This window comes from Trichosurus vulpecula, chromosome 1, assembly GCF_011100635.1.
Source record: "Trichosurus vulpecula isolate mTriVul1 chromosome 1, mTriVul1.pri, whole genome shotgun sequence".
In the NCBI taxonomy this organism is placed as follows: domain Eukaryota; kingdom Metazoa; phylum Chordata; class Mammalia; order Diprotodontia; family Phalangeridae; genus Trichosurus; species Trichosurus vulpecula.
In genome coordinates this window covers 526900111-526972199 of record NC_050573.1, presented here as the reverse complement: position 1 = coordinate 526972199, position 72089 = coordinate 526900111, and the positions used below count along the sequence as shown (strand labels likewise).

General features: G+C 37.2%; 1 protein-coding gene and 2 pseudogenes across 1 annotated transcript; 2 read left to right on the top strand and 1 right to left on the bottom strand.

The window, feature by feature from the left end:
* The first annotated feature begins 4276 nt into the window (after positions 1 to 4276).
* LOC118833861 lies at positions 4277 to 4936 on the top strand (annotated as a pseudogene).
* A 14802-nt stretch (positions 4937 to 19738) lies between these two features.
* Positions 19739 to 70730, bottom strand: LOC118833860 (cytochrome P450 3A8-like). The gene is made up of 13 exons (XM_036741277.1): positions 70548 to 70730; positions 66441 to 66534; positions 59559 to 59611; positions 55412 to 55511; positions 54329 to 54442; positions 53785 to 53873; positions 41603 to 41754; positions 40916 to 41043; positions 39652 to 39724; positions 37354 to 37514; positions 32417 to 32643; positions 22387 to 22549; positions 19739 to 21711 (listed from the first exon to the last, which is right to left on the bottom strand). The coding sequence occupies exons 1-13, from the start codon at positions 70622 to 70624 to the stop codon at positions 21616 to 21618; spliced, it is 1527 nt and encodes a 508-aa protein (XP_036597172.1). The 5' UTR covers positions 70625 to 70730; the 3' UTR covers positions 19739 to 21615.
* LOC118858590 lies at positions 41819 to 47509 on the top strand (annotated as a pseudogene).
* Positions 70731 to 72089: the final 1359 nt, after the last annotated feature.

The window sequence follows — 72089 nt, the reverse complement described above, 5'->3', positions numbered from 1 at the left end:
TGTCCTTGAGCCAAATCTGATGAGAATAAACAAACATTGTTCTTCTCCCTCCCTTTTTTTCTTTCCATTATAATATGTGTTTGTACCTCTTCACGTGGTGCAGTTTACCCTTTTCTGCCTCTTCCTTGCCTCTTCTCCCATTACAATCCTTTTTCATCTTTTAATCAAGATTTTTATTATCACATCAGTCAATTTATACCCACACCCTCTCTCTATATATATCCCTTTTAGATATCATACTAACTATATGATTCTCAAAATTAGCAAATCATCCTCCCATATAGGGATGTAAATAGTTTTCGATTGTTGAATAACAAATTTTTTTATATTTTTCCCCTGTTTACCCTTTTATGCCTCCCTTGAGTCTTGTATTTGAAGATACAATTTTCCACTGAGCTCTGGCCTTTTTATCATGGAGGTCTGGAATTCCCTTATTTCTTTAAACGTCTATCTCATTGCCTGAAAGATTATGCTCAATTTTGCTGGATAGTTGATACTTGGTTTTGGTCTAAGCTCCTTTACCTTATGGAATATCATATTCCAAATCCTTCCAATCTTTTATTGTGGAAGCTGCAAGGTCCCGTGTGACTACAATTCCATAATATTTGAATTGTTTCTTTCTGGCTGCTTGCAGTATATTCTCTTTGACCTCATAATTCTGAACTTGCCTACAATATTCCTTAGTTTTCAATTTGGATCTCTTTCAGGGGGTGTTCAGTGGATTCTTTTCATGGCTATTTTGCCCTCTGGTTCTAGGACCTCAGAGAAATTTTCCTTGATTGTTTCCTGGAAGATAATTTCCAGGCTCTTCTATTTTAAATATGGCTTTCCACTAGATCAATAATTCTTAGATTTTCTCTCCTGGATCTATTTTTCCAGGTCAATTGTTTTTCAAATGAGATTTTTTTTTGTTTTCTTCTATTTTTCATTCTTTAGATTTTGTTTGACTGATTCTTGATGCCTCATAGATTCATTAGACTCCACTTGCCCAATTCTAATTTTTAATGAATTATTTTCTTCTGATAGCTTCTGCATCTCCCTTTCCTTTTGGCCAATTTTACTTTTTTAAGGATATATTTTCTCCTGTTAGTTTCTGTAACTTTTCTTTTACCTCTTTATTTTGGCTTTTAAAATCCTCTTTGAACTCTTCCAGGAATGCTTTTTGGGCTTGAAAGCAGATCATATTCCCATTTGAGGTTTCAGATGTGGGTATAGTGTCAATGCTGTCTTCTTCTGAATTTGTATTTTGATCTTCTCTGTCCCCATAATAAGATTCAAAGGTCTTTTTATCTTTTCTAGCTTTCTTCTTCATGGTGGTTGCCTTTTTCCTGGCTTTTAAAGTATATTTCTGCTTCTGGGGCACAGGGGGCTCTGTACCAAGCTTCTTGTGTTGGGAGCTAGGGGCTTGGTTACTGGCTTTGTGTGCTGTTGCCTCTGGTTTTGTCTGCTAGAAGCTACATACTGCTGCAGCTCACCAAGAGCTGAGCTGGAGTTGGCTGGTGTGTGCCAAGGATCAAGTTCCAATGAAGTCTTTGTGAGTTTTCTTGGGTTTACACTGAAGCTCACAGTGTGAGCTGTGGGGGAGGGTTGGTCTGGTTACTGGAAGTCTCCTCTTCACCTAGGGCTGTACTATCTAGCATGGTTGGTCTCAGCCCTTGGTCTACACTGGTGCCCACCAATTCCCCTGGCTGTGCAAAGGCACAACTGGGGTCCTGGTGTTGGCACTTTCCAGCTACACCCTTCTGGGGCCCAGGAATTCCCATTGGTCTGCCAAGGTGAGGCTTGCTGGGATGCCTCCATTTCTGCACTGGTCTCCTTCCATCACTGCAAGAGGGTGTTTCCCAAGCTTTCCGAGCCAAAAGAGTATTGAACCCCCACTTTTGGCTCCTCTATCCCAAGGTTTCTCCTAGGTCAGTATTCTCTGTGTTATTAAAGTGAGGGATGAGAATTCTTAGAGTTTACTGCAGCATCATGGCTCCCAGAAGTTCAAGAAGATGAGTTTCAAACCTTTAGACTGTGGGCTGATAGCTCCAGGAGTAGCTGCTGCTGCTGCCGCAGACTCTGTGCTTCTGTCTTACCAAGCTCCGAAAGACTCCTGTCCTGCGCCCACAGGCCTGGGGATCACCATGACAGCTGGCAGGCTGAGCCTGCTCTTATTCTGGTATGGTGCTCTGGTATGGTCAGGGGGGTTCTGTGTGCCCAGCACTCTCCCAACTGGGTGCAACAGATCCCTCTCTTTCTGGATTCTCCTGACTTGGAAATCTGCCATACTCTATCTCGTAGTGGATTCTACCTCTCTCAAATCTGTTCAGATTCACTTCTCAAGAGGCATCTGAAAGAATTTGTGAGAGGGCTCAGGTATGTCCCTGTTTTCACTCTGCCATCTTGGTTCCTATGGAAGTGTTTAGTATGACCACACATATGTTGAATTGCTTGCCTTCTCAGTAAGGGTGGATGTGGAGGAAGAAAGGGAGAGAATGTCGAATTCAAAGTTTGAAAAACAAATGTTAAAATTATTTTTACAGTGACTGGGAAATAAGATATGTAGGCAATGGAGTATAGAAACCTATCTTGACTTACAGGAAAATAGAAGGGAAGGGATAAGAAAAGGGGGGGTGTGACATAAGAGAGGACAGATTGCAGGAAGGGGTAATGAGAATACACATTGTGGTGGGGGAAGGGGAGAGATGGGGAGGAAATTTGGAACCCAAAATCTTGTGGAAGTGAATGTTGAAAACTAAAAATAAATTAATAGGAATTAAAAAAATAAAAAAAATCTCAAAAAATAATAAAATTATGAATTCAATTTTAAAAAATCTCCTAAAATATTGATCTTAATATAATGTTAAACTACTTTGCCAATAACTGGGTCAAATAATGATAGACAACCTGTATGTCTCTATTTTTATAATAACCACATTTGGAACTTTTAAGACCAGGAAAGTTATATTTTGAGGTTGGCCATTTGTCATGCTGATATGTCTAAAAAACTCAAATAAAAAACAGAAAAATTAGGAACTAGTCTTTATACTTTGAATTATTCATTCCTCCATTGGGAAGATGACCTTCCACTAGGGAATTAATAACAGAACACCCTTTATGAGAAGAGAGACTCCAATACATAAATAAATTCATTTAAAAATTGCCAAATTAACTACAATTCTCACAAAAAGTTCAAGGATGGTATACATAAATAGAGTAGTCAATTATAAACAATTTCTACTCCTAGCCAGGTTCAAGTAAATAACCCATGATTAAAGTGGATGTTTCTTCTAAGGCATTTACAAGACACACCACCAGCCATTCTTCTTCTAAGATAACCAATAACAGAACTAAGATGCTTATGATATTAACTAAATGACAGAATCATATCTTGGTTCCACAAATCTTTGACCTAATTATCCCCATACCGTTATGAGGAATTAAAGGACCCTAACTTGCACAAGGACATGTAACTAATCATATTATAGTAACTCAGAGATGTTCCAGCATAAGTCTATTATTTAAAAGACTTACTATTGTGCTTAGAAAGCTTTTTGATCATAGAAACTTACCATAAAAGAATGGGAACATAATTAATACAGTAAGGGAATAATGCTTCCTTATCCTGTCAGTTCCAGGCAGAAGTTATGTAGATGACCAATTGCACTGAGTAAGGTTTAAAGTCATCCAGGGGTCATATTGGGGAAATTGAGTCAGGATACTCCTACCTAAGCTTATGCTCATAGTTATTCTCCCAGCCTTTCTCATGAGAACATTCTCTGCAGTTCATAGAGGTAGAACCCCACAGGGTTGCTGGCATCATGGGTCATTGGCTCAGTTGCATTCCTTGATGATCATACCTGGAGTCAGACACAGAATAATGTCAGTTATTGCCTTGAATATAATCAGAGTTTCAGGTAGATTCAGCTCTCAACGATCACATATCTTTCTATAATCCAACATTGGTAATAGTAAGAGATTCATCACAGAAAATTACTACTGCTCTCAAAATCCCTTTAAACGGTGGGGATATGTTTAAGGTATTTGCATTTAAGGTAGTTTGCATTCATTTCTACACATGCTCTAATTCTAGATTAAATGACAAAACATAAGTAAAATCAAATTTCCCTTTAAAGTAACACAAGATAGAGCGGCCAGACGCCCCCTCATGGCAACGGCGGCGACGGCGGCTTTGGAATGGTGACGGAGAGCACAAGCCTGGCGACCTAACTCTCCCCTAACCCCTATGCTATGCGCCCCCGAGACTGCCCCGACCCCGACCCCCGCCGGGACGATGGTGAAGTATTTCCTGGGGCAGAGTGTGCCCTGGAGCTCCTGGGACCTAGTGTTTGCTGCTTTCTGGCAGCGTTACCCCAAGCCCTACAGCAAGAATGTGCTGATGGAGGACATCGTGGACCGGGAGGTGACTCCTGAGCAGAAGCTGCTGTCCAGGCGGCTTCGATTGAAGACCAGCCAACAGGATGTCCCGCTGGGCGGAGCGCTTCTTTCCTGCTAATGTGGTCCACTCTGTACACATCCTCGAGGACTCTGTCGTGGACCCACAGAACCAGACCATGACGACTTTCACTTCGAACATGAACCACGTCCCGCTGATGGTAGAGGAAAGATGTGTTTACTGTAAGAACCCTGAAAACAGTGGCTGGGCTGAAATCTGATGGGAGGCCTGGGTCTCCTCCAGTTTAGGGTCTCCAAAGCTGTGCAGGAGTTTGGCCTAGCAAGATTCAGAAATAATGTGACCAAGACCATCAAAGGCTTTGAGTACAACTTGGCCAAGCTGCAAGGTGAAGCTCCTTGTAAGACACTTGTTGAAACAGCTAAGGAAGCAACTAGAAAGGTGAAGAAAACTGCTCTGGCAGCTAGGAGGAGGCCAAAGACCTGGCCAGCTTACAAGGCCACCAAGAAGCAACAGCAGCAACAGCAACACTATGTTTAAAGGAATCACCCTACCCTTTCCCCTGCAACAAAAGGCCCTGTTGTCCTCCCAGATCACCAGTACCCAAGGCTGAGACCCTCTTGGCAAGACTTGGCATTGGGCCCAGAGCCCCAGCCCCTGAGCAGACCATCAATGTAAGGCAAGACTACAGACAATCCAGCTCTTTTCCCATTACCCGCACAGTGTCCAAGTTGTAATTTATCATTAAAAATCAATTTTCAGGGTAAAAAAAAAAAGATAACATGTGATAGTTCACAAATTACTACTCTTCACTAACATAACAGTCTGTACTGAAATTCTATCCCTAAAATAAGACAAAAGACTGGGAGAGCTCAGTTATGTCTTTAAGCCTCCTGCAGCAGTGTTGGTGGTGGCTGTGGCAGTGGCAATGGCAGCTGCATCCCCAGTAGCCACCAGAGAATCTTTGCATGGGGTTAGTCTTTCATGTGGCTGAGGTGCTCCAGTTGCCTACTCCTTGAATGTGAGATGGGCTGTCAAGCCATGAGGAACGCTAACTAACCCAAGATTATCTGAGCACTACCTCACCCCCTGAACCCAGCCTCAGCTTGGCCCTTGGAAGATTACAGAAAGAAGCAATTGGAGATTTTGAAAAATCCCATCAGCCCCATCTGATGAGGAATGTTTCTTTGACCTATTGAGTAAGTTTCAGAGCAATCAGATCGATAACCAACGCTGCCCACTAGAAGAGGGCCAAGCTGGGGCAGCCAATGCTAACACCCCACTCCAATCCTGGAGGAAAGAATATCTCAGTAATCCTTGATGGCCTCCCCTCTGACAGAGGAGTTCTTTGACCTCATCACCAGCTCCCAGAATCACTGGCTGGATGACCAGCATGCTAGTATGAGCAGCCTGCCAGGCTTTTGGATTACCCATAACAACTTGAGCCACCTTCATGGGGAGGGTGATGCTCAGGAACCCAGAGATAAATTCTTCAACATGCTTAACCTGAATACATGACTAGCACTGTGCCCCACTTGACACAGTGCCCCATGGCCTCACCATGACAGATGAAGACTTCTTCAGCCTCATACAGAGGGTACAGGCCAAGCAGATGGGTGAGCAGTGAATGGATCTTGCCTCTGACCAGGAGGAGGAGGTGGCCAACTTGTGGTCAGATGCCCAGCAGCAAAGCCAGCCCAGTACCAGCTAAGGCCCCTCCGCTGGAGGACTCCCCCAGGACAGCTGCAAATAGAACACACCTGTGTATCCATGAGCCCTCATCTAGGATCTAGGGAAAGCAAGACCTTCTTACCTTCTTCCATCTGTGTCCAGGCACTAGGGAAAACCACTGACCATGTGCAGATCCTCATGTCCCAGGAGAGGCCAAGAAACCCCAGTGGACATATGACTGAGCTTGACAAGGTCATGGCTAGACACTGGAAACTCAAACAGATGTGAACAGTTGGCCTGTCTTACCATAACCTCAGAAGGTATTTCAGGGGTTGAAGGATAGATGTCTAGGGAGATAGCACATGCTAGAATCTTACAAGGGAGTGACTGGTCCTCTCTTTAACCCTATTGAGCCCAGAAATCCCAGACTAAGTATGGTGAGGTCTGTGGCCCCTCCTGTGCAGATGGCCCCATCCCTGCTGCTTTCTCTGACTGGTGTATGAGCAGGAAGAGGCAGGCAGAAACTGCCTTGACAAAGCAGTCAAATGGGTCCTAGCTCTCTGCCCAGCTAATTCCCTTTTCCACTTCTCCATTCAACCCAAACTCCAGCCATCCCACTGAAACCAGAAACCTGAATATGTGCAATATAGTATCAGCCGCCTCTGAGCCATCTGTGCCCCTCAGATCACCAGGTTCCTCTCCTGTCGCTGACCAAATGTCAACCCACCAAGCAGTGGAGATTCACCAGGGGACTCCCACACCATGACAAAACCTTCTCCCAAGGACCTGCAAGGCTAAGGTGTGGAAGACATTTCTGTCCAGTTCACAGTCTGTGTGATGGGTGTGGACCCACTGAGGGTCACTGGCTAAGTGATGGTGCAATCCTGAGGCATTCGTGCCAAGTCTGAATCAACATCCAAAGGACTAAGCAGCTTCAAGCTTGGAATTCTTCCTCCAATCTCTTCTCTGGTTGTCAGTTTTCCCAGCATCAATTTGAACTACCCAGGAGCCAAGAACAGTAAAAAGAGGGTTCCCTACTAACAGGACATTATTAGTATTGCCAAGATAGCAGACGGGAAAAGATAGGCACAGAGGAAAGATATCCCCCCACCAGCCTAGCAATACTGCCAGTTCAGCCATAGAACTGTAAACCCCTTGAGTGGGTGGTAGGATATGGATTTATAGAGCCTGGGTAGGCCCTGTGTGACATTCATGGGGCAGGAGGAAAAGACAAGTGCACCATTTCTTTCTAGGTTAGTAGAATGCCTTCATGAGTCTCCTTCCACCAGCTAGGGTCAACTGTCCTAGCATCAGTCAGGTCTGCTTCCTCACCCACTGTCCCTGAGTCTTCCTCCCCAGGAGTGTGGAGCTGAGCAGTCTAGGCAGCTTGTGAGGCAATAGTGGAACATGAAGGCATCGCTGGAGAAAGGGCTGTTTCTGGCTTCAATTTCTTTTTTTTAAGCTTGGAAAAGGAGTCTCCATCAACATCTACCTAGTTTAAACACTGGACTGTGATAAATCCAGGCACTCTTTTCAAAGCCCAGGAATGCAAACAGAGCTGGTGCTTTGTTTACCCATTACCATTTGGCTTTTATTTTTGGGTTCCTCTGACTTTTGAAGATATTCATCTGTTGCTCAACTCTTGGAAAGTCTAGTTAGGGAGCAGAAGATTACTGTGAACTTGGGCTTGAAAGGCTGCTGGCAGGTCTGAACCAGACTGAATCTCCACCACCTCTGCCCTGAGCTCCCAGATCCTCTGTGAAGGTCAATTCAGGTTGTGGATTAACTTAGTTCTCTCATAGCAACCCTAGCCCTCCACTCTTCCTAAATCAGCAAGGTCAAAGAAGGAGAAAGGGTGGGGAGCTGAGAAATGAACTAAAATGTGCTTATCCTCTATGTCTTCACTCCATTAATTTTTTAAAGGGTATTCTAACTTTCATCCTGGGTTGACTTGGGGGTAAGCACAGAAGTTCTTCATCCTACCAACTTAAAAAAAAAAAAAAACAATCATGAGTCAACTTTCCCCTCCAGCTATATCCCAAGAGGAAAACTGTTGGGTGGAAGCATAGAGAGAATGATTTTGGGGTCATACAGACAGTAGTTGACTTGTGACCCTGAACATTCCCACATGCCCTCCAAGCAGACAGTTTGAGATTTTGACAGCAACTCAGCACCTCGAAGATAAGGACAGCTGCATCTAGTTATTGGCCAGGGTCAGTTTCTTATGCTCCAAGACTCTTTTTTTTTTTTTAACAAATAGCCTCTCCCACTGCTTGGCTCCCAAAAAGATTGTTTACCTTGGTCCATGGACACACAGATTCTATAAAACAAAAATTCACACAGGATTTTTACAAAAGTGGCTGAAAGGCTCTAGTGGCCCCAGACCAGTTAGGAAAGGCAGAAATGGTCTTCCCTCAGCTGATTTGCAGAGATCATCCCACTGACTGAGACATGTGGTTCTTAGAAGAGCAGTGGTGCAGGAATAGGGTCTCCCCACCGGCAATAAGAAATATGAGTTCAAGTCATAGTGGGAGGTGGAGCTCAGGGTCAAGCTGTCCCTTGCTCCATTTCTCTTCTCCACACCCACTCCCCACTCCTCCAGGTTTCAATCTCTTAGGCCATGTCCTACTACTCAGAGCTTGGGGAGACAAGAGAAAATGAGACAGAAGGGGAAGGTACAGTCCTTTCTCTCACAAAGCTGATAGTCCAATACCTATCTTTGCTTTTCCAGTTTCATCTCAGGGTCCTAGATTAATGGTTAGATGGGCTTCTGTCTTATCCTAAAGGGATATAGTAACTATAAAGATGTGTTATATGATTCTCACATGAGCCCTGAGAAGTTGGTAGGGCAGTCCCCAAAATGGCAGAATCAAAAGGAAATGGCCCAAGGCCATACAGCAAGTTTATAACAGAGTTGAACCCATGTTTGCTAATTGACAATCAATTCCTCTCTCTAGTACCCTCAGTCCAGGGGAGTAGGTTCAGGTGATACCTAAGACTGTGCCTGACTTATTCACAGTCAAACCATGAATGAAAACAAAACTTCTTTCAGGGGCCAAAGGACAGAAAGTAAGAGTCTGAGCCAAAGTAGGACATAGCTCCACCTAGGCAGAAAAGAAGTAAAACTAGAGGCAGGCTTTCAAAAAAAGGTGGAAATAATAATTTAAAAAACCAAACAAAACATTAGTAATTACAATATACTTGAATGTTCAATCTTATTTATTTTTTACATCTGTGTTGGTTGTGTTGTAAGTGGGCCATTCCCAATCCTGGAGGTACATTTTGTTTTGTTTTCTCTAAAAATAAATAGTAAGATCTGTGTTGTAAGTGGGCCACTCCCAATCCTGGAGGTACATTTTGTTTTGTTTTCTCTAAAAATAAATAGTAAGATCTGTGTTGTAAGTGGGCCATTCCCAATACTGGAGGTACATTTTGTTTTGTTTTCTCTAAAAATAAATAGTAAGATCTGCCCAATGAAAAAAAAGACAAAAGAGGTTCTTGACTTTAACCTCACAACTTAACAGATTTACATCTTGGTTTCCCAAGCTTGTTTACCCTTCTCTAATCATACTAAATCTGAAAGAACAAGATACTTCAGGAATTGAATCTTTATATGATAAATTCAAATATTAATTTTAATTCTTGCTTGGGCCATGGAATGGCCATAAATTCAAATGAAAACAACAAGATCTTTCCCACTTATAGGTCATTACAGTAATTTAGATGCTTTAGTATTTAATCCGTAGCCTTAGATTTCTGATGTTGCTTCCACTGAGCGGCTGACTCTACTCTGTTTCTCTGAAAACACCCATGTAAGGCCAGTTCAAGAATACAACAAGCCTAGAAATGAAACCCAGATATTCACAGTAGGTTTGGACATAAATTGTTATCAATGTCAAATTATTATCACAATAAATTAGCTAGCAAATGAAAATTACTAAACTGGAATTTATCAAAACTAAGTTGGTGTAAAATGTTTTTTTTTTGGTAACATAAATCCCCACTCCTATTTTGTGAAAGGATCCTATTTACTCAGTAGGAGTTAAACAACACAGAAAACTCTTGAACAGGGTCGATGAGAATTAAAAAGGAGATTTTACAAGATCTTTTTTTTTTGTACAATTACCAATTTTCCTTTTAAAAATATCTTTGTACAGGGCAGCTAGGTGGTGCAGTGAGTAGAGCACTGGCCCTGGAGTCAGGAGGACCTGAGTTCAAATCCGGCCTCAGACACTTGACACATGTATTAGCTGTGTGACCTTGGGCAAGTCACTTAATCCCAATTGCCCCCCACAATAAAACCAAAAAAACTTTGTAAATACTTGATTAAAACAATAACTCCAAATAGCTTAGTTAACAATCTCATAAGTGATAGCCAAATAAATTTAGCTGAGACTTTGTTTTAAATATAGATAAAACTTGGAAATTTATGATTTCTTAAATTACAGTGCTTCAGAATATGATCAGCAGAGCTGACATTTTTTTCCTGACAATGCAATTTTTAATCTAACATCTAGATTGTAAGAGAAATTGTTTTTCTAACAACATAGGTGATACAACTTTTACTAAATTATATAATACAAGGAAATTTAGATAAATAATATCATAAACAGTATCAAGTTTTAAAAACTTGAAACAAAACCAATTAGTTACCAATTAGGTAACCTTAATTTATTTGGATGCTCTTCAAATTACCTTACATTGAAAATCATTCATCTTATCACTGTCGGCACTGTATAATGATTGCATCTAAAAATCCATATGAAGTTACCAAGTATAAAGCAGTTACATCTAATTAAAGATGGAATAAAATAGTTAACATTCAGATAGCATTTGCACCATACCAAGCACTTTACAATCATATGATCCTCACAAAAACCCTGGGAAGTGGGTTCTATTATTTGTTTCAGAACAGAAAACTGAGGTAAATAGAACTTTCTTGGGTCCATACAGCTAGTACATTTCTTAATGCCAAATAACAAAATTTTTCCTGTTACGTTGTGATTTACCAAAATAGTTCTGATAAGGAGCGCATTCTTAGACCCGTTTCTTATTTACTGTAGGATGACTTAAATCAAATCAAACCTGGACTTATAATTGCTAATGGCAATATTTATTTTTTGAAGCTTAATATTATTAGCACTTAAAATGATTATATTATCCACAAATTCATATATTTCCCTTTTTTAAGACATGTGGTGACAATTCCCAGCTCAGAATAACCTTTTCCTCTACTTCCTTAAAGAACTGGAATCCCCTGTCTCTTTCACCTTTGAGATTTATCAGCTAAATAGCTGCCCTAAGAACTCCAGCCCTCCATTCCCAGGAATTTCAAGCTTCATGTACTAGAAAATGTATATAAAGCTGTAATAAGTTATTGTTTTTGTTATATCAGTCTTTTCACAATAAAATCCATAATTTCTTTCCTTCTTCTTATTGCTAAAGCTAAAGCAATTCTAGCATAATATTGAATGGCAATGGTTGTGTAAAAACATATTCTTGTTTCACTCCTGATCTTATTGGAAAGATTTCTTGCAGGTACCCATGACAGATGGTGCTTGCTCTTTGACTTAGGCACATTTTACTTGTCTTTTTTTTTAAGGAAAGATGTATTTATACTTACGATTTCTAATGTTTTTTTTTAACAGGAATGGTTGTATTATGTGAACAGCTTCTGTATTTATTTAAATAATCTGATAACAATACATAACTATCCAAAAGCTGAATAATAGAACTTGAATTACTTCTTGGTCTCTAAAATACACTGTTATGAAATCTTAAAATGTTTATAAAAGTTTCTTTCTTTTAAACACTTAAAGAATTGAGTTGCATTCTATTCTATCAATTTTTTTGCATGCATAAACTTTCAAAACTAGGAAAATAAAACTGTCTACACCAAATAATAATAATAATAATAAAATTTTGAGTGATTTTATCATTACTATTGTCAAATATATTTACAGTTTTTCTAATGTGGCACCTATGCTGCATTCTTGATATTGGTCCAGTGGGGTTATAAGGTATCATATTGAAAGCATTATTTTAAATTTTTTTCCTCATTATTCATTAGAAAAATTGGTCTACTGCTTTCTTTCTCCATTTTGACTCTCTCTGAGGAAAGTTTCAAGACTGTATTTGTGTCATATAGGGAACTTAGTAAGATCTCTTTGCTATTTTTCAGACAGTGTATGTAGTATATGGAATAATTGTTCTTTTTTTCTTCTACTCATCCTTCCCCTGGGAGGGAAGAGCTTTATTTACAAAAACAATTATTCTTAAATGTTTTAGTAGATTTTGATTCTAACCCTATCTAGTCCTGAACAGGTCACCCTGCCCACCCCCCGACAGAATTCATCTAAGGCTAGTTCAAATTTTTTTTACTATACTAATCTATTTCCTGTTCTCTTAATTAGGAAGTTCATATTTTTAAATTATTCTTCTGTTTCATTTAGATTGTTAGTTTTATTTGCATATACTTGGATGAAATAAGGTACAATAAGTGTTTTTTTTTTCTTTCATTGGTTGTGAAGTCACCTTATTCATTTTTGATACAGGTAATCTGGTTTTCTTCTCTCTTTTTAAAACCCAGTAACGTACTTTTTATTGATTTAAAAAATAGTTTAGTTTTACTTATTTCAATTTTTTGCCTTTGGTTTTCAGGGTCTTTATTTTTGAGTTTAACAATTTTTAGAAGTTTTATAATTTTATTGATTTTTCTTCTTTCTTACATCGCTACAGGATCCCAACTATTTCTAAACTCACCACTCACCCAAAGAAATAACATATGACAATATTTTTTGGAGTGATTTTTTTTTCCCTACAACTGATCAATATGTTGAAAAAGTCCAAAAACATTGTAATGTGTAACACCTGTGGACTTCCCACCTCTCCTGAGAGGTAGCATGGGCACATCTTCCATATCTCTTCATACAAGTCCTATTTGATCTGTATGCTTTTGCCATATTTACTTTTGATTTTTTGTTGTCATTGTTCTTTTATTTATGTTCTGATTAGCATGTATATTGTTGTCTTGTTTACTTGCTTTTACTTTGCCTCAGTTCATATAGATAAGGCTACAATTATATTTACATGAATCTAGACTATACTTTGGTAGTTAGAATTCAAGATTTTTGGGGACATTTTAGAAAGATTTTGAGGGATTTTTTGCTCTTTTTTCCTCCTGATTGTTGTAATTATAGAATAGAAATGATACTGATTTTTGTGGATTTATTTTGTAAACTACTGTTTTAATGTAGGCAGTTTCTCAATTAGTTTCCTGGTTGATGAACTGGAATGGTCTATGTGAGCCACAATGCAGTCTGAAAATTAGAATGATGTCATGTTCTCTTTGTCAATGTTTAACTTTTAATTTTGATCACCTTTTCTTATGTCTATTGACAGAATTTTTAAAATTAAGTTAAGTAATAATAAGCTGTAATGGCAAGCAAAGTGGAACTTTTTTGTTGTCTTTTGTTTTGGAGTGCTTCTCAGCACTAAGGCAATCAAGTGCCTTTGAGTATTGCCTTTGTTTCAATCAAGAGTCTTTGATTGAATAGAGAGTCTTTGATGACCTGCTTAAGTCATGGGAAGTCCTAGGTTGCATGGGTTTGAGTGGTATGGTTGTGATGCCCTCTGACCCTGAAGAAGTGTATATATACTCTGAGGTTAGCATTTTGCTTGTGGCTCACCTATTAGAAGAGAGGCATGGGATTTAACCAAAAGAGACTGGGTAGTCATGGTTAAGGAGCCCCCCTTGCTTTGAACAACCCAGATGTTGGTACTTCTCTCTCTGGTAACTATGCATGTAATGTCTTGGACAGACAGAGCCTGTTTGCTCATTTGTGTTATTTTTCTCTGCTCGTATAATGTCTGCTTGTAATTTCTGTTTTTGTTTTCTCTGAAATTCAAGGTGCTGACTTTCCCCCCTGAACTAATTGAATGATATATGTATGTTCAATTAAAGTGAGATTGTAAACCCCTTAAAGTTGCTTTCCTTAGAAAAGTAGATCAAAGAACACATGCTAGCAACCATCCTGTGTGCTGCTGTTATTGGCTTTACAAAGCCATGGTTGCGGCAAGTAGCATTGTTGTTACAAAATGGCATAGTAGGGTAGTATCGGCAAATTAAAAGGAAAGCATGGGGCCTGGGATTCCTGTTCATTGTTTCTCAGTTTTGGTGGCTATGGTTCTGTGTAGCCCCAGGAACAACAGCAGCCCAAGGGAAAATAAACAAGTAACAGTGACAGGAGTGGTTTCCTGGGTGCCCCAAGCAGGGACCCTGGTAGATAAACTCTCCTTCCCTCTCCCTATCCCACTAGCACTCTGGAGCACACAGGCCAAAGCAATGGCTGTGGGAGGAAAACAAGCAAAGGCTTGGGGGAGTTGGGGATGGCCAGAGCCAAGGCTTGAGTGAATTAGCCCACCTCTGGATGGTGCTGGAAGGGTGAATGTCCTGAGATTGTCTTATATTGTTCTAGGATCCATGGCTGATTAAATTATGTATCCTAGAACAAGAGGTGGAGATAGTGTGTTGGTAAGCAAAATGGGCTCCTTAGTACTTAGTTCAACCAAGTGCCCTTGAATAGTTTAGCTTTTGTTCCCTTTGAGTAATTCAGTGTATTTCATTGAGCCTTACTAGGTGCTAAGCCCCAGGGCCAAACCCCTATTAGGTGTAAAACCTTAGTGGGTATGGATTGGCAACTAAGATGGGGTCCAAGGTGGGGCTAACTCCAGTGTGGGCCTAGTTTACATGTCTGGGAAAGCAGTGGCTCTTAGACCACTGGGTTTAAGCCACCTCTTTGTCTCGATTCTAGGTCACATGGGTGAGTCGCATGTGAGACTGACCCCTGATGCTGAAAAAGATATAAAACCAGGGGTTGACCTCCTCTTCCTTGGAGCTCTTTGCTGCAGCAGTGGTGGCATGCGTGACTCTGGGCCAGCCCTTGTTCTGAGCTCCAGGGTTGAACCTAGATGTTGGTAACTATGAATCTGTATTGGGTCTGCCTGTTGATGTTTATAATTTATAAATATTAAATAAAAATTATATTATAATATAATATAATAATGTTTATAATTGTATGTTGCTCTGAAGTTCAAGGTGCTGGCCTTCTCCTCTGAACTAAGTAACTGATATTTGTATGCTGAATTAAAGTAAGCTTCACGTAGCTTTCCTTATTAAAGCAGATCAAAAGAACCTGTGCTGGTGCTGGCTGTGGGTGGATCTTACACCCCCACAGAAGTGGCTAGATGGATTGTTAAAACAATTTTTTTTAGAAGGCAAAAGAATTGAAGCATTTATTCAAGCTCCAAAGTAGCAGACCCATGAACCAGTGTCCCCATTTCAATGTCTTGGTCAAAAGCTTCCAGGTCCAATAAGTCTGCCTCACAAGAGTAACCAGGAGGCTACAGGAAAACATGATGGCATTAAACCAAATCATATTCGTGCTTCCCCGCTCCAGTAAGAACATTACCCACTGGCCTCAAGCCCTTGCTCAGCACTCCTCGGTCCACACACGGGTCAGCCCTGCTACCAGAAGCTCCTGCCTCTTCAGCTCCTTTGGCTTCAGCTTTATCTTCAGCTTCGCTGTAGCTGTCTCTGGCTCCAACAAGTCTCAATCTCCAAGCTGTGTTCTCTCCACTTATAGAGTTTTTGACGTCATCAAGCGTCATCTGAATGACCAGAACTTAGGCTCTGGTGATTGGTTCTTGAGTTAGCCCCTCCCCTTAGGACCCTGGGAGGTTCACATCCACATAGGTTAGGTTAACACCTAATAGGGTTTAGGGCCTGGGGCTTAGTACTTAGTAAGGCCCGAGATGGGCATGGCTCTGGAGTTAGCACCTCCCCTTAGCCAGCCCCGCCTTGGGCCTCACCCCAGTCACTAATCCACACTCACATAGGTTCCACACCTAATAGGGGTTTGGGCCTGGGGCTTAGCACTTAGTAAGAGTCAATGAAATACACTGAATGACTCAAAGAAAACAAAGGCCATTTTGCTTACCAACACATATATGTGGAGCCATGTAGCAGGAGCAAATAACTGCCTTCATACAGACTAAGCAAGAGCAATTGATAAGGTGAGAGAAAAAGCATAGAACTGCCTTTGTACCAACCCAGCAGGAGCAGTTGGTGAGGTGAAAGCCAAAGCAGAGAGCTGCCTGCACAGGGATTCGGGCAGAAGCCAGGAGCAGCAGGCTCCTGCTGGAGGACAAAGAAGTCTGGAGCTTGGAATTTAGCCCCAGGGCAAGAAAAATATTTTGCAGCAAGACTCTGGGTGTGCTTTTTTGTTGCCTTCAACTGGGATAGTTGCTTGGCACCCAGGAGGTGGTGGGTGGGGGGAGGTGCTGTGGATCCCCCAGGAACCACCCTGTTGGCTTTGTTGCCTAGCTACCCCTCAGGACGTGGAAGCAGGAACTGGAGCAGTGTGGGGAGAACACACCCCCAAGAGAACTTTATTTGAACTTTTTTATTTCTGTTGGGACTTTGCTTATTAAAGCATGCTAGTATCTGAGGGTGCCAGGAGGAAGCCTGCAATGGCAGTGTGGGGAGAGGACACACCCTCAAAAAATATTTCACTTGGACACTCTGTATTGACTGAAGGGATTGTAACTTGCTGTGACCTAGGGGTGAATGCTGTTTGTATTTTCTGCCACTCCTTAAGGATATGTTGTGCTAAGGAAGACCCTGGCCTGGGAACCCCTGCTTGTGTAAACAAATATTTTGGGGAATGATACTGAATGATATTTCTTAATTAAGACTATGTGACCACCTTACTAATGAGTTATTATGATATGTTTTGTTAAATTGTGAATGTTATGCCTAAATTCCCTGAATGTGATTGCAAAGTACAATGCCTCTGTTTGTTCCAGGATCCATGGCAATTTAAATTGTGGGGCAAAGTATCCTGGAAGGGGTGCAGTGTAATGGCAAGTAAAGTGTGACTTTTGTATTGTCTTTTGTTTTGGAGTGCTTCTCAGTACTAAGACAATCAAGTGCCTTTGAGTCTTTCCTCTGTTTCAATCAAGAGTCTTTGATTGAATAGAGAGTCTTTGATGACCTGCTTAAGTCACAGGAAGGCCTAGGTCACATGGGTTTGAATGGCATGGTTGTGACTTCCTCTGACACTGAAGAAGTGTGTATATACTCTGAGGTTAGCATTTTGCTTGGGGATCACTCTCTGGAAGAGTGTCATGTGATTTGAACAGAGGAGACTCTGGGTAGCCATTGATAGGAGCTGCCCCCTGCTTTGAAAAACTGAGATGTTAGTGCTTCTCTCTCTGGTAACCATGTATGTATGTATTGCTATGTACAGACAGAATCTCTGTCTGCTGATTTGTGTTATTTGCTCTGTTTACATAATCTCTGTTTGTAATTTCTGTTTGTGTTTTCTCTGAAGTTCAGGGTGCTGACCTTTCCCCCTGAACTAAGTGAATGATATATATATATATATATATATATATATATATATATATATATATATATATATGTTTAATTAAAGTGAGATTATAAACTCCCTAAAGTTGCTTCCCTTAGAAAAGCAGATCAGAGAACCTGTGCTAGCAACCCTCCTGTGTGCTTGTGTTATTTGTATTACATAGCCATAGTAGCAGCAAGTAGCATTGCTGTTACATAAGCATTATTGCTTTAGTCATTGAATTTTAGGAAAGTTTTAGTATTTCTCCCCTAAAAATAATGTTAGTTCTTGGGTTCAAATATGTGGATACTAAATATTAAAAAAAAATGACCTTTTAATGTGTTTCTCCTTTAGGTTCATTGTTTTATGACAGAAATGAGTTGTTGTTCATAGTCAAGGGCTTTATCTTTATCTATTGGTGCAATCCTGGGGTCCTGATCCTTTTTTAAAATAAAATTTGCTTGTTTTAATTGTTATTTAGTTTTAAAAATAATTTATTTATTCATTTTCCACATTTCAACACTCATTTTTATAAGGTTTTGAATTCCAAATTTTTCTCCCTTCCCACCCATCAAGATAGCAAGCAATTTGAAATAAGCTATGCATGTGCAATCATGGAAAAATATTTCCCATTAGTCATATTTTTAAAGAAGAAATGGAACAAACTGAAAAAAACACAAAAAATAAAAAAAGTGAAAATAGTATACATCAGTGTACATTCAGACTCCATAGTTTTTCTCAGGGTGTGGGTAGGAGTTTCCATCATGAGTCTTGTAATTTTCTTGTTATATTGCTGAGAAAAGCTAAGTCATTCATAGTTAATTATCACACAATGTTACTGATAATGTGTACAATATTCTCCTGGTTCTACTCACCTCACCCAGCATTAGTTCCTGTAAATTTTTCCAGGTTTTTCTTAAAGCTGCCTGCTTATCATTTTTTATAATGCGATAGTATTCCATTCCATTAATATTGCACAACTTGTTCAGTCACTCCCTAGTTGATGGGCATTCCCTCAATTTCTGATTCTTTATCATTAATTGTAAATATCTTCATTGCTAATTGCATTTTTAAGGCCATATCTCCAGCTGTACCCTATCTCTTGCCTTCACCTTCTCTAATGAAGTGGAATTCCCATCTGTGAATGAGTGCTTAACACATTCACCAATACTGAGATAGTTTGACTAATTGAGGCCTAAAGAAAGATAGTATACTTTCTGTGTACCTTCTACAGTGTTAGAGCCAGTGTCCCACCATGATCAGGGCATGAATTTCATTTTTATGCATTTCAGTTATGTTTTCAGTGGTAGTGGTGCATTTGTATTTATCAATCAGTGACAATTTTTGAAAGCCAACTAAGAATATGATACTAATCTAGACAGAGTGGGCAGTTTAAATGAAGAATAATACATGGAGCTTATACTCTTCTTATGGAAATAAGATATTTATAAGTTAAAAATTAACTTAAAATAAAAGACACTGCATGTCAAATGGATAGAAGATCATATGAGTGCCATCGAAGCCCAAGATCACTGGGGCTTCAGTGAATAAAGAAGGAATTAAGGTAAACATAGAAGAATGTTATCATTTGGTAATGAAATGATAAATGATCATTCCTATTAGGGAGAACAGTGAGTGTGTAGTCAATGTAGAAACAAACAAGGGGATTTCAAAGGATTGTGTATATAGTGGCTTTTTTTTCAGTTCTTCATGGACATGGAGAATATTTTATTCTCAGCATTATCATAGTTAATGTTTATTTAGCACTTTAAAGCTTAAAAGGTGCTCAACTCATATTAACCAGAAAAGTTAGAATAAAACAAGTATTCTCTCCATTTTATAGCAAATAAAATTGAGGCAAGAGTGGTAAAATGGCTTACCAATGGTCACAAATCATATGGGTCCTTATTTGATAACTATTGATTTCACATTTTTTGTTGTGGTTGAGCTCTTACACTTGTGTCCAGCTCTTTGTGACTTACTCCTTGGAGGTTTTTGGGTGAGGAAACTAGTTTGCCATTTCCTTTTCAGCCCATTTTATAAATTAGGAACTGTGGCAAACAGTATTAAGTCAATTGCTCAAGGTCACATAGTTTGTGTCTCAGGCCCAATTTGAACTCATGAAGATGAATCTTCCAGATTCCAAGCTAAGTACATATCCACTATATGACCTAGAAGCCTAATATGATTTCACCTTTACACCACAGCAAATTTCACTTTGGAAAAATGTGGTTGGGATTATTTTTTAGTGACAGATATATACATGAGATACCAAGAGCTTTTATTTAACCCTGTAGAAAATGAAAAATTTCAGTAGGAGAATGGCATTTTGCAAGTAACATTTTAGGAAGAATAATCTGGTATAGATCCAGAAGTACTCAGGTAGAGAGAGATTCAAGGGAGGGACACAAATACAAGGAAAGTGCTCCAGTATTTCAGCAATGCAGCATTGAGATAATGTAGGTCTACACTAGAGTGGTCAAATAAAATTCCAGGACTAAACAAATACAAGAAACACTATTAAAGAAAAAATGGTTACTGATTAGATATGGTGAAAAAAGAATCAAACATCTTACAATGTTCCAGCTAGAAGAACATCTACTCTTTCTACCAGCATCCTTTTATACTCTATCATTGACTTTTCTTTCAAATATTCAAGAGCCCATATTAAATAGGCAAGGACTTAAGTGGATTGGGGGTGAGGATGAAGATTTATAATAAAAGAATCCCATTGAATATGCCTTGGACAGAAGGACAGAGTGAGGAGGAACAGACTTTGATTGAGTTGGCTTTATAATGGCCCCAAATTTTTCCTGTTTGGATTGTACCTCAACCACAGGGTATTCTTGTGTGAAATAGAGGCCAATTGGATATGTAAGGAGAGTTGTTCTGACTGTATAAAAGTTTAGGTATAAATGCTTTCATTTATAGGTTTAAAAGCCTACACTAAAATTGGTAACTTGTTAGCATAAATGTTCATGCAGAAACTGGATATCCTTCTTACTATTTGCATAGAGAATAAGAAAGGAGGCAAATGCTGATATTCTTTGGTGAAACCCTCACTGGGGACATAACCAAAAGAGGGTGACTTATAATGAATCTCTAAGACTAAACATGATCCAAGTAAGCACAAGGTTTTTGTCGGTGTTTATGCTTAAATGCTTGTAGAAGGAAAGGAAAAGGAAAAAAGAAATAACAGCTATTTGTCCACTTACCAAACTATGAGTGCTTAAACTGGACTTCTGTTTGAACTTTTTGATAAGTTAATTGCCAAAAAATAAAATTAAGTTAATAAAAACCAACACTCAGGTCATTCAACTAAATGATAATGATATGAATTTAAGTGATACTAGACAACAAACAAGAGGTTTCCAGAAATGTCTTTTGTGGTTTGTAGCAGCATAATAGTCCAATGCAGAATATTTTAAAAAAATTGTTTTTTCCCAGTTACATGTAAAGGCATTTTTAACACTTTTTTTTGAAAAATTGAGTTCCATATTTCTTTGATTCTTTCTTCACCTCCCACAAACCCCAAACGGGAAGCATTCTGATATAAATAACACATATTCAATCACGTAAAGTACATTTCCATAGTATTTGTGTTATGAAAGAAGATTCAGACCAAAAGGTAAAAATGAAAAAAGCCAGAAAGTAAAATATAGCATACTTCAAACAAAAGCAGAATATTAAAAATAATATGATCCCCACTATATTACTGTGTTCACTCCTGTTGTAATAGTGAAGGACTATTATTCATAAAAAATAATGAACATACGTTCAATTCATGGTTTTCTCTTTGTTCATCTTTTGAACCACTATTGCCTGATAGCATCAAGTGATACTAATGTATTTGGGGGTCACTCTTTTGGAAGACGATCTGCTGGATCAATGTATGTCATCCTTGACAGCATTGGACATCATACTATAATCTTCAAACACGGAGATTTCAAAAAGACAATTTGAAGAATCTAGTCTTATCCTGTGGTTAAGAAAAAACCCTAATTTCTTTTTCTTTGTTTAGTTTGTAAAGTCAACTAAGTTACTTTTGAAACTTGAGGATTCAATGTCTTTAGATTATAGAAGAGAAATCTGGGGCATGATTGTATATAGGGAAGAGTAGAATGAGAAAGAGAATTTCTACTCTTGGTTTGCCTTCTTGGTCAGTGGTATAACCTGCAGGACAATGGGTTCAGATGGTGAAATGAAGGGCCGCTTGCTCAGCTCCAGAGGAATCTGTAATAATTTAGAAAAACAATTAGAGGTCAATAAGCAACCAGTACTAAACAACAGAGAGAAAGAGAATTAGTTACAAATGTTTATGATATCTTATAGAAAAGAATATTATACAGATTTAGACAAACTAGCTAGAAGGTCATGCAAAGAATTGTTAGATTGATATAGCTGTAATAGAAATACTGCATAAGGCTGACCTCAGAGATCATCATGAAATATAAAATATGTATTAATTGTATACTCAGTAGTACTAGTCTCTTGTAAGACCAAATTAAGACTCTTGCTGATAATAAGAGATTTTATTCACTCCCATCACCATTAATACCACGTATTTTTTCACATAAAACAAAGGAATTTAAAAGGGGTTGCTATGCATTTGGTCTTCAAAAATTGTTTGCAATCAAGAATTTTGTATGAAAGTTATTGTTATTATAGTTAAGTCAAATTAATTATGTATCAACAACACATTAATTGCTTCTCTCTCAGCCTTATGTATATTTCCATCTTAATAATGCAAGTTTTAACTCTTTAATGGCCTACTTAATAAATAGGCAAATTGTGTTAAATTAAATTTCTCCATGTGGCATAGGACATTTCTCTACTTTGAAAATAAAAAAAAAATTATCACGATAAAAGACCATCCCAGCTGTTGAAACAAATGATGTGACTCCCCACCTGTGTCTCTTTACAAGTTCTGAAAGAAAATTCCTGTAGGAGTCGGCTAATTGCAACTTTTATATTCATAAGTGCAAATCTCTTCCCAATGCAGTTCCGGGGACCAGCACCAAAGGGCAGGTACACATAGGGGTTCATGTTCTCTCTCTTTTCCTTGCTGAACCTGGTTTTTCAAAATGGCAGGAAAAAAGAAATGAGTGGGAAAAAATCAAAAGAACAATGAGTCTGACTCTTTAAAATATGTAGCAGGGGCCAAAGCCAAGATGGTGGCTGGAAAGCAGGGACTCAATTAAGCTCTCCCCAAAATCCCTCCAAATACCTGTAAAAAATGGCTCTGAACAAATTCTAGAGCTGCAAAACCGACGGAATAGCAGAGGGAATCAGGTCTCCAGTCCAGGACAGCCTAGATGGTTGCTGGGAAGGGTCTGTCACATGGTGCTGGGAATGGAGCACAGCCCAGCATGGGCCATGCCAGGACCAACCAGACAAGGAGTAAGGCAGAGCAGGCCTTAGGGCCATGAATCACTGAGCAATAGCAGTTACCAGACTTCTCAAACCCACAAACACCAAAGTCAACAGAGGAGGTTAGTGGGAAAATTACTGGATCAGGGAGAGAGAAGTGTGTGGTCCAGCCCTGGCCCAGTATGTGGCGGAGGTGGTGCTGGCTCAGTGGCAGTAGCAGCAGGAAGATCCTGTGGCTGCTTCCAGATTTCCAGCTGCTGTTTCTTCCAGCCCTTGGCCCACATGGTGGGAGGAATCAAGTGGCAGATCAGAGCAAGAGTGCAGGTAACATTTGCTAGCACAGAAGCAGGCTTCTGTTGCTTTGCCCTGATGGGATCTGGGTCACTGCCCTGATTGGCAGTTCTTGGGGTAGGAGGAGCACTGGTGCGGTCGAGCTTGTGGTGATGGCAGAGTAGAAGTAGCTCTGAAAATAGCAGCACAGCCACAAAAGTTTGGGACAAAGCAATCTCTACTCTAAAAGCAGTCCTACCTTGAAAAAAAGCTCAAGGTTCAAGTTGTTAGCTGGGAACATGAACAGGTGTGCAGGATGCAGACTATTGAATCATTTTTGGTGAAAAAGAAGATCAAAACATTGAGCCAGAAGAAGTCAACAAAGTCAAAGAGCCTATAAAAAAGCTTTCCAGGAAAAATATGACCTAGTCTCAGGCCGTGGAAGGGCTCAAAAAGGATTTGGAAAAGCAAGTTAGAGAAGTAGAAGAAAAATTGGGAAGAGAAATGAGAGTGATGCGAGAAAACCATACAAAACAAGTCAATGAAATGCTAAAGGAGAACCCCCCAAAAATACTGAAGAAAACAACACCTTAAAAAACAGACTAACTCAAACGGCAAAAGAGCTCCAAAAAGCCAATGAGGAGAAGAATGCCTTGAAAGGCAGAATTAGCCAAATGGAAAAGGAGGTCCAAAAGACTACTGAAGAAAATACTACTTTAAAAATTAGATTGGAGCAAGTGGAAGCTAGTGACTTTAGGAGAAATCAGGATATTATAAAACACAACCAAAGGAATGAAAAAATAGAAGACAATGTGAAATATCTCATTGGAAAAATCACTGACATGGAAAATAGATCCAGGAGAGATAATTTAAAAATTATTGGACTACCTGAGAGCCATGACCAAAAAAAGAGCCTAGATATCATCTTTCAAGAAATTCTCAAGGAGAACTGCCCTGGTATTCTAGAACATGAGGGTAAAATAGAAATTGAAAGAATTCATTGATTGCCTCTTGAAAAAGATCCCAAAAAGAAAACTCTTAGGAATATTGTTGCTGAATTCCAGAGTTCCCAGATCAAGGAGAAAATACTGGAAGCAGCCAGAAGAAAACAATTTGATTGTTATGGAAACACAATCAGGATAATACAAGATCTAGCAGCTTCTACATTAAGGGATCAAAGGGCTTGAAATATGATATTCTGGAGGTCAATGGAGCTAGGATTAAAAGCAAGAATCACCTACCCAGCAAAACTGAGTATCAAGCTCCAAGGCAAAAGATGGATTTCCAATAAAATAGAGGAATTTCAAGATTTCTCAGTGAAAAGATCAGAGCTGAAGAGAAAATCTGTCTTTCAAAAACAAGAATCAAGAGAAGCATGAAAAGGTAAACAAGAAAAAGAAATCACAAGGGACTTACTAAAGTTGAACTGTTTTGTTTATATTCCTACATGGAAAGATGATGTGTATGATTCATGAGTCCTCAGTATTAGGGTAGCTGAAGGGTATATGCATATAATATATATATATATATATATATATATATATATATATATATATATATATATACATGTGTGTGTGTGTGTGTGTGTATGTGTGTGTGTGTATGTATAGACAGAGGGCACAGGGTGAGTTGAATATGAAGGGATGATATCTAAAAAACATAAAATCAAATAAAGGGATGAGAGGAATACATTGAGAGAGGGAGAAAGGGAGAGATAGAATGGGGTAAATTATCTTGTATAAAAGTGGCAAGAAAAAGCAGCTCCGTAGGAAGGGAAGAGGGGGTAGGTGAGGGGGAATGAGTGAATCTTGTTTTCATTGGATTTGACCTGAGGAGGGAATACCATACACACTTAATTGGGTATCTTACCCCACAGGAAAGAAAGAGGAAGAAGATAAAAAAGGGAGAATGATAGAAGGGAGGGCAGATAGGGGGAGGAGGTAATCAAAAACAAACATTTTCAAAAAGGGACAGGGTCAAGAGAGAAAATTCAATAAAGGGGGATAGGTTAGGAAGAAGCAAAATATAGTTAGTCTTTCACAACGTGAGTATTGTGGAAGGGTTTTACATCATGATACACATGTGACCTATGTTGAATTTCTTGCCTTCTTAGCGAGGGTGGGTGGGGAGGGAAGAGGGGGGAGAGCTTGGAACTCAAAGTTTTAAAAGCAGATGTTCAAAAAATGTTTTTTTCATGCAACTTGGAAATAAGATATACAAGCAATGGGGCATAGAAATCTATCTTGCCCTCCAAAAAAGTAAGGGCAAAGGGGATGGAGGGGAATGGGGTGACAGAAGGGAGGACTGACTGGGGAATCAGGCAATCAAAATATATGCCATGTAGGAGTGGGGGGGAGGGTAGAAATGGGGAGAAAATGTGTGATTCAAAATCTTGTGGAAATCAATGCTGAAAACTAAAAATATTAAATAAAAAAACTGTTCTGAAAAAAAGAAAACACAACCAGAAAAAAAATGAAAATGATGAGTGAAGATGAAATTAAAGGAATTATTAGGAGCTGTTTTTTTCAATTGTATGCCAGTGGAATTGACAATCTACATGAAGTGGATGAATATGGACAGAAAATATAAATTTCACAGATTATCAGAAAAGGAAATAAAATAATTAGCTGACCCTAACTTAGAAAAGATGTCTAACCATCCATACATGAATTCCCTAAGACATAATCCATGTGACTATTTGAATTTGCAATTGAATTCTAGCAAACATTTAAAGAACAATTAATTCCAATAATACATAGAATTGTATAAACCACTTGAAAAAATAACTCAATAAAGTGTTCTAACAAATTCTTTCTGTGACACAGATTAAGTCTTGATATCTCACTCAGGGCGAGCAAAAACAGGAAAAGAAAACTATTTAGAAATTTGCATAACAAATATTAATGTAAAATTTTTAAATTCTAGAAGGAAGACTAATGTATTACAAAGATTATTACAACTAGATAATACTTATAACAGGAATGTAGGACTGGCTAAATATTAGGAAAACTATAACTGATCATATCAATTACAAAAAACCCTCATATAGTTATATCAACAGATTCAGAAAAGCTTTGTGACAAAATATGCCACCTGTTCCTACTAAACACACTAGAAAGCATAGGAACAAATGGAGCTTTTCTTAAAATGATAAATAGCACCTATACAAAACCAAGAGGAAGTATCATCTTTTTGGGAACAGACTAGACATCTTCCCAATGAGATCGGGGTGACACAAGGATGTCTGTTATCACTATTATTACTCGGTATTGAACTAAATTTTACCCATAGCAATAGATAATAAAATGACACTGAAGCAATAGGCATAAGCAATAATTGGGAAAAATGATCCCTCTTTTCAGATGATTAAATGCTATACTTGGAGATTCATCAGAATCAACTAACATAATCTGGCCAAAACAATTAACAACTTCCGCAAACTGGCAGGATATAAAACAAATCCACATAAATCCTTAGCATTCAGAAAGGGATTGAAATAGAACTTTCATTTAAAATAACTATAGAAAATATAAAATTCTTGGGTATCTACCTTCCAAGAAACACACAGGAATTACACAAACATAATTACAAGACTTTTCACACAAGTAAAGGGAGCTCTGAATAATTGGAAAAATATTAATTGCTCATGAATAAGCCAAGCATAATAAAAATTATAATTCTACCAAAATTAATTTTATTATTCAATGACATATCAAACAACTAAAGAATTATTTTTCTTTGCACCAAGGAAACACAGAACAAAGTTCATCTGGAAGAACAAAAGTTCAAGAATATCAAGGGAATCATTGGAAAAAAGTTAAGGAAGAAAGCATAGTGGTAACAGCTTTCAAACTGTACTGCCAAACAGTAATCATCAAAACATTCTGGTACTGTATACTTGATAGTTGATCAGTGAAATAGATTAAGTATACAATAAACAGAAATAAATGACCAGAGTAAGCCAGTGTTTGATAAACCCAAAGAGCCAAGCTTTGGGGGGGCAAGAACTAACTATTAAAAAAAGTTCTGGGAAAACCAGAAAGCAATCTGGCAGAAACTAGGCATACATAAACATCTCACATTGTGCAGCCAGATAAACAAAATATGGGTGCATAATTTAGGCAGAAAAGGTAATATCATAAGCAAATAAGGGAAGCAAATTAGGGAGAAAAAAAATCACCTTTCAGACATATTACAAAGGTAAGGTTTTATGACCAAACAAGAGACAGTGAGGATACCAGGAAGTTAAATGTATGATTTGGATTACATAAAATGTAAAAGTTTTTGCATAAACCAAACCAATTCAGCCAAATCTGAAGGAGAGCAGAAGACTGTAGAGGAGGTGAAAATTTAGAGCATGTTCTTCTGATAAAGGTCTCATTTCTCAAATAGGAAATGAGCCAAATTTGGAAAAACAAGAGCAATATCCTATTGGAAAAAAGGTCAAAGGAAATGAACAGGAAATTTTAGGAGAAAAAATCAAAACTATCAATAGTCACAGGAAAACAAACCCTAGATCATCACTGTTTACAAAAATCCAAACTGCAACAACTCTGGGGTACCACCTGAATCTTATCAGATTAACTAATCTGACAGCCAAAAAAAAATGAAAAATGATGGAGGCAATGTGCAAAAAACGTATATTAGCACATTGTAGGCAGAATCATGAAGTGCTCCAACCATTCTGGAGAGCAATTTAGAATCATGCCCAAAGGGTAATAAAACTGTATATCCTTTGACCCAGTAATATCATGATTTATGTCCCAGAGAGTTAAAAGAACAGAGAAAAACATTTATGTACAAAAATATTTGTAGCAGCACTTCTCTGGTAGCAAAATTTTCAAATGCAAAGGATACCTATCAAAGGGGAAATAGCTGGACAAACAGTGGTATGACTGTGATGGAATACTATTGTGGTGTAAGAAATTTAAAAAGGGATGGTTTCAGAAAGTCTTGGGAAGATTTTTATGAACTGATTGATGCAAAATGAAGAACAATTTGCATAGTAACAGGAAAATTGTAATAATAAACAACTGTGAAAGATTTAGATATTCTGCTTGATACAACAATGATTCAAGATTAATTCTAAAGTTACCATGAAGAAAAATTCTATACACCTCAACAGGAAAAGATTATGAACTCTGAATGCACATTGAAACACATTGTTTTCATGCTATTTTTCTTGCTTTTTGGCACAAGGAGAAAATGAAAATGTGATTTCATGACTTCACATGTGAAATTGATTCATATTGCTTAACTTCTCAATTTGTGGGGAAGGGGTCAGAAGAAGGGAGAAAATTTGGAAATCAAAATTTTAAAAATCAATGTAAAAAATAAAAAGAAGACAAAAAAGCAGACAAGATATCTGGTCCAAGAATATAGTAAGAACATCTAAAGCACCATTTGCCTGTCTTCAGAACAATTCCTTCCTATCATGATGCTCTATTTGTTTTTTAATTAATTAATTAATTTTTAATTTTTGTTTACAACATGCAATTCCTCAAGATTTTGAGTTTCACGTTTTCTCCCCCTCCTTCTTTTTCCCCTCTCCACCCAAGATGGCATGCAATCCAATATAGGTTTTACATATATCTTCACACTAAACATATTTTCACAATAGTCAAGTTGTAAACAGCTATAAGCAATGGAATGAATCATGAGAAAGGAGAAACAAAACAGAAACAAACAAAAAACAACAACAAAAAAGAGAACAAGTAGTTTGCTTCAATCTGCATTCAGACTCTGTAATTCTTTCTCTGGATGTGGATTGCTTTTTTCCATCATGAGTCATTTCGAGTTGTCTTAGAACCTTGCATTGCTGAGAAGAGCCAGTTCTATCAAAGTTGGTCATCAGAGATAATGTGTATCTGTAATTGTGCATAATGTTCTTCTAGTTCTGCTTCCTTCACTCATTATCAGATAACCTAAGTCTTTTCAGGTTATTATGATGTTGTCTGCTCCTCATTTATTATAGCACAATAATATTCCATTACATTCATATACCACAACTTGTTTAGCCATTCCCCAATTGATGGGCATCCCCTTGATTTCCAATTCTTTGCCTCCACAAAAAGAGCTGCTAAAAATATTTTTGAACATATGGGTCCTTTTCCCATTTGCATGATTTCTTTGGGATACAGCTAGAAGTGGTATTGCTGGGTCAAAGGGTATGCACATTTTTATAACCCTTTGGGCATAGTTGCAAATTTCTCTCCAGAATGGGTGGATCAGGTCAAAATTCCACCAACAATGCATTAGTGTTCCAATTTTCCCAAATTCTCTCCAGCATTTGTAATTTTCCTGATTTGTCATGTTAGGCAATCTGACAGGAGAGATATGGCACCTAAGAGTTGCTGTGATTTGCATTTCTCTAATCAATAGTGATTTAGATCATTTTTTCATATGACTATAGATATCTTTAATTTCTTCCTCTGAAAACTGCCTGTTCAGATCCTTTGACCATATATCAGTTGGGGAATGACTTGTATTCTTATAAATTTCACTCAGTTCTCTGTATATTTTAGAAATGAAGCCTTTATCACAGACATTGGTTGTAGAAGTTCTTTCTCAATTTTCTCTTTCACTCCTAATCTTGCTTTCATTGGCTTTGTTTGTACAAAACCTTTTCAATTCAATGTAATCAAAATTATCCATTTTGCATTTTATAATGCTCTCTATCTCTTGTTTGATCATAAATTCTTCCCTTCTCCATAAATCTGACAGGTAAAGTATTCCTTGTTCTCCCAGATTGCTTATAGTATCAGCCTTTATATCTAAATCATGAACCCATTTTAACTTTATTTTGGTATATGGTGTGAGATATTGGTCTATGTGTAGTTTCTGCCATACTATTTTCTAGGTGTTCCAGAAGGTTTTGTCGAATAGTGAGTTCTTATCCCAGAACCTGGAGTCTTTGGGTTTATCAAACAGTAGTATAGTCATTGACTATGGTGTCTTGTGTACCTAAGTTATTCCACTTATTCACCACTCTATTTCTTAGCCAGTACCAAGTAGTTTTAATGACTGCTGCTTTATAATACAGTTTAAGATCTGGTATGGCTAGGCCACCTTCCCTAGAATTTTTTTTCATTAATTCTCTTGATATTCAGGACCTTTTGTTCTCCCAGATGAATTTTGTTGTTTTTTTTCTAGCTCTATAAGATGATTTTAGTAGTTTAATTGTAATGGCACTAAATAAGTAAAATAACTTAGGTAAAATTGTCAGTTTTATTTTATTAGCATGGCCAAACCATGAGCAACTCATATTTTTGTACAAAGTGTTTTGTAATTGTGTTCGTATAGTTCCCAGAGTTTGTTTTGGCAGGTAGACTCACAAATATTTTATAGTTTTTATGGTAACTTTAAATGGAATTTCTTTTTCTATCTCTTCCTGTTGGTCTTTATTAGTAATATGTAGGAATGCTGAGGATTTATATGGGTTTATTTTATATCCTGCAACTTTTCTAGCATTATTTATTTTTTAAGTAGTTTTTTACTTGATTGTCTAGGATTTTCTAAGCATACCATCATATCATTTGCAAAGAGTGATAACTTAGTTTTTTCTTTGCCTATTCTAATTCCTTCAATGTCTTTTTCTTCTCTTATTGCTAAAGCTAACATTTCTAGTATCATATTGAATAACAGTGGTGATAAGGGACATCATTGTTTCACTCCTAATATTATTGGAGATGGAGAAGGCCTATTTGTTATTTTTAAAAATCCCAAACTAGGCTTGAAAGGGAGAAATTTCAACAGACACTTAATCAACTATCCTAACATCAGTATTATTTAGATTTCAGAAATCCCACATTTTCAATTACTAAGTAATGCAAGGAATGATATTGCTGATCTCTTATTGCAATAGCATTTCACTTTTTGGGTTGATGGGTGGTAAAGCAGGTTGAGCGGTAGGCCTGGAGTCAGAAAGGCCTAAATTAAAATATGACCTCAGAAATTTACTAGCTAACTACGTGGGCAAGTCATTTAACCATGCTTGCTTCCATTTCCTCACCTGTAAAAAGAACTGGGGAAGTAAATGCCAAAACACTTCAGTTTCTTGGCCAAGAAAACCATAAAGGAGGTGATGAAGAATCAGACATGACTGAACAACAAAAAAACAGCAACAACAAACTATGAATTAAGCTTTAAGATCCAAAGATGAAGAAAGTGAAAGGAAAGAAAGAGGAGGCACCTATTTTAGGTAATCTTTGTACCTTGTTGTTATATTGTAAACTTTTTAAAGAGGTTAGCTACAAAGGATAGAAAAGATATAGGACAATAACGTGGAGGGAAGAATCAAGTAGGGGTTACTCAGGATGGAACACACAATGGCATGATTAGGCAGTAGGAAGTGAGACAGTGGGCAGGGAGGGATTGGAAACAAGTGTAAGAGTGGTGAAGATGGCTGAGGATGATGTATTAGAAGAGATGGAAACACTTGAACAAGTAGAGGAGTAAGGTTACATAATCATGTGATAGAGATATGAAGGAGGGGCTGGTAGCAGAAGTCATTTGAGTACTAGAAGGTGAAGAAGAGGGGAAATGGAATTCATTGTGAATAGCCTCATTTTTGTCCTGATGAAATATGAGGGAAAGATGTCAGCTGAGAAAGTGGAAAGAGGGTAAGCAATGGGAGGTTTGAGGAGAGATGAAAATATTTGGAAGAGTCACTATGTAGAATGGGATCATTAGTACCCTTAGCCGTATATCTAAATTGTGTGAGAGGTGACCTTTGAATTCAGGTCTTCCTGACTATGAATGTAGCATGATTACCTTTGTTTGATATGCTCTAAAATTTTCTGTCACTGCTAAGGGCTTTAAAAAACTACAAATAAGTGATTTATGAAAACAGTTACACATGTGCATTGACCCTGGAATAGAAAACCTATGAAATAAGTAATTAAAAGAGTCAAAGTTTAGAGAATTTAATGATGGAAGGGATCTCAGTTGGCATACATTTTAAACCTTCATTTTTCAACTTGGAAACTAACAAAAACCAGTATTCAAAACACACTTCTAACACTTCTTAGCAATGGGGCTAATATTAACAAGTCACTTTCTGTATATAGGCTTCAATTCCTTCATCTCTAAAATAGAGGCAAGAATGGCTGAAGTGGCTATATCCAAGCTACAGAAATAGTGACTACCGGCATCATGCAGAGTTGTTGCGGAAATTTAAGTTACAGACCCAGAGTCATCGATCTAAGCAAGACACAGAAGCAGGATTCAAAGCCTGGTTTTGTCTGCCAAATCAATTCTACAAACTGTCTCAACTGATAATGTTGAAATAAGTGTTTACCTTTCTGGGCGGAACTCCTCTGGCTCTGGCCAATACTCTGGGTCACGATGAAGGACAAAAGATGGGGTCATCACCACCGTGCCTTTAGGAATCGTCAGTCCATTGATCTCAACAGTTTTCTTAGCAACCCTTTCAATCCTGAGAGCTATAGGAAACAGCCTGAGATTTTCGTGTATCACCATGTCTAGATACTCCATCTGCCCAATGGCATCATATGTGACTGTTTTCTGGGAAGAGAACACACAGGTATAAGTACTAAGTTCTAAGTACAAAGATGACATATCACATCTACCTTTACTCTTGTGGTCTCAGAATGAGTCTATACTAACTCTATTGTACATCTGGTCACCAGATGTTACAGTATTACCTTCTGGAGGAAAGCTACAGATGCATTTTTATTATTTATTTATTATTAAGTGAACATGCAAAAGAAACAACTAAAAATTCTGAGATATGTGAACATGAGATTTGCATCTATATGAAAGTTTTCATAAAATAAGCCCTTTGTGCCTATGACAAAACTCTAGAACCTCAGTAGAAGAAAGTTATGCTAAGATGAATATTTTTCTCCCACTATTCTGGGTTGTCTCTTGGAAAAATCCAGGCCAACTATGAAATCTAGAGTGTAGTAGAACAAATTTACCTCAGTCAAATTTACTTTAGATATACTTGAAAACTGAGAAAGGCCTATCTGTGTCTTCATTGCTCCCCAGTTTCCACTTCTTGTAATCTCTGCTTTTCCTTGCAAAAATGACTGACTTCTATCCAGACTGTAGAAGTCCTCACTCATAGCTCACCATCAATGTTAGGATGCTCTGGTCTTATTTCAAAACAGTTTAGTATTTTATACCTCCAAGGTTTTTTACAACAGAAAAGATTGAAAGGGATGCATCTATATTGGTAGAATTTAGAAGAGATGCTTGGAGTGGGGGCAGAGGGGCTTTCTCACAATCACTCACAATAGATAACATTGACAATTAGCTACTTACAAGAACAACCCTGATCATATTTTCCTATTCTGACAATTCTACATAGGTTAGAGAATATTAAAGGACTTGGACTGTGTTTGGGGGAATAACGGAACCATTTTAAGGGCTCTACTTTGGATTGCTACTTGGTCAATGAGATCTAAAGACACGTTTTTATCAATTTATCTCCTATTCCTTCCTACTGCCACTATTCTAGTTTGGTAACTGTTTAAGTGTATTATTCCAATACATTCTTAAGGATGTCTCTTAACTTCATAGGGAAATGGCCATTTAAGTGTTCCATAATGGGGATTAGCCTACTTGGTCCAAGAGGGATGGAGACAGGTGATCCCAGTGCATTTAAAAAAGAGTTTCTTTAGTAGGAAAAACTCCAATATCCATTCATAAGACTTCTTATCTTCTGACACCATGAATGGTGTCTAACCCCTGTTATCAGTCACATCGGAGACTGAATAAGAATTTTAGAAGAGGAGATGAGAGGAGAGTGGGGAAAGGGAGGAATAGCAAAGGATAAGAAAACAGAACATGAAAGGAGGAAAGTGGAAAGAGAGTAAGTGAGGAGTAGAAAGGAGACCCAAGTCTGAAGAGATGAGAAATGATTGCCAATAAATGGAGAAACAGCAATGAATGAGTGGATGAACAGTGGACTAGTGGGTTGTTTCAGCATGTTTCCAAGGTTTGACAAAATTTCCTGAGATATTTCCTTCTCCACAAGCAGAACTCCCTGTAAATTGAGGTGCAGCCAAGATGGCGGCTGGAAAGCAGGGACTTGCATGAGCTCCCCACCAAGTCCCTCCAAAAACCTATAAAAATGGCTCTGAACCAATTCTAGAACTGCAGAACCCACAAAATAGCAGAGGGAAGCAGGGCTCCATCCCAGGACAGCCTGGATGGTCTCTGGGTAAGGTCTTTTGCGCACAGAGCTGGGAGCGGAGCGGAGTAGAGCTCAGCATGAGCCGCGCGGACGAACCAGACCAGGAGACAGGTGGAGCGGGCCCTAGCGCCCTGAATCAGTGCGCTGTGGCAGTTGCCAGACTTCTCAACCCAGAAACACCAAAGACAACAGAGAAGGTTAGTGGGAAAAACTGCTGGGGACAGAGGGAAAGAAGGAGTTTGCGGGTTTGGTCACCACCCCGGGGGCAGCAGAGGTGGGGCAGCTACAGTTTCTTCGGGCCCCAGGCCCACCTGGTGGGAGGAATTAAGTGGTGGATCAGAGCAGGAGTGAAGAGCCTGCTGGAGATCTGAGTCCAGTCCAGGTTGGGGGTTCTTGGGGAAGGAGGAGTGCTGGTGTGGCAGAGCTGGTGCATCCCCCCAAGCTTGGCACATAGAACTCTTTACTTTAGGAGTAGTCATACCCCACTGAAAAACTCAAGGGTCAAGTAAGTTGGCTGGGAACATGGCCAGGCAGCGAAAATGCACGCAGATTCAGTCTCAGACTCTGGAATCTTTCTTTAGTGACAAAGAAGACCAAAACATACAGCCAGAAGAAGTCAACAAAGACAAAGAGCCTACAACAAAAGTCTCCAAGGAAAACATGAACTGGTCTCAGGCCATGGAAGAGCTCAAAAAGTATTTGGAAAAGCAAGTTAGAGAAGCAGAGGAAAAATTGGGAAGAGAAATGAGAAGGATGTGAGAAAACCATGAAAAACAAGTCAATGACTTGCTAAAGGAGGCCCCCCAAAACACTGAAAAATATACTGAAGAAAACAACACCTTAAAAAATAGACTAACTCAAATGGCAAAAGAGCTCCAAAAAGCCAAAGAGGAGAAGAATGCCTTGAAAAGCAGAATTAGCCAAATGGAAAAGGAGGTCCACAAGACCACTGAAGAAAATACTGCCTTAAAATTAGATTGGAGCAAGTGGAACCTAGTGACTTTATGAGAAATCAAGATATTATAAAACAAAACCAAAGGAATGAAAAAAATGGAAAACAAGTGAAATATCTCATTGGAAAAACCACTGACCTGGAAAAGAGATCCAGGAGAGATAATTTTAAAATTATTGGACTACCTGAAAGCCATGATCAAGAAAGGAGCCTAGATATCATCTTTCAAGAAACTATCAAGGAGAACTTTCCTGATATTCTAGAGCCACAGGCCAAAATAGAAATTGAAAGAATCCACCAATCGCCTCCTCAAACAGATCCCCCCAAAAAATCTCCTAGGAATATTGTCACCAAATTCCAGAGCTCCCAGGTCAAGGAGAAAATACTGTAAGCAACCAGAAAGAAACAATTTGAGTACTGTGGAAACACAATCAGAATAATCCAAGATCTAGCAGCTTCTACATTAAGAGATCGAAGGGCTTGGAATATGATATGCTGGAGGTCAATGGAGCTAGGATTAAAACCAAGAATCACCTACCCAGCAAAACTGAGTATCATGCTCCAAATCAAAATATGGATTTTCAATAAAATAGAGGACTTTCAAGCTTTCTCAGTGAAAAGACCAGCGCTGAATAGAAAATTTGACTTTCAAAGACAAGAATCAAGAGAAGCATGAAAAGGTAATCAAGAAAAAGAACAAGAAAAAGAAATTGCAAGGGACTTACTAAAGTTGAACTGTTTTGTTTACATTCCTACATGGAAAGATGATGTGTATGATTCAGGAGACCTCAGTATTAGGGTAGCTGAAGGGAATATGCATATATATATATATATATATATATATATATATATATATATATATATATATATATATATATATATATGTGTGTGTGTGTGTGTGTGTGTGTGTGTTGGTGTACATATGTGTATATGTGAGTGTGTATGTATGTATACATTTATGTGTCTATATATATACATATATACATATATGTGTGTGTATGTATATATATATATATATATCTACAGAGAGAGAGAGAGAGAGAGAGAGAGAGAGAGAGAGAGAGAGAGAGAGAGGGCACAGGGTGAGTTGAAGATGAAGGGAAGATATCTAAAAAAATAAAATCAATTATGGGATGAGAGAGGAATATATTGAGAGAGGGAGATATGGAGAGATAGAAGGGGGTAAATTACCTCTTATAAAAGTGGCAAGAAAAAGCAGTTCTCTAAGAAGGGAAGGCAGGTGAAGGGGAATGAGTGAAACTTTCTCTCATCAGATTTGACCTGAGGAGGGAATGCCATACATACTCAACTGGGTATCTTACCCCACAGGAAAGAAGGAGGAAGAAGATATAAAAAGGGGGGGGGGATGATAGAAGGGAGTGCAGATGGGGGTGGAGGTAATCAAAAACAAACACATTCAAAAAGGGACAGGGACAAGAGAGAAAATTCAATAAAGGGGGATAGGTTAGGAAGGAGCAAAATATAGTTAGTCTTTCACAACGTGAGTATTGTGGAAGGGTTATATATAATGATATGCATGTGGCCCATGTTGAATTGCTTGCCTTCTTAGGGAGGGTGGGTGGGAAGGGAAGAGGGGAGAGAATTTGGAACTCAAAATTTTAAAAACAGATGTTCAAAAACAAAAAAAAATATTTTGCAGGCAACTAGAAAGTAAGATACACAGGCAATGGGGTGTAGAAATTTATCTTGCCCTACAAGAGAGGATGGGAAAAGGGGATGGGAGGGGAGTGGGGTGACAGAAGGGAGGGCTGACTGGGGAACAGGGCAACCAGAATATATACCATCTTCGAGTGGGGGGGAGGGTAGAAATGGGGAGAAAATTTGTAATTCAAACTCTTGTGGAAAATCAATGCTGAAAACTAAATATATTAAATAAAAAATATAATAAATTCTCTCTGCTGCAAAAAAAAAAAAAAACTCCTTGTAAATTTATGGTGTATTAACATATCTTTGCCTTATCAAATTCTGGCCAGGCCTCAATAATGGTCAAACACTCAGCACAGCTAATTTGAACAAAGCTTGTACTAGGAGACGAGGCAAATGGGTGAATAGGAAGTAAGTTGGGAGGTTGGTGTGAATAGGTTTCTTCTCTTTCTCTCACCTTGTTAGGTAAAACTGCCTCTATCTCCTCCCGAAGTTTCTGCTGGATCTCAGGGTAGATGGCCAGGTTGTATAAAAGGAAGGAAAGGACTGAGCTGGTGGTTCCAAAGCCACCAAGAATGAAAATAATGGATTGGGCCAGGATTTCCTCATCACTCAGATCTGAAACAGAGACAAGAGAAATATTCAGTTATCATTCCTTTTTTATATCATTCAGTAATACTCCAAGAATTTAAGAGAGGCATCTACCTGACTCTCCAGAATACCTAGAAAAGATTGGAAATGCATACAATGATGTGATATTATTCTCCACCAAAATCTACCATCACAAGGATACAAGTTAAGTCTAACCAGGGTTGCTAAATGTTTTTCTCCTATATCTGTTCTGTACTTTCCACATTATCTGCCTTGTCCTCAGCTGTTGTTTCTAGTTGTGAAAAAGTGACCTTTGATTTCAGGGAATTCTTTCTTCTTTCAAGCACGTTGTGTAAAAGGACAAACACATTAGAATATTCTAGCAATAGTGCAGAGGAGAGGGGACAAGTGCCTGTGGTAGGGTGGTTGTGTAGAGTGAAACAAATAGCAAGGAGAGATGTTTAAAGAGAAATCAAGTATCTACAGCTGGAAGGGACTGTAGGAGCCATGTAGTCCAGCATCCTGAATTTTCAGGTCAGTAAACTAAGGCATGGAGAGGCTAAGTGACTTTCCCAAAGTCTCAAAGGTGAGAGAGTGAAGATTTGAACCTAGGTCCTCAGGCTTGAGAGACCACGTTCTTCCCACTGTACCCCATTACATTGTATAGATGGAGGAAAGGCATCCAGAAGGCAAGAATAAACATTGATTACATTTCTATACATAGTACTAGTGTTTAGATTTCATCTAGCTTATTTCATTTGACCAACACAACAAGCCTGTGAATTTGCTAATGCAAAAGTGCTTCTCTCCATTCTTCAGATAAGGTAATTGAGGTTCAGATCAGTAATATGTCTGTACCAAAGTCAGTAAGACAGTGGCTGAAGCTGAGACTACAATCTGGCCTTCTGACTCTCAAGTCCAGTTCCCCCTTCCTTTAAAATATGCTGCCTCCCTTATGCTGAGTTCTGGTAAGGATGCATAGGAAAGTCAATATCCAATTTATAGGTAAATGAGAATAATGCTAATTAAAACACAAGTTGAGAAGTTCACAAGTTTTGTATATCAACAGATACTTTTACTCTCTTTTTTCTTTCCTGTGTTGCTTTTGTTCAATTTTTTTCAGTCATGCCTGACCCTTTGTGCCCCCAGTTGGTGTATTCTTGGGCTTTTCTTCTCCAGGTAATTTTACAGATAATGAAACTGAGGCAAACAAGTGACTTTCCCAAGTTTCACACAGCTAGTGTCTGGCCAGATTTGAACTCAAGAAGATGAATCTCCCTGACTGCACGCCTGGCACTCTATCCTATGGGCCATCTAGTTGTCCAACTAGCTGAGCACAAAGAAACATGTTCTAGGACAGAGAATAGAGTAAAATTATAGCATTTGGAGCTAGAAGATAATTGAATGATAATTTGGGCTAATGCCTGCTTTTGCCTATGACAAGCAAGTCCCGACTAGTGACATGATGTACAAAGAGTCACACAAGTACTTAGTATCACTGTTAGAATAAGGGAACTGATTATCTTTCTTTAAAAAATGTGTTTTTTCCACCTCACTAACCCTCATTATTGTCCTAGTTATAGATGAAAAGGGAATTTTTGTGTCACCATCCGAGCTTCAGACTAACGACCATATGTGTATATATATATATATATATATATATATATATATACATATATATATATATATATATATATATATATATATATATATATATATATATATATATATATATATATATATATATATATAAATTTAAAATTTTCTCCATTCAGCTTATCCTACTGATGTCAAGCATCTTTCTGGGATGGCTAGGTGATACCACAGGGTGTTAGACTTAGAGGTAAATCAGATCTGAGTTCAAATCTTCCATCAAAGTTTTACTAATTGTGCCCCTGGGGAAATTGCTTAAATTCCCTCAGGCTTTGATTGCCCATCTCTAAAAGTAAATATAAGAATGACACCAAGCACACAGAGTTGTTATGAAGATCAAATGAAGAGATACATATAAAGTGCTCTGCAAAACTTAAAACCCTGTAACATCTTTGTCGTTCTTATTATTGTCATTTGGTATATCTTCTAAGCAAATTGAACATTTTTTTCATACTTCCACAGATAATGGCTTCAAGATTCCATTTAGTGACTACCCTCATGCCCAAGTTACCTTTTTGAGTGTGGGTCTCTGAATTGTTAGAAGTCTGAGAATCTATCATAAGCTGAAGTAAATCTACCCGGTACTGGAAAAATAATGAAAACCATTAATGCTTAGAAAACACTTGAGAACACAGAAATTAACTGTGAACACAGCAAATTAATATCCCTACTTCAGGATAGACAAGTGAAGATTCAAATGATTACAGACATCGTGGCTTCAGCTCAGTGGCAGAATTTGAATTCTACCCAGGGCACTTCCACCAAGGACCCTGGATGGTCAAAGAGCCTGAGCTTCATGTGAATGAAATAAGGGCTTTAAATCAGATTTCAAAATGTTAACAGATTCTGGAAGCTGACCTTGAAAAACCTAAAAGAAAATATTAAGTATTTCAGGAAATGAATTCTCTTAAATCTGGCAGAAAAGATAGCAAGATACTGCTTCAATGTTTTATAACATCATTGATTACAATCTGATTACAATCTTACAATCACTTCATGGCTGACTTCCCAGGATCGCTACAGGCAAAGAAATTAAACTCACCGTGGTCAACCAATGTACATGCCTCTTCAAACTCAGCTAGATCATGCAATGAACCAACTTGAATGCTTTGTAGCTTGCAAGCATCCATGATAGGTTGTACATTTCTGGGCTGGCCTTCAAGAATTAAGCATCATAGCCATTCTAGGGAATGGACTCTGAGTAGGAGATTTGTGGGAAAATGAAAAATGTTCCCGAATTTGGGCCATGAGCCCACATGGAGAAATTGAATACAACATTAATGGTACAATTACAGTTTTTGTGCCCATTCTTATATAGCCTTTGGTATTCCTAGCAAGGCCTCTTTTGAGAGTTTATACGTAAGTGAGAAAGGCACTTTCTTCTTCTTGGGATGACATTATATATAAATTTGCAAAATAATATTCAGTATGTGTTTTATCCCACCCATGTGGTTGTAAAATATCTGAGAGCTGGAATAATGTCTTTTTTTCTCTTTGTATTCCTGAACACACAGATCACTACGTCTGGCAAATATTAAATAATAAGCACGTAAACTTAGAGGTGGAAATGAGTTTAGAGGCCACAAAGCGACACTTCTTCATGTGACAGTAAGTCCTCAAAAATCTGATAATTGGAACTGAATAAAAATTACAATGAACAAAAATGTACATCCAGTAAAATGGAACACAAGTTTTGTTTTCTCTACTCTGAAGATAAAGAATACAAAACTTTCTAATGTATACATATTCTTACAGTGAACATTGGAGAGACTTACCTTCTGTGAATTTTTCTTTCGTTCTTCCTTTATTTTTTTAACTGATTGTGCTAAGAAATCTGTGGATTCTTTTGGAAATAGAGTTACATCCAATTTTTTAAGCAAAGGAACAAGGAATGGAAAGAGTTCTGAGAAAAAGAAAAAAAAACTTATGAAATATTAGAATTTCATTAAAGATCCTATCACCTTTACTTGCAGTGTAGATGGGGAAATGGTACCAGAGGTACAAATTGTAAGATGGTTTACTCATTTCCTTTGTGACATCACCAATAGTATCTGAATTGGTGGGGGTCAACAAAAAGTCCAACAATGAAAGGGAATCTCTCTGAAAAATTATGTGTCCTGTGCCCATCCCTGGTCTTCTAGATTAATTTCAAAGCTGTCTATGACTGACCAATCAGCAAATTATTCCCTTGAGGCTTTTTTGTTAGTTGCTCTCTGAAAGCCCTCTCTCTCTAACATATAGCAATTAAAGACTTGAATTTCCAGAATTCCTGGGATTGTGTTGTAATTTCTCTAAGGATCAGTTTAATCCTCTGTTTCAAGGAGTTAGACTTGGTGGCCTCTAAATTTATGCCCATCTCTAAAACTACTTTGATCCAACTTATTGATTTCCCTTCAGGAATCTTCAGACCACTTCAGACCACAGAATTTTTAATTATCCATTTCTGTAAAGAACTAACTTACCTATTGTAAATTTGAGAGGGTCCCGATCACTAAACGCACTTATTAACTTTCTGATTTCTCTGATAAAAGGATCATTCTTGTTATTCAAGGAATCAACATTGACACCAAATGAAGTGCTGGTGATCACATCCATGCTATAGGCCCCCAAAATGCTAAGGAGAGAAAGCAAAAAGAGACTCAAAACAGGCACTACATCTTTAACTACCAAGTAAAGACATGAAGTGAGCCTCTAAACTGATAGTGTGAAACTCAATAGTAACTGGGGTCACTAAACCATCCTAAATGATATCTGTGGGTCATATATTGAAATTAGAAAACCACATATTAATATTACCTATGCTTCATTGTACTTTTGAATTGTTTTTACTTATTTCCCAATTACATTTTAATATTATCTGGCCATGTTTTCCACCAGTGCTCTATGTTCATGCCAGCAGGGCATATGAGCCATAGGTGAAGTGAAAATGGTCACTAGCAGCTACTAGATGAGATTTTTTTCAGAAAATTGTTCATTCTTTTCATCACCTACCTAGAAGTCCAAAAAGCATTTTGTAAATGAATGTGTAAATGAATGAATAATAACTTAGACAATCATGGGACAAAATGCATAGCAGTGCTGATTGGTATTATCACTTTATTTTCCAAAGCTATTAGAGAAAGTTTGGTTTCCCTCATTTAACAAGGGGTACATTTTCTTCCCCACAGTGTGAATACTCGCTATTTCCAATTAATAAGTTAGCATTTACTAAACACTTACTATGTACCAGTCAGCATTCTAGGCATGGGAAGTAAGAGAAAAATACAAAAACATACTCTGGCCTCAAGAAGGTTATAATCAAATAGGGAGGGTATACATACATAAATACATACATATGTAAATCAAAGCCTGGAAGATAAATACAGCAATGGAAAGTGTCCACATAAGAGAATGTACTAACAGTTATAACTTTGACCACATATTCTTCTGTCTTCTTGAGATCAGTTGCACTGTCACTCTCACTCTTAACATCATGATTTTTTAATTCATTTTATTTTATTTTTTTAATTTATGAAATAAAACAAGCATTTGCATAACATAAGAAAAAGAGATACTTGCACATGAAAGTACAAATCTATCATGTACAACTTGCTATTTCCTTTAAAAAAATAGTGAAGCTAATGGCAGAGCCAAGATGGCAGAGTGAAAGCAGGGATACAACTGAGCTCTCTCACAAATTCTTTCAGATACCTCTACGAAAGTGAATCTGAACAAATCTGAGAGTGGTAGAATCCACTAGGAGACAGAGTGTAGCAGATTTCTAACCCAGGAGAGTATGGGAGGTTGACAGGAAGGATCTGTTGCACGAGGCTGGGAGAGGACAAAGCTCACTGGTCCACAGCCATTGATAGCAAAGCAAGAGCAAGCCCGGTGGTCTAAATCACCCACAGAAAGGGTGATTACCAAAAATCTCAGCTCAAGACTCTTATAAAGCTGGGTGAGAGAAGCAAACATCTTCTGGCAGTGGCAACAGCTACTGCTGGGGCTATCAGCCCACATACTAAATGCTTGAAAGCTACCTATGGAACTTCATGGAGCCATGATGGTGAAACTATAAATTTTCTCACTGCCTCCCCTTTCTTCACCTTGAAAAACCTAGTGAATATTGCCCCAGGAAGAATCCTGAAATAATAGAGCCAGAAGTAGGGGTACAGCAGTCTTTTGTTCAAGAAGCTAGGGATATGGGCCCCTCTTGGGGTGGCTGAAGGAGACAAGGGCAAGAAGGGAGGCATCTGAGAAAGGCCCATTCAGTAGACCAGCAGGAGTTCCTAAGCCCCAGGGGGTGGAGCCTGCAAGTGCCAACCCCAGGAATCCAGGTATGCCTTGTCACAGCCAAGGGAATTGGCAGACACCAGCACAAAGGTGACAGCTGAAGCTACCCATGCTATAGCTCAGTTCTAGGGAAAGAGGAGAATTCCAGAAGCCAGACCACAGCTCCCCCATACCTCACACTGCAAGCTTCAGTGTAACCCTGGGAGAACTCAGAAAGACTTCACCTGGCCTCAATCTTTGGCATACACAAGCCAGCTCCAGCTCAGCAGCAGGTCAGCTGCAGCATTGTACAGCTTCTTCCTGACAAAACCAGAGGCTACCGCACTCAAAGGTAGTAACCAGGACCCTAGCTCCCAACAGAAGAAGCTTGGGACAGAGCCCCCTGTACCCCAGAAGTAGAGATTCACTTTAAAAGCTAGGGAAAAGGCAATCACAATGCAGAAGCAAACTAGAAACACAAAGACCATGGAATCTTAATATGGGGACAAGGAAGATAAAAATGGGTGTTCAGATGAGGACAGCTATATTTTATATTATATTATATATATTATATTATTTATATTTTATTTATATTATATTATATATATTATATATTATAACAAGATCTGAAACCTCAAAGGGGAATATGAGCTGGTCTCAAACATGAGAAGAATTCTTGGGAGAACTCAAGGAGGATTTTAAAAGGCAAATTATAGGAAAAAGAAAAATTGACCAATTCTTTTAATAATACAATAGACAAGATGGAAAAAAATCACTGATGAGTACAAATCTTTAAAAAGTAAAATTGGCCAAAGGGTTTAGGAGGTACAGAATCTAATGGGAGAAAATAACTCCTTGAAAAGTAAAATGGACCAAATGGAAAAGGAGGTACAGAAGCTAAGTGAAGAAAACAATACTTTAAAAATTAGAATTGGATGAGAAGTAACTAATGACTCTATGAGGCATCAAGAATCAGTCAAAATCTAAAGAATGAAAAAAAATGGAAGAAATCATAAAATATTATGTTGGAAAAACAAATGACTTGGAAAATAGCTCCAGGAGAGATGCCCTAGGAGTTATTGGTCTGCCAGAAAGCCATGAAGAGAAAAAGAGACTAGACAGTACCTTCCAAGATTTCCAAGGAAAATTGCCCTGAGGTCCTAGAACCAGAGAGTAAAATAGTTATCTGAAGAATCCACTGATCACCTCCTGAAACAGATTCCAAATTGAAAACTCCAAGGCATATTATAGCCAAATTCCAGAACTAGCAGGTCAAGGAGAAAATACTGCAAGCAGCCAGAAACAAACAGTTCAAATATCATAGAAGTACAGTCAAGATCACAGAAAGACCTTGCGGAATCTACATTAAAAGATTGGAGGGATTGGAATAAGATATTCCATAAGGCAAAGGAACTTGGACTACAACCAAGAATCAAGTACCCAGCACAATTTAGCATAATCTTTCAGGCAAGGAGATGGATATTCAATGAAATAAGGGATGTCCACAACTTACTGATGCAAAGGCCTGAGCTCAAACAAAGCTTTGATCTTCAAATACATGACTCAAGAGAAGAATTAAAAGGTAAAAAGGGAAAGAAAAAGAAAAAAATATTGTTATTCAATAAGAGTGAATGGTTTACATCCTTATATGGGAGGATAATACTTTTTAATCATGAGAATGGCATTTTTATTATGACATTTAAAAGAGATATATGTAAAAAGAAGGTGTGGGTATAAATTAACTGATTTGATGAAAAAATCTAATTAAGGGGTGCAAAAGGATTGTAATGGGTGAAGAGGTAAGGAGGAGACAGAAAAAGGTAAATTACATCACATGAAGAAACAGAAAAACATATTATAGTAGATGGAATGAAGGGAGGGAGAAGAGCAGTATTTGATCTTTACTCTCACTGGATTTGCTTCAAGGAGGGAATAACATGCTCTGTTAAGGATAGAAATCTAACCTGCTCTGTAGTAAGTAGGAGGGAAAAGGGGAAAATAAAGAGGAGGGAGTCAGAGGGAGGGAAGAAGAGGTAAGGGAAAACAGTAACATAAGGGAGGGGGGCTGATAGGGAGGGAAAATTGAGGGAGGGGGTGGTCAAAAGCAAAACTCTTTTGAGGGGGGAAGGGAAAAGGGAGAAATAAAAATACAAATGGGGAAGAAATAGGATAGAGAGAAAGACACAGAGAGTAATCATAACTGTGAGTGTTAATGGGATGAACTCTCCCATAAAACAGAAGTTGATAGCAGAATGGATTAAAAACCATAATCCTACAACATGTTGTTTACAAGAAACACATTTGAAACAGGGGGATACACAAAGGGTAAATGTAAAAGGCTGGAGAGAATATATTATGCTTCAGCTGAAGTGAAAAAAAGCAGGGGTAACAATCTTAATCTCAGACAAAACAAAAGCAAAGACAGATCTAATCAAAAGAGATAAGGAAGGAAATTATTTCCTGCTAAAAGGCACCATAAACATTGAAGTAATGTCATTACTAAACATATATGCACCCAATGTTATAGCATCCAAATTGTTAGAGGAAAAGTTATAGGAGTTAAAGGAAGAAATAGACAGCAAAACTATACTAACGGGTGACCTCAATCTCCCCTTCTCTGAATTTGAGAAATCTAAACTCAAAATAAACAAGGAAGAAGTTAAGGAGGTAAATAGAATTTTAGAAAAGGTGAATATGATAGACTTCTGGAGAAAATTGGACGGGGATAGAAAGGAATATTTCTTTTTCTTGGCAGTACATGGCACATACACAGAAATTGAACATGTATTAGGGCATAAAACCTCACAATCCATTGCAGAAAGGCAGAAATAGTCAATGGATCCTTTTTAGATCATGTTGCAAAAATAAATTATTTGTAATAAAGGAGCGTGGAAAGACTAAAAAGTAATTGGAAACTAAACAATCTAATCTTAAAGAATGAGTGGGCTAAGCAACAAATCATAGAAACAATCAATAACTTCATTGAAGAGAATGACAATAATGAGACAACATATCAAAACTTATGGGATGCAGCAAAAATGGTTCTTAGGGGAAGTTTTATATCTCTGAATGCTTAAATGAAAAAAAGAGATAAAGGAGCTCAGTGAATTAGACAAGCAACTAAAAAGCTAGAAAAAAGACAAATTGAAAATCCTCTATTAAATACCAAATTAGAAATACTGAAAACAAAAGGAGAGATTAATAAAATTGAAATTAAGAAAACCATTGAGCTAATAAACAAAACTAAGAGATGGTTTTATGAAAAAAACAATAAAATTCATAAGCCTTAGTACAATTTGATTACAAAAAAAAAGAAAACTGAAGTACATGTATTAAAAATGAAAAGAGTGAATTACCCTCCAAATGAAGAGGAAATTAAAATGATAATTAGTGATTATTTTGTCCAATTGTATGCCCATACATTTGAAAATCTTAGGGAAATGGAAGGGCATTTACAAAAGTATAAATTGCCCAGATTAACAGAAGAGGAAGTAAAATACTTAAGCAACACCATCTCAGAAAAAGAAATTGAACAAGCCATAAATGAACTCCATGGGAAAAAATCTCCAGGGCCAGATGGATTTACAAGTGATTTCTATCAAACATTTAAAGAACAAGTAATTCGGACTCTGACTCCTGTGGAGGTGAAGAGGGAACACAACAGTGGAACATTTGGAACCCCAATGCAGGACAGCCAGGGATGTACCCTCCTGGTGGTCCAATGCCCCCTTCAAACTCTGGGTGCCCTGGAGTTACCAACCCCATCAACCCACCATCAATCAATCCTGCATACCCTCCAGGCACGTTTCCTGCCCTGCTAACCCCCCACCCCCACCCCCCAGTGTTTCCCAGGGAATCTAGCTTATCCTCCTGGTAATGCTTTTGGCCCTGGGCCAGAGCCAGGATACCCAGGCTGCCCACTCCCAGGTCTCTGCCCACCTCCAGATCACTACCCACCTCCTGCCCCTTGTGTGCCTCTTGGGGTAGTGGGGCCAGGTATGGTGATGGATAAGAAGATGAGGAAGAAGATGAAGAAGGTGCATAAGAAAATGCATAAACATCACAAACATGGCAAGCATTCTTCTCCCTCCTCCTCTTCTGGCAGTGACTCTGATTGAATCCTGGACCCTCCTACCCCAAGTCACACCACCCCAGCTCTCCCATCAAGCCTTGGATGCTACATTGTGCTGGGGAAAGATTGCCTTGCAGCCCCAACCTCAGCCCAACCTCATTCACCTTTTTGCCCAAATTGGCTGGTGAAGGTGAGGAAAGGATCCCTATTGGTCTGAGGAAGTCCATTTTCTTACCTACTAGATTGAATCATTGTGGGGGGGTGGCACAGCACTCTTTTCTGAAGATGCATGTCCTTTCAGCTAAATGCTGAAGAACATTTTAGGATCTTGAAAAATGTGATTTTTTTAAAAATTATTTTGTAAAGTGTGTGGGAGAAGAGGAAGAAGGGATGTGTGGCATTACCATGGAAGACAGTCTGGGTATGGTAGTCCTATGATAATGGGATGTGGGAACTACATTTCCCAGCAGACTGTGTAGTCTACTCAGCCCATTGCCTTCTGGGAAAGAGAGTTATTTTGAATAGGATAAAGTGGGTGCCATTTTGGAACCTCATTTCTTGGTGAGCTCTTTTAACCCCAATCATTCTTGGGTCTTACTCTGTTTTTATCACTGTGCTTCCCAAAGCTGTTTATCCAAGTCTCTTAAAAAACAAAAACAGCTAATTCCAATCATTTGTAGACTATTTGGCAAAATAGGGGAAGAAGGTGTCCAACCAAATTCTTTTTATGAAACAAATATGGTACTAATTCCTAAACCAGGAAGAGCCAAAATAGAGAAAGAAAATTATGGACCAATTTCCCAAATGAATATAGATGCAAAAATTTTAAGTAAAACATTAGTAAAAGATTACAGCAACTTATCATGAGAATAATACACAATGACTAGGTAGGATTTATTCCAGGAATGCAAAACAAGACACAGTAGTCAATGACTATAGTATTCTACTGTTTAATAAACACAAAGAATTCAACTTTTGGAATAAGAACTCACTATTTGACAAAAACTTCTGGGAAACCTGGAAAATAGTATGACAGAAACTGGGCATAGACCAATATCTGACACCATGTACCAAAATAAATTCAAAATGGGATCACAATTTAGGCATAAAGGATGATACTATAAGCAATTTGGGAGAGCAAGGAATAGTTTACCTGTCAGACTTATGGAGAAGGAAAGAATTTATGACCAAACAAAGAGATAGACCACATTATGAAATGCAAAATGGATAACTGTTATTACATTAGACTGAAAAGTTTTTGCACAAATCAAGCCAGTGCAATCAAGATTAGGAGGGAAGGAGAAAATTGATAAATAATGTTTACAACCAGTGTCTCTGATAAAGGTCTCATTTCTAACACATACAGAGAAGCAAGTCAAATTTATCAGAGTACAAGTCATTTGCCTTTGTCAAAGGACATGAACAGTCAGTTTTCAGAGGAAGAAGTGAAAGCTAACTATAGTCATAAGAAAAAATGTTCTAAATCACTACACAACTCTTAGGTACCACATCTTACTTGTCAGATTGGCTAACATTACAAAACAGGAAAATGATAAATGCTGGAAAAGATGTGGGAAAATTGGAACACTGTTGCATTTTTGGTGTAGTTGTGAACTGATCCAATCATATTGGAGAGCAATTGGAACTATGCCCAAAAGGCTATAAAATGTGAATACTCTTTGGCCCAGTAATACTAGTTCTAGGGCTATGTTCCAAAGTGATCATACAAGTGGGAAAAGGACCAATGTGTACAAAAATATTTTTAGCAGCTCTTTGTATTGTGGCAAAGAATTGCACATCAGGGGGGATGCCTATCAGCTGTGAAATTGCTGAATAGATTGTGGTATATGAATGTAATGGAATACTATTGTGCTATAAAAAAATTAGGAGCAGACAGATTTCATAATAACCTGGAAAGCCTTATATAATCTAATGCTGTTAGGGGAACAGAACTAGGAGAACATTACATACAATTACAGACACAGTGTATCTGTGATAACTAATTTTGATAGATTTGGCTCCTATCAGCAATGCAAGGTTCTAAGAAAACTCATGCTGGAAAAAAGCAATTCATATCCTTAGAAAGAATTACGGAGTCTGAATGGAAATTGAAGCAACTATTTTTTCTCTCTTATTTTTTTATTCATTCATTTGTTTTTTGTTTCTTCCTTCTTGTGGTTCATTCCATTGGTTATAATTATTCTGTACAACTCAACTATTGTGAAAATATGTTTAATGTGAAGGTATATGTAAAACATATATCAGATCACATTCCATCTTGGGCAGGGAGGAAGAAGGAGAGGAAGGCTTGAGAAAATTTGGGACTCAAAAACTTCTGGAACTCAATGTTCTAAACTAAAGATAACTAAATTTAAAAGGAAAAAATAATAATAGTAAAGTTATCATCTAAATTTCCTTCGTTCCTTTGTTTTGCTTCTCCTCCCCAGCCTAGTGATGGCTACCATTAAACACAAACATATACATGTATGTGTGTGTGTGGTTGTGCATGTCAAAACAAGCATTGCTATAATATGTTAAAAGAAAAATAAATAGGTGCACATGAAAGTGCAAATCTATTATATTCAACTTGCTATTACTTTTAAATATATAATTACCATGTAAGTTTTTCCTATGCTTTACATCTCCCCCCACAAGCTAGAAATGGCTACTGTTAGACACAATCATGTGTGTGTGTGTAAAATCATTCTATACATAATTCTATTTATCATTTCTTTCTCTGGATGTAGATGGCATATTTCTTTATATTTCCTTTGTAACTGATTTTGATATTTATAATAGTCTGAATTATTTAGGAACTCATATTTGTTCTTCAAACAATATTGCTTTTACTGTATACCACTTTTTTCATTCAGCTCATTTCCCTGTTTATTATTTTGTGCAAGTCTATCCATGTTTTTCTAATATATCAAGTTCATCATTTCTCAGAACACAGAAGTATTCTATAACAATCATATACCACAACTTACTCAGCCATTTCCCAATTGACGGGCATCCCCATAATCTCCAGTTCTTTACACCAACAAAGAGAGTTTCTATAAACATTTTAGAAATATGGATTCTTTATCTTTTTCTCTAATCATCTTTAGAAATAGATCTAGTAACAGTATTGCTGGGTCAAAAGGCATAGGCAATTTAATGACTCTGTGGATATAATTGCAGTTTGTTCTTCAAAATATTTAGACCAGTTTGCAAGTCCACCAACCATGAATTACTGTCCCAATTTTTACAAATCCCCTCCAACATTTGCCACTATCCTTTTCAATCATTTTTGCCAATCTGGTAGTTGTAAAATGATATGTCAAATTTGTTTTAATTTGCATTTTTCTAATAAACAATAATTAAAAATGTAATGGGCTCATAGAATGCAGGAATAATGGCATATTATTCAGAATTAAAGAGGTGATGGTCCTGATGTACCCTGCCCTGATGAGTCCATATCTATTGAATTGTGTCCAAAGTTCTGGGCATCATATTTGGAGAAGGACATTGATAACCTGGAGGTAAATGGTGTACAACGACTAGTATGGTGAGGTGATATTAACAAAAGGTCTGTAGAAAGAAGTGAGGATGCAGATAATTTAAACAAATGACAATTTAAGGAAGAGAGTGAAAAAAATGATTTAGAGGATTTTATTTGGCTATAAATTGTTTTAATATTTTCATCAGAAAACTACCTAGTCATTTCCTTTAACTGTTATTTAGTGAGGAATGATTCAATTTTATAGATTCGACAAAATTCTTTACATATTTGAGATATGAGACCTTTATCTGAGAAACTGTCTATAAACATTTTCCCATTTTCTGCTTTCCTTTTTATCTTAGCTACATTTGTTTCATTTGTGCAAAGCCATTTAAATTTAATGTAATCAAAATTATTCTTTTTACACTTCATTCTGCTCTCTATTTCTTGTTTATTCATTAATTGTTATTCTCTCCAAAGTCTGATAAGTAATATGTTCTAAGTTCTTCAAATCTTCTTGTAATATCTCTCTTTATATTTAGCTCATTTATCCATTTTGCTCTTATCTTATCTTATGCCATAAGATATTGGTCTATGCCCAGTTTCTGTCATACTGCTTTCTAGATTTCCCTACAATTTTTACCAAAAGACTTCCTGTCCTGAAATCATGAGTCTTTTAATTTATCAAATATAAGGGTACTTTATTTGTGGCTGTAAGTTGTATATCTACATTGTTTCACTGATCTACTTTGTATTTTGGAAGCAGTAAGAGATAATTTTGATAATTACTACCTTCTAATATAGCTTAAGACCTGTTAAACTTTCTTCCTTTACATTTTTTATTATTTCCTTTGATGCTCTTGAGTTTTGGTGCTTCCAAAAGAATTTTTTTTCTAATTCAGTAAAATGTTTTTAGAAGTTTGAATGGGATAGGATAGAATATATAAATTACTTTTGTTTTATTGGCCCTGCAACTCCTAAACAGTTAATATTTTTCCAATTATTTAAATTTGATTTCATTTGCATAAAATATATTTTTATAATTTTGTTTATATAGTTCCCAGGTTGAGTATGGCAGTTATATTTCCAGGTATTTTATACTGTCTAGAGTTATTTTGAATGCAGTATCTTTTTCATGATTTTTGTATAAATGTAAATTGTATAAAAATAAATTATTCTTGACTGACTAAGCCACAATTAGTAGATGAACTTCCATGAATGGGCATTCAGCAAAGGAGGTTGAGAAGGAGTGGTCAGAGAGACAGGAGGAGGACCAAAACAGAGCAGAATAACAAAACACAGAGGGTAGAGAGCATCCAGAAAGAGAAGGTGGTCAACGGTGTCAGTTACTGCTATGGGGTCAACAAGGATTAAAATCCGCAAGAAGTCATTGATTTGAAAATGAAGAGAGCAGTAATAGAAATGGAGATAATATGCAAAAGAAATATAGAGAGCTCCATTCACCCCAAGATTGGTCTAGAAATTGGACCAGACTGGATAATGATTGGGAAATCCAAGAAAGAGAAAAAAAACGATGAGTCATTTGTCCAGCCAAGGTTGGCATAGGGAGACATAGAAATGTTAGAAATTAGCTCTATAAAACATTCCAGCCACTGGAGACTTTGCCCAAGGGAAATAAAATGTTCTAAACAAATACTGGGATACTGGGGACTCATATAGATTACAGTAAGAGGTGCCAACGGGCAGGTTGTCAATTCCTGCACCTTTCTGGGTCACGGGTACAGCCTTGACCATGGAAGGGCGATGACCCTGATGTGAGGATGAGTCACAGACCCTATCAAGCAAGGAGGAAGTTCAGAAAAAAGAAACAGCAATGTTCCTGAGACTCCAGAAAAAGAGTTTGTTTTCAGTCCTAGATTTTAGATCAAACTGAATTCCACTGAGGAATAACAGTGAAAGGAATTTCAGACTGGGAACTACAGTTCCATCATTCTGAACCAGGAGTTTTTTCCCACTGGATGATAGTGTCTCAGTCCCACAGTTGTCTGTTACTGCTCACATCCAAATATAGGTCAGGAATCTGAAAAGCTCAGACCTCATTTGGTCAAAGAGAAAGGGGAAGGAGCTGATCAGACTTTGCCTTGAATAAGACTAATTAGAATGTAAAAAGCTTGTAAGTCCCAGCATGAGATCTCCTTTGGAGCCTGGAATAGGAAACAACAAATAACCCAAGAAAGTCACAACAGAACCAAACAACTTCCTCCAGAAGTATGTAGAACCTAGACCTAACATAAAATCTAGCGTCAAGAAGTTGAAAAAAATGAACTAACAAGCAAAAAGTGTCCCATTATAAAAAGCTGTTGTGGTGACAGAGACACTCAAAACACAAACCCACAAGCAAATGGCTCCAAAAATTGTACAAGACAACCCTCAAAGGAAAACACAACTTGGGAACAAATTCAAATGCAGTGTCCAAAAGAGACAAAGCAAGAGCTTAAGAAAAGTGTTCAAAATGCTTTCATCACTGTAAAAAAGATTTTTTAGTAATTTTGGAGACATTTTGTAAAAACTTTTTTAAAGACTTAGTTTAATGATAAATTTGGAAGCAAGAATACAGAGAGTTCAGGAATACAAAAAGACAAAGAAAAAAGGAGCAAAAGTAAAATCATCAATTGTCAATGGATTAATGAAGGTGTTTAGCCTAAGAGAGGAAGGTCTGACCACGTTATCCTTTAACTTGCTTTGCTAATTAAAAAGTCAAGAGAATAACTCTAAAAATGGATGCTTCATTTTCTGAAGAAAGATGGCAGGGGATAAGCTTAGGCAAGCAGTATGTCCTGTTGCTCCTTAGATTCCAACAACTGTCACCCCATACTTACTCTTTCAGAGTTACAGGCTTGCTTTTCTCTGCTTCCTTCCACATGTTCTTCACCAACACATCACCATATTGGTTTATGATGGGAAACATCTAAAGGCCAAATGAGTACAGTTATGTTGGAAAACCTAATTCCAAAATCCCTAGATTTCCCAAGCCTGAAGAAGCACAATGATATTTCATAAATTCATTTCTCTCTTTAAAATGTAAAGAATCATACATCTATAGAAAGAATCACCATTCTAGGACATGTAGTCAAACTACTACATTTTAAAAATGAGGAAACTGCAGCCAAGGTGGCTAAATGCCCTACCAATGGTCCCTCAAGTAATAGGCATCAGTGATGACACTAGAAATCAAGTTCTGTAACTCCAGAGAAATTGCTCATTACATTTTATCACAAAAAGTAGGAAACACAATATTTCCTTATAAGAAGCTGAAACTTGTAGGCCTATTAGGCTTTAATTAGAGAAAATCATTGGAGAATGTTTTATTTTTTACTCTCCCCAGATTGTTTTCTAGAATCTGACCAATGTTCATTGCTTTACCTCTTTGAGTTTTCCACTTGTAAATGTTGGAGACAAGACTGTTCGAATCCTCTTCCAATGGTCATCTTCAGCAATTGAGAGAGCAGTCTTTAAAATTCCTGCTGGAGCTACACTCTGGGAGAAACAGGTAAAAGATGAGCATCCAGATATTAATTGGTGGAACCAGAACAAGAATTCCAGTCTAAAAACTAATTCTTTCTATATATTTATAGTTTGTTACCTAACTCTTTGTAGCCCTTGGACTTTGGTGGCAAAAATTTTCTTTTCTGGGTCGTTAAAAGCTGTGACAGTTGTACCTGCAAGAGCAGTTTCCAGGCTGCACTACTATAAGGTTTGCTTTCCAGAATGATGGCTGGGTATACTAGGCTAAAGGCAATGCTAATGCCTGGTGTCCTGTGTGCCTTATCCTTGGCTGTCCATCACAGTATCTGATGTGAAGTGGTGGTGAAGATGGTGATGATGGTGGTGGTGGCAATTTGACCTATCTGGCACACATCACTTCCCATCTCTTCCTCATGGCATCAATTATTTCACTTATTCTGGCAAGCCTGTCACATGTGACATCATTCTTTGCCAATAGGTGGGGATGACCAGCACCTCTTCCACAGGATCCTCCCCAGGAATATGACTGGGGGGCCAGGTCAAAAGTACAATAAAAGGATTAGGTGTACTTTCCAAACTATGTCTCCTGCAACCATCCCTCTGTTGAAGGCAGCTAGTCAACACTTATTGCCTGCGGAGATGAAGTAAGCAGGTCCATTTTCCACAGTGAACTTTTCCTTTAGTAGTGTCCCTGTGGGTTGCATTACAAGCAAGTCTTCTTGTTGGGTAGGCATTGCCACTCCCAAGTATTTTGGGGCCCCAGAGATGTTGATGGGGGTTCAATTCACCCAGCAAAAACTGCCTTCTGTTTCTACCTCAATCTACATTGGCCTTATCTAGGCCATCTTTCCTGTCCTGTCTTCTGCCAGAATATTAGTAGTGAAATTAGTGTCAGTAGATGGTGTAAAATCTGTGTGATCCTTAACATGCTTAGCATGCTTTCCCCATTGCCATCGGCATTACTCTTTCACTGTTACTTACCCGACGATTGGTGAAGATGGAATAGCACTCTTTTACCAGCACTGATTTGATAGTCTCTGGGTCCATGATGGCCAGTACTGGTTGTCTGCCATCAAAAAACCTATACCCCAAAATGGAACAAATTGCATTACTCCCCCAGTTACACTGTTATTAACAGATATTGCAATTAGCAACTACAAATTGATGGACATGAGTTCACTGCTACGTCATGTTTGCTCTAATCACAAATGTGGGAATGAACCAATAACCTAAAACAAAACTCATCAGAGAATATTTATGAAATACTTGCTTCTTGCTTAAGTTGAGATCCTACCTCAGATACTTCCTAGCTCTGTGACTCCATGCAAGTCAGTAATTTATTTCAAATTAAGTTTTCTCACTGGCAAAATGAGGAAAAGAATAGCATCAACCATAAAGGGTTGTTGTGCAGAACTGTAAGATAATGTGTTTCAAATACCTTGAAAACCTTAAAGAGTAGATTTTATCCTTGTTGTTTTTATTCTTCTTCTTGTTAGGTATAATGGGGAAAGGGAATAGTTTCATTGAGGAGATAACATTGGAATTGAGCTTTAAAGAATGGTCAGGCACTCAGTAGGAAAAGGAAGGGAGGAGGGCATTTCAATGACAGTAAGCAGCCTGAGCAGTCACAGTAGTATGAGAGTGGTGAGTGTGTTTGGGAGCCAAAGAGTCATCCAGTTTGGATTAACAAAGTGTATAGAGGGGACTTGTAGGAAATAAACCCAGGTGGTAACATACAAGGGATAGTCTTGAACATCAAGAAGTAGTTTTTAAAATTTTCTTAGGTTGCAACAGGGAGGCAGGGTGGACTCTCGTGCAGACATGTAAATGTTAACGGATTTACACACAAGAAAGATTTTGTCATCATTGTACTAAGAATGGAACAGGTGACCCAAGAAAATTCCAAAGGACCCATTCATGATTAAAAATGCCTTCTAAACTAGAGGAAGAAGTGATGAAACATATTGTTTTTGACTTTATTTTTCTTTTATTTTGGAACATGCTAATAAGGATATACGTTTTATATGACTTCACATATATAATTGATGTCATGTTACTCGCCTTCTCAACGGGTTAGGGAGGGATTGGAAAAAGGGAGAGTGTTTAGAACTCAAAAAATTTAAATCAATGTTAAAAATAATAAAGTTTTTTTTGAAATAAATAATTTTAATGGGCCAAGTAGGAGGGAGAGTATAGGCAGGACAAATTCTGTAAGGAGGACACAATAATAATTTAGATGAGTCATAATAACAACTTGTACTATCATTGAGAGAGGTGGTGGTAGTAGGAATATGAAAAGGATTTGAGGGATGTTGCAGAGATGGAATAGAAAATTCCAGGAAACTGAAGGAATCTGAAAAAAAGACAGAAAAAGGAGTTCAATATAATCCTCAAAGTTATGAAAACCATGAATATCAGTGTTTTCAAACTCATAGTGGACCTACAAGAAGCTTTAAAGTCTTGGTTATCAGATTAAAATGAAATTGGAAATTGATTAACAAAATAAATAAATAAAAATATAATTCAATACTGTTGTTGTTTATCATTTCAGTGATGTGAAAATCTTCATGACCCACTTGGGGTTTTCTTGGCAAATACAATGGAGTAGTTTGCCATTTCCTTCTCCAGCTCATTTTACAAATGAGGAAACTGAGGCAAACAGGGTTAAGTGACTTGCTCAGGGTCACACAACTAGTAAATATCTGAGGTCAAATTTTTACTCAAGTAATCCTGAATCAAGTGTTTCACTGAATCTACTGTGCCACTTAGTTTACAAGCTAAGGTTATGTACCATGAATTTGAATTAGGTGAAACTGACCCAATTTCTCTATGATTAGGCTTTTGTCCTGTAACAGAAGAAGAGAAATCTATTTCTGGCATTCAACCTAGAAGGAGGGTTTGAGAATTGGGATTGGTGGAAGAAACGAGTCTGAGCGATATTAGAAGAGGAGGTAGGAAAGCATTAATGTAGCAAAAAAAATAGGATCAAAGACATCCATGAGGCAAATAAAAACCAAGGTGAAGAAGCAGAAAGGGAAAATTGTCAAGGACTACCATGTACAATGAGAGTGAGGACTACTAGGTTTAGCAGGAGTCAATGGATCAGACAAAAGGAAATAAGTTGGTGGTTGAAGTGTGGAATTTCAATTCTAGATTTTGGTATTGGTGAAATTATTAGTTCAAAGGTGTGAACATACTGACTAGAGGTGGGAAAAGGTGCTCTTTGGAATTGTAGAGGTTGAGGAGTTAAATTGTCAGGCTATCAACCAAAATATCCTTTAGTAGCCAGGAGCAGAGAGTGTGTGGAGGAGAAGTTAGTGAACCTGGCACCAAGGTCATTAAAAGAGTTGGAAAAGTTGGTTGCAGGTGAGCAGATAAAGGGGAAAGTATTTGGGGGATAGTGGAAGAATGATCTGGAAACAGCAGTGATGATTAAGGAATGTGCCTTCTCCATCTTCTAACCATATGAGTAGGGCATGAAAGGAGTAGGAGACATAGCAGAAAGCATTTTAAGACATATGGTATTTTCAAGAGAAAGTAAGTTTTCTATTAAAGCAAAGAATAAGAAATCAAGCTGGTTGAAAAGTTTAGTGATATGTAGGAAAGTTGGTAGATGATAGGATGAGGGTTCTTTGAAGAACAGCAGCAATAGGTGAAGAACAATTGGGTTCTAGTGGGCCTGGGAAATAATTGGAGTGATTAGAATAAGGAAAAGTATTCAAGATGAAGCCCTGTGGGTACTTGCACCTAAAGTGGTGAGAATGGATGACTAAGATTATAAAGCCAATATAAAAAGTGTGCTTTCATGGCAGCTTACACAGAACCAATCAATAGATTACCCGCCTGATAGTTTAAGGTATAAATTAGAATCTTGGTGTTCCAAAGCAACTAGGATGAAATATAATGAGGAAAGACCTGGTGGAAGATGATTGGTGGGGAATAAGTTTAATAGATTAGCACAGTCAAATCACCAAAGGACATTGGCAGCTATGTAGTTTTGCTGATGAAGTGTCCCTATACCTAGATGTCTTGTTCATATGTGCTCCTAATATACTAATCCCTTCACACATGTGCTCTACCCACATGTGTTCCAATATGCAGTTGTCCAGTTGTAATTCCAATGAATATCTCTTCTTCTCATTGAATTTTAATGTACTTTTGGAAAATGAACTCAAAGCTTATAAAAAGCCACGTCCTGTTGCTGATTAATTTTCATTGCTATTTAGTCATGTTCCATGTTAATGGACCTTGTGTCTGATGAGTCAAAATAAAGCATTAGTGCTAGTGCTCAAGAGCTAAGATTTGGAGAGGATTCTGGCCCTCTTTCCAAATCTCTGGAATCTGGGATAGCTAATAAAACAGTGCAGACTAACAGGGTATCAGGTGCTATACTAATGTTAACCAGTCTATCATTGGTTACTCATGAAAATTAAAGTGAGATTAGTCCATGTGAAATTCTGTAATTTGTAGTTGCATAAATAATTGTGTATCACACAATATTTCTAAAAGGTCTAACGATGCCACTATTGTGTAAATCTTCATAGTCACTAAGAATGATAGTTACTAAATATGAATTATCACAAACTCATTGGGTCCAATTTAATGGGTGAGAATTAATGAGATTCTAGACAGTAAATTAAAGAAAGTCAAAAAATAGTCTGGTAAAGTAAAATTTATTTCCAAAGAAATATTGGTTACCTTCCTCCATCTATATGTTAATAATTCTCTGATCATCTTTTTTGAATTACTATTCTTTTTACATGTTGAACTGTACTATTGAATGGAAGTTTCTTCAGGGCAGGATCTCTTTTCCAGTTTTGTGTTTGTATCTGCATTGCTCAGCAGACCTTTACGTGGCAGGCAGTTTATAGAATGTTTGTTTATTTCTTCAACGTTCACCTTATCATAGCACTGAATTAAAACAGGGAGATGTTTACAAACTCTATGATGCAGTGTAATATCATACTAGGTGAATCTGTTATGATGCTATGGGATAAACTAAAATTCTGTGGCACTAAACACATACAATACCTCTGTCTTCACAAATGTAATTGTTTGAATGGAAAGCTATGGGAGACTGACCATTGAAATGCGTAGGGATAATGGAAAGATTACTTAGAGTACTCACCCCCAGGTTTTCCCATATTTTTTAAAACAAGTCATGTCAAAATTTGCACAACCCTGCAAAAAGAATTTTAAATTCAGGTATTGGCATGAATTCTTAATAATGAATAATGTTAAAATGGTTTATGTTAGGAACTTAAATATAACATAATCGTATATTTTGCTATTGTTGTAATGCTCTTCACTTTTCCTTGTGGTTGTTGACCACCCTCCTCTCTACTTATTAACATCTAACCCAGCTCAATTGTGATCACTTCCATGGGGTCTTTCCAGATTTCTGAGTAGAGAGAAATTTCTCCAAGATGCTTGGTCTCTTGATTTTAACTCTAATGCTTTTTTCCTATATTATTATAGAATGTTTAAAGTAGGGATGGTTGTATTCATTATATTTATAACCCAGCGCCTAGGACATTGTAGGCACTTAATTAAAAAAAAAAACTTTTTGAGGGATGGATTCTTACAACCTATAAACTAAGGCTCTCACTATATTCTCATTTAAATTACAATTATCTCAACGTACGTCATTCTCTGTACTGGATAACAGACCCCTTGAGGTCACCTATGATGGGTTTTTTACCTTTACATTTCCCTTTCTTCAGGGGTTCTTAATGAGTCAAGTGTGGTAGCAGCCTTTTTAAAAAGCCTATGGACCATTACAAAATTAACCAATTTTTCTAAATAAATAGTTATTCTCAAACTTTAAATTTCCCATGTTCAGAATCTGTGATTTAATGCCTAACACAGTCACTGAAAGAAAATGATTAATAAATATTCATTAATAATATTATTGTTTTTTCCCATTTGATAGCATTTCCTTTTTTGCTAATTACATGTAAAGATAATTTTCAACATTCACTTTTATAAGATTTTGATTTCCAAATTTTTCTCCCTTCCCCTGCACACCCACCACAAGATAGCAAAAAATCTGATGTAAGTTATACATGTACAATCATATTAATTCCATGTTAATCATGTCATGAAAGAAGAATCAGAAAAAAGAGAGAAACTCCAAGAAAGAAAAAAATGAAAATCATGTGCTTAAATCTTTGTCCTGACTCCGTACATCTTTCTCTGGATGTGGATAGCATTTTCCATCACAAGTCTTTTGGAATTGTCTTGGATCATTATATTTTTGGAAAGAATTAAGTCTTTCATAGTTGATTATCACACAATGTTGCTGCTATTATGGACAAGACAATGTTCTCTTGGTTCTACCTGCTTCACTCAGCAACAATTCGTATAAGTCTTTCCATGTTTTTCTGAAATCCACTTGATTTTATTTTTGCGAAAAGTGTTTTGTAATTTTTTTCATATAGTTCCTGGTTAGTTTTGGCTAGTAGACTCCCAAATATTTTATATTTTCCACATTTATTTTAAATGGAATTTCCATTTCTCTCTCTTGCTGCTGGGATTATTTGGTAATATACATATATATATATATATATATACATACATATATATATATATATATATATATAAATGTTAATGATTTATGTGGGGTTTTTTTATACTCCTCCAACTTTTCTAAAGTTCTTAATCATTTAAGTAATTTTTAGTTGATTCTCTAGGATTCTCTTTTTACCATCATGTCATCAGCAGAGTGATAGTTTTATTTCCTCATTGCCTATTCCAATTCTTTCAATTTCCTTTCTTCTCTTATTACTATAGCTCATATTTCTAGTACAAATTGAATGATAGTGTTGAAAACGGGCATCTTTGTGTCATCCCTTATCTTATTTGAAAATCTTCTAGTTTATCCCCATTACATAAAGTGTTTACTGTTTTTTTTTCAGATACAGTCTACTTATTATTTTGAGGAACACTCTTTTCTCCTATGCTCTCCAGTTTCTTTGTTTGTTTGTTTTTTAACAGGAGTGAGTGCTGTATTTTGTCAAAAGCATTTTCTGCATCGATTAATATAATCACATGATTTTTGTTAGTTTTGTTATTGATGTGGTCAATTATGCTGAAAGCCTTCCTAATGCAGTTCTGCATTCTTATTATAAATCTCACCTGTGCATAGTGTATTGTCCTCATGATAAATTGCTCTAATCTCTTTCTTAATATTTTATTTAAAATTTTTGAATCAATATTGCTCAGGGAAATTGGTCTATAATTTTCTTTCTGTTTATGCTCTTCCCAGTTTAGGCACCAGCATGAAATTTGTGCAATAAAAAGAATTTGTCTATTTTGCCTTCTATGCTTATTTTTCCAAATCATTTATATAGTATTGCAATTAATTGGTCTTTTTTGTTTTGCTTTTTAAGTTTAGTAGTATGTTATTGTTTTCCTTTGTTACATGTCAGTAAAAATCATATCATTCATTTTTATAAAAATTTTGGTTGCAAAGTTTTAACCATTCCTTCTCCTGTTCTGAAAACTATAGGCAGTTTGGTATATTTTATACATGTGCTATCATGCAAAAATATTTCCATATCAGTCACACTTATAAAAGAAGTAACAGATAAAGAGGGGAAAACATGAGATAGAATAAGTGAAAAAAATTATGCATCAATCTACATTCAGAGTCCATCAGTTCTTTATCTGGATATGGATAGTATTTTCTTTCATGAATCTTTTGTACTTGTCTTAGAACATTGTGTTGCTGAGAAGAGTTGAGTCATTCGTAGCTCATCACCACACAGTCTTGCTGATACTGTACACAATATTTTCCTGGTTCTGTTCATTTCACTGTGCATCAGTTCAAACAAGTCTTTCCAGATTTTTCTGAAATCTGCCTGTTCATCATTTCTTATTGCACAGTAGTATTAGTATACCACCCTTTGTTCAGTCATTCTCCATTTGATGGGTATCCCCCCAATTTTTAAAATTTTGCCATTACAAAAAGGGTTGCTATAAATATTTTTGAACAGGTAGGCCCTTTTCTTTTTGGGATAAAGACCTAGTAGTGGTATTGCTGGATCAAAGGGTACACACAATTTGGGGGCCTTTTGAGCATAGTTCCCTGAATGCTGTCCAGAATGGTTAGATCAGTTCATAACTCCACCAACAGTGCATTAGTACTCCAATTTTCCACAACCTCTCCAACATTTACTTTCCTTTTTCTCATATTAGCCAATTTGATAGGTGTGAGGTTAATTTTTCTTTAAGTGTTTGGTGGAATTCAGTTGTAAATCCATCTGACCCTGAAGATTTGCTCTTAGGGAGCTCATTGATGGCTTGCTCAATTCGTTTTTCTAAAATAGTATTATGTAAGCATTTTATTTCCTCTTCTGTTAACCTGGACAATTTGCATTTTGGGAAATACTCATCCATTTCGCTAAGACTGTCAACTTGATTGCCATACAGTTGAGGAAAAGTAGCTTCTAATTATTATTTTAATTTTCTCTTCATTGATTGTGAATTCACCCTTTTCATTTTTGATACTCCTAATTTGGTTTTCTCCTTTTTTTCTAATCAAATTAACTGAAGTTTTATTTTATTTGCTTTTTATTCTTAAAACCAGCTCTTAGTTTTTTTTTATTAGTTCAATAGCTTTCTTTCAATTTCATTAATCTCTCCCTTGGATTTCAGATTTTCTCATTTGACATTTAAATGAGGATTTTTGATTTACTCTTTTTTCTAGCTATATTAATTGCATATCCTTCATTCTCTATTTTTAATGTAAATATTTGGAGATATACAATTTTCCCTAACTACTGCTTAGGCTGTATCCCATAAATTTTGCTATGTTTTCTCATTATTGTTATTTTATTTGATGAAATTGTTGTTTTATGATTTGATGTTTGACCCACTCATTCTTTAGGATTAGATTTTTTAGTTTCCAATTAATCTTTATCTTTCTATGGCTATTTATTCCATGTAATTTTTATTGCATCATGATCAGAAGTGCATGCATTTAATATTTCTGCCTTTCTGCATTTGATTGTCAGGTCAGGTCATTATGACACATTAAATGATCCATTTTTCCATAGGTGCCATGTTCCAACAAGAAAGATGTATATTCCTTCCTATCCCAATTCAATTTTCTCTAGAGGATTACCATATCTAACTTTTCTAAAATTCTCCTTAACTTTTTTCTTGTTTACTTCACAGTTAGATTTATCCATTTCTGAGAGGGGGATGTTGAGGTCCCTCACCAGCAGCATTTTACTTTTTATTTCTTCCAATAACTCCCTAAGAAAGAAGATGCTATGCCATTTGGTGCATATATGTTTAGTACTGATATTACTTCATTGTCGATGGTACCCATTAGTACGATGCAATTTCCATCTTTATCTCTTTTAATTAGATCTATTTTTTGCTGTTGCTTTGTCTGAGATCAGGATTGCTTTCCCTGCTTTTTTTTCCCTTACTTCAGCTGAAGCATAATATATTCTGCTCATGCCCATTACCTTTGCTCTGTGTGTATCTCTCTGTTTCAAATGTGATTCTTCTAAACAGCATATTGTAGTATTTTGGCTTTTAATCTACTCTGCTATCTGCTTCCATTTTATGGGAAAGTTCATGCCATTCACATTCACAGTTATGATTAATAACTGTGTATTTCCCTCCATCCTACCCCAGCTCACACTTTTCTCTCTCCTTTCCATTTTCACCAGTATTTTGCTTCTGACCACTGCCTCCCTCATTTTGTCTTCCCTTCTATTAGCCCTCCTTCCCTTTTCTTTCCCCTTTCCCCTCCTATTTCTGCCCTGCCTTTTATCCCTCCACCTTCCTTTTTTGCCCTTTCCTCTCCTCCTCCCCTATAGGGAATGATAAATTTCCATACCCCAGTGAGTGTGTATGTTATTCCTTCTTTGAGCCAAATCTAATGAGAATAAGATTCAAACAATACTCATCACCACCCTTTTTGATAGCTGAAATATTTCTTCCTAGCTACTTGCAGTATTTTCTCCTTGACTTTGATAATACTGAAATTTGGCTACAATATTCCTTGCAGTTTTGATTTTGGTATTTTTTTCAGGAGGTGATTGGGTGAATTCTCTCAATGACTTTTTTACCCTGTGGTTCTAGGATATCAGAACAGTTTTTTTTGATGATTTCTTGAAAGATGCTGTCCAGGTCCTATTTTTGATTATGGCTTTCAGGTAATCCAATGATTCTGACATCATTCCCCTGGATCTATTGTTCAGGTGAGTTGTTTCTCCAGTGAGATACTTTACATTCTCTTCTATTTTTTTTCATTGTTTTGAATTTGTTTGATTGATTCTTGATGTCTCACAGAATCATTAGCTTCCACTTGCCCAATGCTAACTCTTAAGGAGTTGTTCTCCTTAGTTACTGCTTTTCTTTTCTTTCCCATTTGGACTATCATACATTTTAACAAGTTGTTTTCTTCATTGGATTTTTGTATCTCCTTTTCATTTGGCCAATTCAACTTTTTGAGCAGTTGTTTTCTTTATCCAAGCTTTTAACTTTTTTCATAATTCTCTTGCATCACTCTCAATTCTTTTCCCATTTTTTTCTTTGACCTCTCCTACATGATTTTTAAACTCCTCTTTGAGCTCTTCTATGAGCTCTTTCTGCACTTGAGACCACTATGCATTTTTCCTTTGCTTTTTACCTGTAGGTGCTTTTAACATTTTTATCCTCTTCTGAGTTTGTGTCTTGGTTTTCCCTGTCAGCACAAAAACTTTCTATGGTCAGATACTTGTTTTGTTGTTTGGGGCTCATCTTTTTTTTGGCCTTTTTCTTTTCTTAAATTTGAGCACTACTCCCAGAGTGGAAGGAGCACTGTTTAAGGCTTCTATGATTGTTTACCTTCTTCTGCACTGATGTTGTCCTGAAGCCCACAGGAGACCCTCATGTCTAGTGCTGAGCTGATGGAATGAAGTAGAGGATGGCTGGTGCTGCTGGAGGCTATAGGAGTCTGGCAGCTTACCTAGTGCACAGCTGGGGTCCTAGTGGTGATATCTGGCATTTACTGTGGCTGGTGGGGTATTTCTGCATTTCCTGGGGGCTACACTGAAGTGGTCAGCTCTCTGGAGGCTGCCTGTTTGCCTTTGGTTGTTTGGAAGCACATGGAGATCTGACCTCTAGAACATGCCAGTTTCCCCATGGATATGCTAAAGCAGGTGGTGGTGGCTTAGTGCTTTGCTGCCTGTTTGATTAGGCACCTGTAGGGTTGGTGTGTACCTATTTTCCTAGAGCTATTGCTGAAGCACATGATGGGAGCTGGGTACTCTGCTGGCTGTTTGCTTAGTTATCTATAGGGTGGGCATCTACCTCTTTGCTGAGGGCTGTGCTGAAGCAAGTGAAAGTCTGGCTGCTGGGGAATGCCTGCTTTCCTGGGGCTACACCAAACAATGTGGTGGTTCACATCTGCAGTCTGCTGCTTCCCCTGGGTATGGGGACACATCTTGAGGGTACTGGTATTAGCATTTATGAAAATTATGGAAAAAGTCAGGTAGTAATAGTCATTACCTCACCTGGAAATTCTTGTGCCAGTTAAATCACAGATCTACTTGTTATCCCCAAGATCATTGAGGACATAGGGCTCAAAAGGAAATACCCATTGAATCAATTTATAAATCTATCAGAATTGATAACACTGACAAGCACTCAGGCAGAATCAAGTGTAAAACATTCAGTCCTTAAGTCTTGTTAATGAAGCCCTTTGTGCAATGAAAAGAGGGAATAAATACTCCTTCTTATAGCATTAAAGGATACATGCACTATAACTTATCTTTGGGAAATCTGAGGTCTTACAAAGAATCAAAAGATCCTACACCTTGAGCTGAAAGTCCAAACCTCTCACTTTACAGATGGGGAAACTGAGGCCTAAAGAAAATAAATGACTTGCCCACAGCCACACAGGTAATAAAAGTGTCAGACCTGGAATTTGTACCAATGTCTCCTGATCCAAAAGCAAATCCTCTTTCCATCATTCAAAGAAAGTAAAGGAAATCTCATAGAAACTTACTTTGCGATAAGAAAGAACAGATCCAAGGAAAGGAAGAGGTCTTGGTCCTGGAATTCCCAGGTCCTTAAAGAGACTATGTGCCCAGGTCCCATATCTGTAAAGTGAAGGAAAAAATACAAAGACATTAGAATCAAGGCAAATACAAAAGAAATAAATGGTATAGTCCACTTGTCAGTAATCAGAAGGGGAGAAGCTATAAAGGCAACTCTAAGGTATGGCTTGGTTCACTCAGATCTAGATGCCAAGGAGGCACTTCCAGAAATATTTACTGGCTCCCACAAACATCGCGAATATTACACTTTTATGATCAAGGATTCTAAAATTGCTTTGTCTCATCACATCTCATGACTTTTTAAAAATGTGGATAATAATGGGACCTACCTTACAGAATTGTTTTGAGGCTTAAATGAATATATCGGTAAAGTATATGCCATACTACTTGGAATATAGTACGTGCTTGGAAAAGTCTTTCTTTCTTACTTCCACATTTCCTATCCACTTTCCTTACTTCCTAAATTCCTTCCTTCCTAAGTTCCTTTCTTTCTTCCTTCATTATGTGCTGCAGATTAATCAAAATCATCATACACCTATTCAATATGCTTTGTGAGTCTCACAGCTTTAATTCCTGAAAGATTTTTGTGCTGAGCAAGGAGACAGGCTTGCTGAAGATATTTGACATTGATAGGGAGGATGTTTGGCAACAGAGTCCAAATCAAGATGGTAGGTGGTAGAGTGTCTCACGTTTTCATTTGCAAGTGCCTTTGTTTTCATTGTCCTTGCTATTAGATCCACAATGGTTCTATCTGCTATTGGTGGGGTTATAAGGAATCACATGTCCTAATATATTGTTGATGGGACTTCAGAATCAAGAAAACATTTTTGAGAGCAATGTCCCAATATATCATAAGAGTCACAAAACTGAATATGGCTTTTAATCAAGCAATTCTTCTAATAGAGAAATATCGAAGAAATAAACATAACATTTTAAAATTACATATGCACTTAAAATATATTCATTTCTTTATTTTAAAAAGTAAAACAGGACACAAATATTAATTTAAAAATTCATTAAACTAATTATGGCACATTATCATAATCAAATATAATAGGATATCCCACAATCATTATGGTTATTGTACACAAAGAAATAAGAAATGTTCATTATGAGATCAGGTATAGCAAAATTGACAAAGCCAGAATGGTTACATCCTTAGACCATATTTTCACCTCCATAAAAGAGAATAAGAAAAGAAGCAAAGAAAGAAATATGGAAAATATTTCTAGCAAGCCTTGATGGGAACTACATTGTCTTCTTTCCATGTTATTTGTATCTCACCTGATTCTACTTCAATATAGGCTTCAGGGTGGGGTAAGATTATGATGATTGTTTCAAAGGCTCAACTAATTCAGTTTTGACTTCATGACAGAGTTTGTAAAATTTTTAAAAAGAACTTGGTTGACATACCATTAATCATTGGCATATTTAGTACTGACATTATTTTCTCATATGGGGTGTAATTTCCCTTCCTTTTTGCTCAGCATATTTGTATGCTGATTATAACGTCAAAGTAGTAGTTTCCATAAATATACTATATCATATTATTTCACTTTATATTGTATTTGTGTTGTGTTGTATTATATTATTAAAGAGGCTCCTTCTCTTATCTTAATTTCAAGATCCTTGTCTGCTAAATGAAGTAGAAAAGGAGGGAGCTGTAGTAGATAATCCCCAAGGTTCTTCCAAAGTCTCATATGCTATTCTCCTATAAATATTGCACTACATCATTACCATCAGCCAGCAATGGCACAAAGCAGCACACCTTGATTCTCTCGACTTCCATTATGTGACTTGGGATGATAGAGTCATAAATCTAGAGTTTTAGAAGGCTTCCAAGTCCATCTTTTTTTTAATAGTTGCAATCAATTTATTAAAAGATATGATTGGTTAGGCATCTGCAATGGTGACTTCAACTTCTACACCTGGTTCAATGCTGATAGAAGTGATCTGTTTAACAATTTCAGAAGGACTGTGAAAATCAATAAGGCATTTGTGGATTCTCATCTGGAACCAATCCCAAGTCTTTGAACCTTCACCGCAAGGAGTTTTGCTAGTTGTGATCCGAAGTGTCTTAGCGGACATTCGAACAGGTCCCTTCACTTTCAAGTTCTTTTCTTTGGCTCCTCTAATTAGGTCAGTACACACTTTCTTGAGTGATTTCACATTGCGGCTGGTGAGGGTGAACTGGATCTGGTGAATGACCACTTTGGACTCCACAAGGGTCTTGCCAGTGTCTTTGAATGCCATGACAGTGGCTTCCTGACCGACTTATTCCTCGGTGAGAGTGAACAGCGGTGAGTCAGGAAGAGAGGCAGGGACTGCCAACTCCACGTGGCTGCAGCAGTGATACCTTCACCAAAGAGCTTCCAAGTCCATTTTGAGTTCTCTTATTATATGATGGAGCAAACTGAGACTCAGCAATTTAAGATCCTTGGCCAAGGTCCCATAGGTAAGTTAGTATCAAGAGAGGGATCTGAATTTAGGTCCTTTGACTTCAGAGTGCATTATCACTCTAGTTTGCTAGTAGCCTGCTAAGCCACCAGTGTTTCACTGATATTATCATGAATGCAGAAGGTTCTCATGGCATCTAATGTTCATATTTCAACAGGTCTTTGACCTTCTGGTGTTTCCTGATAGCTCTAAGAAAGAAACCTGGATATTGAGCTTATGATATTAGAATATCTCCCTGTTCTATAACAGCTTCATTTGTTCCAGGCTGTTCATTATTTATATCCATGTAGAGAAGTGCCACCAAATTACTATAATCACTCACAAGGTGATTTTGAAAATAATTGAACATAAGGGGCATAGGAATATCAACTTCTACTACCGGGCTAAATTAGCATGATTCAGAGTGTGCAGGAAAAAAAATAAAAAGAATAATTTAGGAAGTTCTTCAGTGAATTTTCCTCTAATATTGGGCAGTGACCACTGCTTCATTTTGTGGCAAATTAACCAACAAACCAGGGAATAAATGAAGACCTAAGAATAAAATGTTTACATTTCATAAAGCATAATTAAATGATAGATCTTGAAGCCATCAGAAGCCTTATAAAAATAAAGACAGCAAATGCTGAGATTTAGGAAGTTTTAACATTTAAGGTTGGGTCTCTCCCTGTTCTCCTGCCAGCATGATCTTTGGGTCTCATCAGCTTGTGGGCATTATAACATTGTACAGAATTGATCAACTTGTATTTTTTGTACAGATAATGTACCATCTCTGACATGTATCCATTACATTGACAAACTTTTTAGTTCCCAACCTTTCCAGGACAGTGATTAGGCAAAAGAGATGGATAGGGCAGAAGAGGAATGCTCAACTTTTGATGATGCTCCTAATTCAAAGACTTTAAAAAAGAGGATGCACAGATATCTCACACAGAATTCCTATGAACTGGCTGATAGAAATGATTGGAGTATTTTTGGTGGAATGAGCATTAGGAAATGAGCTATAAGTTTTTGGACATAAGGAAATGTCTTTTAAAATGAAAAAAAAACAATAGGGAGGAAAATTAGACAGGTAAAGGGAAAAAATAGAAAATTAACCTGAACTAAGGTTTCTTTAAGGAGTTTTCTTTGCTCTCAAATCACTTGACCAATAAAAAAGGGATAACTTCAAAGTCAATTCTTTCGGGAAAAGAGAATAGAGGCTTTGATAAAGGAGTTTAGTTTTCTCAGTACTCTTTCTAGCAAAAGATGTCCATTTATATAAACAAAGAAAGCATTTTCAGTTACAGAAATACTAAATAACAAATATAGCCATATATATGTATATATGTGTATATACATATGTATGTATATACACATATGTATGTACATATATGCTAAATAACATATATAGCCATATATGTATACATGTGTATATACATACATATGTATATACACAAATATTTATATACAATATGTGTATATACATATATATGTATGTATTGTAAAAAGAGTAGGATCAATTAGAAACCAGTCACTGTGAAATGACCTGTGAAAGTCACAAAGGGGCTGGGTCTAATCCCTTGATAAATTTTAAGGGAAAAAAGAAGGTTATCACTTACAGAAACAGGAGAGTCAGGAAGATAACAAGCAGTGCCCAGGTTCCAACACTTAAACTTGGGATGATGTTCATTGTCATGCCCTCTAGTCAGCTTTTTATTTCTGTCTCTTTTCCTCGTTTCTGTTTGTGCCTTAGTTTTTAATATATCAAATTTGAGTGCTGTTCTAAGTCACTGAAAAATTCTGAAAAGAATATATAGAGTGTAAAACAAGAGGTGGAGTTAAAGGGGCAGCCAATGAAACTATGATCCAGCTGGGAAGTTTTCTGGATCCTATACAAATCTTCATCTCTAAAGTATAAAGAGTTAAGCTTTATTGATCTGTTGTAGGAGTGAAAAGTTCATGGAGTTCTGTGATGGTCAGTTAAAGTCAGAAAATAATAATTAACTTTACCCATTTTAAATACGTATTGCTAATGATACAAAATCTTTAATTCTTATCAGAAATAGTGGTTTCAAAACCACAGCAGAGTTAAAGTTTTATGGAGGTCTAAAGTACAAATGAAGCAGTTAATAAGCATATATTAAGTTCCTGTATGTGCCAGATGCTATAATTTGTCCTTGGGTTACAAAGATGAAAATTCTGCCTGTAACAATCAATAGCTGTATGAGTATAATAAAGTCATGAGTCATAGAACCATGAAGAAATAGGTGAACTCAGATTCATTAGGTATAAGTTTGAATGCTAGGTCTTCTACAAATGGCCATAGAACATTTGATTTACATGACAGGACCTAACATTTCTAAATAATGAGAGACTCAGAGAGCACTAAGGTCTCTCCAAGCTTTGGTTGAAGCATCTTTGTGCCTTAACTTTATCATCTGAAAAATCTGAAAAATAACATTTATGATCCATTCCTGACAGGTTTCTTGTGAAACTCAAAAAAGTTAATGTCTACACAGTGCTTTGCAAAATTAGCTATTACTAAAATTGCCCACTGCTAAAGAGGCAGTGCCATGAGGAGTGGAAAATGCCCACTATATGTTCTGTAGTCATCCACAGAGAAACATACTTGGGAGAAGTCTCTATTGGAGCTATCACAATGTGGCCAAATCCCAAATCCTGATGAGGGTTGGAGGCATCATCAAAAGATAAATAAGAAGCTTCAGGTACTAATTAACTGCTAGCTTCCAATGACTGATAGGAAAATAAAATCAGTTCACCCTCTTCCCTAAATAGCACCATCATATGATTTCAAAGTTGAAGGGGACCTGAAATGCCCTCTTACTACATCAAGTACATGAACAAACATCTTGTCTGCACCAAGCCAAGAAAGTGCTCATCCAGCCTTCTCTTGTTAGTTGTTGAGTCATTTCAGTCTTGTCTGACCCTTTGTGATGTCATTTAAGACTTTCTTGGCAAAGATATTGGAGTTGTTTGCTCTTTCCTTCTCCATCTCATTATATGGATGAGGAATTAAGGTAAATATGGTGAAGTGATTTGCTCAGGGTCACATAGCTAATACATGTCTAACATTTGGTTTGAACTTAAGTCTTCCTTACTCCAGGGCTGGCACTCAACCCACTTCATGGCCTAGTCTTTCT

Bases quoted from the DNA above. Each gene is read 5' to 3' on its own strand.
- LOC118833860 (XM_036741277.1), bottom strand. From the start codon at position 70,624: ATGACAATGAACATCATCCCAAGTTTAAGTGTTGGAACCTGGGCACTG. The intron at 53,874-54,328 runs GTAAAGCAATGA...TTTGGCCTTTAG, and splicing joins CAAGTGGAAAACTCAAAGAG to ATGTTTCCCATCATAAACCA. The intron at 41,755-53,784 runs GTAAGTATGGGG...TTCTCTCCTTAG, and splicing joins AAGCCTGTAACTCTGAAAGA to CATTTTGGGGGCCTATAGCA.